The sequence below is a fragment of the Muntiacus reevesi genome, chromosome 6 (genome assembly GCF_963930625.1).
Source record: "Muntiacus reevesi chromosome 6, mMunRee1.1, whole genome shotgun sequence".
Lineage (NCBI taxonomy): Eukaryota > Metazoa > Chordata > Mammalia > Artiodactyla > Cervidae > Muntiacus > Muntiacus reevesi.
In genome coordinates this window covers 101,036,334-101,108,422 of record NC_089254.1, presented here as the reverse complement: position 1 = coordinate 101,108,422, position 72,089 = coordinate 101,036,334, and the positions used below count along the sequence as shown (strand labels likewise).

General features: G+C 41.7%; 3 protein-coding genes across 3 annotated transcripts; 1 reads left to right on the top strand and 2 right to left on the bottom strand.

Moving 5' to 3' along the window:
- Positions 1-13,032: 13,032 nt before the first annotated feature.
- Positions 13,033-13,974, top strand: LOC136170366 (olfactory receptor 2F1-like). The gene has a single exon (XM_065938515.1). The coding sequence runs from the start codon at positions 13,033-13,035 to the stop codon at positions 13,972-13,974; it is 942 nt and encodes a 313-aa protein (XP_065794587.1).
- Positions 13,975-31,135: 17,161 nt separating this feature from the next.
- Positions 31,136-32,136, bottom strand: TAS2R41 (taste 2 receptor member 41). Its single transcript, XM_065938514.1, is given in 5 exon segments — positions 31,136-31,542; positions 31,545-31,571; positions 31,574-31,804; positions 31,807-31,914; positions 31,917-32,136. Coding segments are annotated over 5 exon segments (993 nt in total).
- Positions 32,137-58,381: 26,245 nt separating this feature from the next.
- On the bottom strand, positions 58,382-59,335 carry TAS2R60 (taste 2 receptor member 60). The gene has a single exon (XM_065938513.1). It carries the CDS (start codon positions 59,333-59,335, stop codon positions 58,382-58,384), a length of 954 nt encoding a protein of 317 aa, XP_065794585.1.
- Between the last annotated feature and the right edge of the window lie 12,754 nt (positions 59,336-72,089).

The following is a 72,089-nucleotide window of genomic DNA, read 5'->3' as shown; positions in this document are numbered from 1 at the left end:
GATCAACAGTGCTAAATGATACTCCTATTTCTAGAATAATATGATACTGGAGCCAGAGATAACTTTAGAGATGTCTAATCTGGCCCAAAGAGCACCAAGCTCACCTGAACAAACCTCAGCAAAACATATGCAAAGGCCTGGCGGCCAAACTACACAGGCCACTTTCAGAAATGCTGTTTAGCCAGAGATCATGCAGGGACTGCCTGGCTCAGTCAGTCCTGGAGAAACCAATTCAAGTCGTGTTTGATCACTCGCTGGAGTAGGAAGCAACACTGGCTTTCATTTCTAACGCTGAAATCATTGACACCTTTTTAAGATCTGTCCCTGGGATTTATTTTACTCCAGTATGGTAAGGAGACAGACACAGAGAAAGTTGCCTTTGAAAGAAGAGTTTATTAACCACAGCGAGGGGAGGGGGTGGGCCCACCATGCAGGCAGCCATGGGAAAGTGCTGGTCAGTTAGGAAGCAGAAGGAGAGGGAGAGAGCATGACCCTCAGCCACTAGTGTGGTTGCTGAGGGATGGACAGATGAGGCGGTATAGGAAAGCTGGAGGAAAGTTAGGCTTGGATGATTTGAGTAATTCTGGCAGCTCTGGGTCACAGGACAGGTCTCCAGCTGTCCAGTCTAGCTGACCTAGCTCTGAGGTGATAGAGCATGGTGGCTTGGTGTCTGAGAGTTAAATAAAGGTGACTGGATGTGGGCCCTGGATTGGCTGGTTTGCATATGAAAACACACAAAAGGACGGTGGTTTGCAATGTCTGAGAATTAGCCAGCTCTGAGAGGGGCAGCCTACCCCGACCAGCAAGGCCCCCAAGATGTCAAAACATCATAAAGTATGAAAAATGTAAGACATGATTAATACAAACACAAACTCTACAAACAATAACTGAGACTCTATGTGTGGAATAAATATAATCCTTCTGCTTGGGTTCCAGAGTCCATCTTGATCTACTTCCTCAGAGAGCTCATACATTACTTACTGCTACATCTCCCATGCCTTGAACTTGATCATAAAAACATCTTTATGATGGGAAAATTCCAATTACTTTGATTGCAAGTCCTTTTCCTTGAAGTGGCAAGTTCCAACCAGGGTGGTGTTTAAATGAATGACTACTTCCCCACCTGAGGTAGGTAAAAGGACAAGCTAGAAGAGGATAGAGGGAGGGATCTAGAATACTGTCACCCGGGGAAGAAAAAGAAAGGTGAAGTGAGCATGGAAGATGTTTATTAAGTCTTCAATGAAACTTCCCTATGTATGAGGCAGTTGCCCACATCTAAACCAAGGCTCACTTAACAGGTGCATGAAAATAGACCTTTATATTCATTCCACTGATGTTAACACTATAAAAACTAGTAGAGTAGGATTTTAAATATATGTCTGATATGGTGATAATAATCACCATGGTTATAGTACATCTCCCACTAGAACCCTTAAAAGAACCAACCTAATACAACCATTGGAGTAAGACTTAGGAAATACTTGATAATGGGCACTCTTTGTGTAGCCTAACAGCCTCAACTTTCTCCTTCCTCAGATGAGATCGTGTCTGTGACATTGCCTGAAAGTAATTAAGCATGATATTAAAAAAAAAAAGAAAGTAAGTAAGCATGATATAAATGTAAGTTTTTTCTCTTTTCAGGATAAGGAGAGAAGGAACGACTTCTAGCCAAATCGGAGCTGGAGAGTTGTCTTTCTTCCAGGAGCCAAAGGAATTTCTTTAAACTTTTTTCTACTGGGCTTGGAGAGAGGAGAGGGAGGAAATGTGCAAGGCAGTTTCTCAGGACAGCACTCCTCACCGGCTCACCCTTTCTTCAGGACATTGGCAGGAAGTTCTCCACCAGCCTGAGCAGAGGCAAGATGGGAAGAGCTCTGGTCGCCTCTGTGAGTAGCTTCTGCACCCATATCTACTCCTGAATAATCCTTCCCAGCCCCTGCACTCACTTTCCTCTTGTACTCCCTTCAGGCTTCCGTATCCCCGTGCCCACACCACTGGGTCAGAAGAAGGCTTCTTGGGCTGGAATCTGTCCTCTCCTTTGGCTCAGTCCCAACTGCCCTCTCCAGCGCCGCAGAACAGGCGCTCAGAAGTTCTCCACACGTATACCAAAGCTTGAGCATCAGTTCCAACCAGTGACGTTTCTAAAAAGGTACTTCCAAAACATCTCTCACAAAATCCCAAAGTGGCATGAAACATTCTGTATCTGATGCAGAAAACTGTGGGAACAGCTTGTATCTTGCGAAAGAGAAAACAAGAAAATTTTGAGTTTACAGGGCTCAACGGGATAGAAGTAAATGTGTGAAGGGGAAAAAGTAGTTTTCTATTTGTAGCACTGGTTTGGCTAGCATCTCTTTTCTGAAGTGTTGAAAGTATTTTAAATATAAAAATACCTAACATTGGTTGAGGATTCACCAGAGAATAAGACCCTATGTTGAGGGCTTTACAAGTATTCTCCATTTAATCCTCAAAAGAGCCAAAGGAGACAGATATTATCATTCTCAACACTTTACATTTGAAGAAGCGGAGGCAGAAGCTTTCACTTGCCCAGTGTCATCAATATACAAGGTGGCAGGTCAAGATTCTGATGCAGGCGTTCAAGTTTAGACACTTACACTCTTAGCCACCAGGTTTTGCTGCCTCCAGCCATGGTCATGATCTGCTAAGCAGATAAAACCATCTCTGCTACATTGAATCCATTTGAGACTTTTAAAAGGTTTGAAAGTCTTAGGCAAAGGTCACAGCCAGGATGGAACTCCCAGGTTCTAGACCACTGGATCTCAAGGGAATGAAGAGGAACTGGCTCATCAAGCATCCTGAAATTCTCAAGGTATAAGCAGAAAATAACTTTATTCCTTCTCACCTCCATACCCTCACATCTGTATTGTGGGGTACCCTTGGGCTAAATTCATAGCATAGAGCATAATGTCCTGGTTCCCATAGAAAATATAAAGTTTTACTGTCACTTTAATTTCCCCAAACATCCCCATTTCAGTATATCAAAAATAGCCAACTTTGTTAGGGCAAAAGTGAGGCAAATGTTGAGGCCTGGAGGTGAGAAGGAAGACTCTAGAGAAAAAGGCATTTCAGCTTCCTCATCTAACAGCCAGGAAGCCAGCTGTATCTAAGAGCAGCAGGAAACATCCGGCCAGACCTTTTCTCCGCTCCTTTTGAGTGAAAGGCTTGGTTTTCTTAACTGGGGTGTGGAAAAGATCCCAACTCAGGAAAACACTGCTTCCCCTTCTGCTAACCTCTATAAAGTGAAGTTAGAACATCAGGGCATGAAGAGACTTCTCTATTCTTCCATTTACAACCCCTTTGTTTTAGAAGGAAAAGAATGGGGGAGACAGCATGGTCTGGTGAAAAGAGACTAAGATTTGATGTCAGACATATGATACTTTTCATCTTAGCTGCTTTTTACAAATAGCCTAGCTCTGGCCGAGTCTGTATCATAGTTGTTCTGAATTTGGCAGAACACTGTGATCCTCTCCTCACTCCCTGGGACATGGCAGATACCCAAGTACCCCTTTAGGGTCAAGCCCACACTAAGCTAGGGGAACTCAGAAGGAACTCTCAAAAAGAACCAAACAGTCTCTTTAAGCAAACTATTTCACATGTCTTATGCTTGAAAGTGAAAGTGAAAGTTGCTCAGTCATGTGACCCCATGGACTATACAGTCCATGGAATTCTCCAGGCCAGAATACTGGAGTGTGTAGCCCTTCCCTTCTCCAGGGGGTCTTCCCAACCTAGGGATCGAACCCAGGTCTCCTGCATTGCAGGCAGATTCTTTATCAGCTAAGCCACAAGGGAAGCCCAAGAATACTGGAGTGGGTAGCCTATCCCTCCTCCAGCAGATCTTCCTGACCCAGGAATCGAACTGCAGTCTCCTGCATTGCAGGTGGATTCTTCCCCCACGGAGCTATGAGAGAAGCCCATCTTAGGCTTAGTGATTGCAATCTGATTGTCATCTAGCTGCTTGGTCCTGTGGTCAGAATTGTCCTGGTATATTCTTTCAATCCTTCCTCTTCCCACATGGTTCCACAGTCCTAGTCAATAGCATCCATGGAAGAACGGAATGGAACAGAATGACTGGAAATTCAGGAAAAGTCCAAGAAGGAGAAGCTGCATGCTTGATCAGGGCTGGGATACATATGGAACACAGAGATTAAAGGATGGAGAAGTAATAAGGGGAGGGGAGGGTCAAAGGTAGAGAGGTGTTCTTGATCCCCATTTGGAAACCTCACAGGAGATAGCTGTTCAGGGAGGCCATGGTGCAGCAGGGGAAGAGGGCACCAAATAGGTCTGGGGCGTGTTCCTGACTCCTGGAACACGGGCTGGGTGCTCCAGTTCCTGCACATTTCAAATGAGAGCTACAGAAAGCAGCTGAAAGCTCTACCAGAGGACCTGCCAGGGTAGGATCAGGTACAGAAAAAGGCCTCCAGGTGGACTTTCTAAGCCATGGCCCCAAGAGGAATCACAGTCAGTTCTTGGAGGTGATGTGTATTCTTGGAGGCGGGGGGAAATCATATCAGAAAACTCTAAAACGGAGCCATCTCTACAAAAGGATTGCCACTGAACCCTGACAAATCCAAGACAACAAACTGCCCATTGGCCCCCTGGCCACAGAGTTCAATAGTGGATGCCATGGGCTAGATCCAGATTGACCACATCTCAACAGAAATCAGCCACGTGTGTATGCACAGATAAAGAGTGATCACCCAACTGCAGAGACCAGTCCCAGGACCAGCTTGAAACACAGTGACTCTATCCCCTCATCCCACCTTCCATGTTGTCCCATAGTAGCGGTTTTCTCTTATACCCAGAGGGTGTCTTGAGAAAAGAAACCATTCCAATCAAAGGCTGAACTTTTAATTATTTATTTACCTGGAAAGATTATTTTTAGTCAAAAGATAATGTTTATACTGTAGGAAACTAACATATAAGTTCAGTTCAGTTGCTCAGTCATGTCTGACTCTTTGCAACCCCATGGACTGCAGCACGCCAGGCCTCCCTGTCCATCACCAACTCCTAGAGCTTGCTCAAATTCATGTCCATCGACTCAGGGATGCCACTCAAACATTTCATTCTCTGTCATCCCCTTCTTCTCCCACCTTCAATCTTTCCCAGCATCAGGGACTTTTCCAATGAGTCAGTTCTTTGCATCAGGTGGCCAAAGTACTGGAGCTTCAGCTTTAGCATCAGTCCTTCCAATGAATATTCAGGACTGATCTCCTTTAGGATTGACTGGTTTGATCTCCCTGCAGTCCAAGGGACTCTCAAGAGTCTTCTCTAACACCACAGTTCAAAAGCATCAATTCATCTGCGCTCAGCTTTTTTTATGGTCCAACTCTCACATCCATACATGACATCTGGAAAGATATCCTTAATAGGCCATATTATATCATTTGCTTTTTTTTTTGGCTTGTTCCATACCAAGCATCAGAACGTAGACTTGGGATGGTAAGATCATTGTAGAAAATGAAGCAGCATTTTCATTTAACATCCATGAAGAGTGTATTTAAAGTTGTTTTGCCATCGTGAAGTAAAGGCGGCTCCGTGCTCCATGTGTGTGCTAGCAATCTACTAAGGAAAGACTTCCTTTCTAGAAACGGACTGTACTGTTCCTGCCCAATATTAATACATAATAAGGAAACTACGCAAAGTTTCAAGGAGGTGACTCATATAGCATTGAGTACTCATTAAATATTAGTCGTCAAGTGTTTCTTTCTCATCCCCGCCACTGCCACTTGAGTGCTTTCCCTCAAGTCACACAGTTGGTTATGCACAGAGAGAAAACCAAACAGAAACATCATTTTACATTGCTTAGTGTGTTAGAGGTAGGAATCAGGGTATTCAGACTCCCTCATGACAGAGATAATTAGTGATGAATTGTAGCCAAAGTTATTGAAGCTTCTGTCAAGTATAGAGGTCATCAACCCAGGCAACCTAATTCCTAGGAGTTGCCTCTTGACATTTCATGGGAGAAAGCTATTCCTGGTTAAGAAAAAAAAAAAAAAAAAAGAGTGGGGACGTCCCTATTGGTCCAGTGGTTAAGAGTCCACCTTCCAAAGCAGGGGACGCGGATTCCACCCCTGGTCTGGGAAGAGACCACATGCCTCCGGGCAACTAAGCCCGTGTACCACAGCTAGTGAGCCCACACGCCTGGAGTCCACGCTCTGCAACAAGGGAAGCCACCGCAGCAAGAAGCCCAGGCGCTACCATGAAGAGTGGCCTCTGCTTGCCACAACTAGAGAAAGCCTGTGGAGCCCAGTAAAAATATAAACAAATTTTAAAGAGAGATACCTCTTCTTTAAGAAAAAAAAAAAGTGGAAAGAACTAAAAGGGGGTGCTTAACTGAGAGCTAGATAACTGGGAGTGAACTAAACTATTCCTAGTAACAGGAAAGTCCTGTGTCAAGGAGATAGCCTGTGGGAGAAATAAGGGTGGGGAAGCGGCAGTGACTCGGCAATTGTATCAGAGAGAAGGGAGAGACCAGGGAAGCAGTAGGCCTGGGGCTGCACAGATAATTCACTGCAGGAAGTGAATTATCTCCTAGGGCTGGGGATCCAAATAGTACAGAAAATGTCAGTTCTCAGTGAAACTCCTCATGTGAATCAGGCTGGAAGGGGATAATTACTCCTCTGGACCACAGTGTGGATCCCATGATGGTCTGACTCCAGCCTCAGACATCAGTATCCAGGAGAATACGGCAATGTCCACCCTGGAAGACACAGACTTCCAGAGCTGCAGGGTCCCTGGAGTCTCACTGAATCTCTGTTTCACAAGTGTAAAACAGGAAAGTAAAGGACATGCCCAAAGTCATAGACCTATTTCCTCTGGAGCCAGGGCAAACACCAATTATCCTATCCCCAGTCCGGAGTGTTTGTTATAGAATATTTATAGATTTACCTTTCATGGTATAAATGATTTAAAGCCTATAGTCATATCTACTTTGCTGAGGCAGAATTTTAATTACTCCTTCTCTTCACCCGTTAACACTCACCCATTTTGTCCAAAGGCCAGAGAGTAGTGTGGGACATTAAGCCAGCAAGCTGACTTCCCAGCATCCCTGTCTCAATGTGATATATCAATAATAATTTCAAATTTTAACTTGGATTCATATCGGAGCAATTATGTTCATTATAGACAATTTTTTAAACTACAGATGAACAAAAAGAAGAAAATAAAAATACCTCTAAACCTATTACCAGAGAAAATCCATTGACATTTTATGATCATCCTTCCAGTTCTTTCTCTGTGTTTGTCTTTATGCACATCTAACTGTATGTGTACTATTCTTTTTAATTTAGAATCTTACTAAACCTACTATCTTTAACCTTTTCTTTTCATTCAGCTACATGCCATCTGTAACCTTGGTGCTTGGGAAAGTATGAAAGATGATTTTTTTGCTTTAACAGCAAGGAAATATTTTCATTAGATGATCACGCACTGTCACCCGAAAGATGGTATCCGGCAGTTATTTTACCCTGGAGTCACCTCTGTTGGTTTATAACTCAGTCTGTCTTTGGCATGCATCAAGAGTCCCACCAGTCAGCTGTCAGTCTCTCTTCCTCTTCTCCCTCATGGTACCCTCAGACTTCTTTTTTACCTCTGCTCTCCCTTCCTTCAACTTTTGGCTCAAACTCTCAGTCCAAAGGCCCCATCAGTTTTCACTGCTTGAGGCTGGGGAAGCTTCAGATCCTTTGAGTCCTTCAGTCCTATCTGAACGGTGGAAGGAGCAAAAGTGAACCTGAGACAGGACAAGTCCTGCACAATGGAAAGAGCAGGAAGTGTAACTACCTTTCCTTAGTCCATCGTCATTAGCATGACAAACTATAAAGATAATTAAAAATTTACCTTGCTGATATTGGGCAACTATTACAGAAAAACTCTAATGGATTACTAACCATGTCTCTCTTTTTTCTTCCCATCTTACTAAAGAATCATGTTCTCTTGTTATGGAAATGGATAAGTAGATCTGGGAAAATTCCCACACCGACCCACTGTTTTCTCTGCTCCTGGGAGTAATTCTGGTGAAGAGACTGAAATTTTCATGGAAGATGATTAAGAACTGGGAAGTGAAGTTTAGTGAAAAATGGACAAGTTTTTGATAGCATGAGAATACACAACTCAACAGTAATGTGATACGGGAGACCACCAAGGAGACTGTGGGAGTGTTTTAATGACTGTGAACTGCAACTTCTCGAAGGCTTCCAGGGCTTGCACATGACGGTTCTCCTTGACAATTTTTACTTTACTCACTACTCCCTGGTCACTAAACACTATATATGTAGAAGAAGGGGAGAAGATGCATTCATCTAACTAATGAAGATGCATTCATCCTAACTCCAAGTTAGGAGTTCAAACTTGGATTTTAGTTCTACTTCTTCCCAGTTAACTTCAATCCCTCCCCACCAAGTCAGAGGTGGAAACAGTGTCCTGCCAAAAGTCCTCAGCAATGTCATGGCCTTGAAAACCAGTGAAAGACCTCCCCCCAAAAAAGTCAGGGAAGAGCTCATTAGTCTGGAAACTAGAAGGACAATTAAAAGTTGGGATAAAACATTTTCAGAAGTTTACCCCATTGGGAACTTAGAAGAGTGGGGAGCTGTGGTGGCTGAGATGAAGCTGGAGTGGGAGGAGGGGAAGAATGAGTGAAAAAACACAGCGAGAGCAAGTAATTGCCCTCTGGGGATTCTTAGGTTGTGAAAAGTTATCGCAGAGACTGAGAAAGTAAAGCTTCATCTCCCAAGAAAAGGATGGACAACTGCCTCAAGGACTTCCTGAAAGACGGTTCCCCTTCATCCAAAGTGAGTTCCATGCATAAGGTAAGCACTCAGCCTTGGCGAGTCCTACACAGAGAAGAAGAGGAGGAAGGTGAGAAAATAGAACCCAAACCCCTGGGAGCAGCCAGGACTGTCCTGGGATCCTCCACTGGGTTTTTCTCACTGCTTGCAGTTGGAGGCACTTTGATTCTTCCCACTCAACAAAGTCCTTGGTCTTGGTCAGTCATCCAGTCCTCCCTATAAACTGAAGTGCTCAGTATATACAGACATACATTCAATGAGCTAAAGAGTGGAGATCAAAAGACATAAGACTCTTTTCTTAGCTTTATGGCATTTGGATTATATTGAAGAGGAACAGAGAAAGCAGGATTGGTATAAGAACCAAAGATAGACATGGATTCCTTGTTTTCTCAGGTTTGGACCCTGATCTGGTATTAGGAATTACCTAGCTACAGGAAATACCTGGGACCAACTTTGAAAAGAAACTCGTGTGTTAAAGCCTACAAGTCTTTCAGCCTTGACCCAAGTGGGTCGCTCATTTCTATTTGTTTTGTCCCTTCCCTATTTCCATAGTCTCTGGTGTTCAGATCAACCTGGTCTCATTCATTGGCACCTCCCCCAACAGTTATGTGTTATATTAATGCTTTGAACTCTAAACTCAGTAACCCATATCTTATTTCCTACAGTCTCACTAGCTACATATACTTAGGGTGATCAAAAGCAAAGATTTTGGTCTTACATGCAGCTTACATAAATTCATTTATTGCAGAGCTTTAGAGCTGGTAGAAATCTTAGTGTTTACCTAACTCACTCATTCTACAGATGAAGAAATTACAGCTTGAAAACATAGTGACTTATACTAACAATACCTAGATGGTTTATTGATACAAATTGAAAACCAGGTCTCCTTACTACCAATCTACATATGCCATAAACCATATCTACTTTTTCAAGAAGCAAATGCACTGTTTGTTTCTTTGCTTCTACATTATTATTTCTATATACCTTCCTGACTATTTACATAGTCCAACTCTATTTGGACTCCAAGGAGATCAAATCAGTCAATCTTAAAGGAAATCAATCCTTAATATTAATTGGAAGGACTGATGTTGAAGCTGAAGCTCCAATACTTTGGCCACCTGATTTGAAGAACTGACTCACTGGAAAAGACCTTGATGCTGGGAAAGATTGAAGGAAGGAGGAGAAGGGAACAACAGAAGATGAGATGGTTGGATGGCATCATGACTCAATGGACATGAGTGTGAGTAAACTCTGGAAGTTGGTAATGGATAGGGAGGCCTGGCATACTGCAGTCCATCCATGGTGTCGCAAAGAGTCAGACACGACTGAGTGACTGAGCTGAACCGAACTGATATCTCCAGTTACCAGACTTGATACTCAAATGTTCTCTGATAAGATCATGGTGACTTATCCTCTCTATCCACCTGCCAGGCTGAGCTCCTGGAGATGGAGTCCAGGCTATACTGATCCTTCTCACTCCAGCACCTGCCACTGGTCCAGACTCCACTCAGTGCTCAGTCAATGTTTACCAAGTCAAGCAAAGTGGAAAGAAATTCTCTAATTATCCTCAAACACTGAGGATAAAGCCATCTATTAATAAAATCAATGTTTTATCATCATCCAAAAACATCAAATTTTTGTTGGAAAAAAAAAAGATATTGAGCTTATACCGTATGTAGAGCATGGTATATGCATTGGGTATAGACAGACTCTACCTTAATTCTTCATTTTATTTAAATAGGATCTTTTTAATTAGGTGACTTAGGTAAGAAGATTTATTGCAAAGGGGCTTCATGGCCCACATTCTGTTAACTCTCTGGCCATTATAGCACAAATTGTCCCCTTATCATCAGGCAAATTGATCTCACCTGTTCAGTATAATAAAATAGCCATTTGTGTTTACTTAGTACTTTACAAAGCACATTCATATTCATGTCTTTACCTGTTCTTACTCAAAATACAGTGAGACAGGAATTATTATTATTACCACATTTCAAATGTAGAAACTGAGGTTCAGAGAGGTCAACTAACTTGCCCAGGGCACACAGCAGGCTAACTAGAACTTGGATCCCTTGATTTCTCATTCAAAGGTTTTCCCACTCATCACACAGCATTTCTCTGCATGGCAAGATAGCTGTCCTGGGTTTCCACTGTAAGATTCCTCAAGTGCCTCCCTTCCTAGACCACATCCTTCTAGAAGCCCTTCCCAGCCCTCACTGACAGACTCGGTGAGAACTAAGTGTGCAGCACAGCGTTAAGCCTGGTTCCAGGTTTGTTCCCAGTTAGATCTGATACCAGGATCAATCACCTTACCCCTGTTCCTTGGTTTCCTCATCTGTAGAAAGAAATGGATGCAATACCTGATCTCTGTGGTTTCTTTCCTTTCTGATATTTTTAACTTTCTCATACAGTAACAGGGATCTTCTGGAGGGAATGTGAATCCATGACAGCAACTCTGAAAGTGAGGATTCTGGATGGTGCAGCAGCCTCCAGAGTGTAGGAGATCAGAGCTGAATTGCTTTCTCTACGGACCCAAGGCCTAGGCTCTGCGGATACCCACGGACTCCTTGGGGCAGTGTTCAGAATCCCAGCTGCCAACTACTGCACTCCAGACGCAGAACGGGGTTCCAATCCTGAGACCCTAAAGCCAGTTTCTACAGTGACACCTGCTGGCCAGGGCAGGCCCAGGGCTGAACAGAAGGCAAGAGATGCCTGCTTCATCCAGGCTCTTGGCTATCTCCTCCCTCAGAGTCCAGGCCCTCTTCCCAGCCAGAAAGACTCTGAATTAGATTACCCTTCTCAGTTCTGTTGTATTTGATTATGTGGCTCCACTCTGGTTTTCTTAACACTGATATATTGCCTTTGTCCTTTGTTACACTGTCTCATTTGATTCTTATAGACTTTACCAAGATCCAATTTTTAAGATTTCTTATTTGATTCTGTAGCACTGCTGATTTTCTAAAACAAACTCCTAACATAGAAAGGCAGTATTTCCCAGAGGTTGGTTGGCTGGTTGAAAGCATAGTGCCTCATATACTCAATAAATATTTTGAATTGAATTAATTAAATTACTAATTATTTTAAGAGCAAGAAATACACCTTATTGTTTCTATTAAGAAAAAACTGATGACATTTATTTATGTTTATAGAAGACTGGTCGATGTGCTGGAAGGAAAATAACCCTGTGCAATCTTAGTTGAGAAAGAACTCACTCCCCCTAAAAAAATCAGTGGATGTCAGTCACTTCATACTCAGTACAAACATGTAAGTATCAATGGTTTATGAATGCTCTCATTACATTGTTTACCATTTATTTAGACACCTAAATAATGCCCACAACTTACTATATAAATTGCACATTATTGAGAAATAAGGCGCAACTGCAGTCATAATTTAATTACAGCTGCAAATTTAATTAACTAACTAGTAACCTTGTTCTTCTCCTTCCTGGCACTTAGCACAATTATACTTAATTAATTTTTGTAATTATTAATTTAGTCTGTGTCCCTGATTAAGTTATAAGAACCAAAGGAACAGAACTTGTGCTTTTGTATTTCTGTTTCAGACAGGTGTCTGATGTCTCGCACAGACCGTGGCACACAGCAGGGGCTTAGAGATGCTGATTTCAACTTGACCCAGACTGTTGGGCACAAGAGCTACGTGAGAGGACTAGGCAGAGACCCAGACCTGAACCCCAGAGAAGACACAAGGAGCAAATGAGTTCAGACTTTTAGGCATCCACCCCTAGGCACTCCTCTTGGTCTCAAGTGTCTTCTTTGGCCACCCCACACTGGAGACTCTTTCCTTTCTTCCTTGCTTTCCACTTTCCTTCCCTCCTTTTTTGCTTTCCTACCTCCCTTCCCTAGTTTTTCTTTCTCTTTTACTTCCTTTTTTCTTTCCTATCATCCTTCCTCCCTTCTCTCCACCACCTTTTCCTCTATCTTTCCTTTTACACTGATGGCTTACATCCTATGTAATTGTAACTGTGTTGGATCCTAGTAAAAGGACGACCAGCAGGGGACTTCATCCTTGATTTCACCGTGAGAACACAAATCTCCTTTTCCCTCCCGCCTCACGGCACTGTCCCCTCAGCACCTAGGTTAGGAACCTGAGGGGAGATGCCCCACTCCCAGCTCCAGTCCTGGCCCATGGCTTAATCCCAGACTCCTAGAGAGACCTTTACATGCCCTTCCCTGCCTCTGCTCCTGCCTTGGCAGCCGGACCCGCCTGCTCCATGCAGAGGGAAAATCTGACCTGGGTCAGTGAGTTTGTCCTACTGGGCCTCTCCGGGGACAGGCAGACCCAGGCTGGCCTCTTTGTCCTGTTTGGGGCCGCCTATCTGCTGACCTTGCTGGGCAACGGGCTCATCCTCGTCCTGATCCGGCTGGACCCCCGCCTCCAGCTGCCCATGTACTTCTTCCTCGGCAACCTCTCCGTAGTGGACATCTGCTACACCTCCAGCGGGGTTCCCCAGATGCTGGCGCACTTCCTCTTGGAGAAGAAGACCATCTCCTCCGCCCGATGTGGTACCCAGCACTTCTTCTCACTGGCCCTGGGGGGCACCGAGTTCTTGCTTCTGGCCGCCATGGCCTATGATCGCTACGTGGCCGTCTGCGATCCCCTGCGCTACGCGGCGGTCATGGGGCCGCGGCTCTGCGCAGGGCTGGCGGCCGTCTCCTGGCTCGTGGGCCTGGCGAACGCGGCGGTGGAGACCGCGGTCACCGTGCGTCTGCCCACCTGTGGGCGCCACGTGCTGAACCACGTGGCCTGTGAGACGCTGGCGCTCGTCAGGTTGGCCTGCGTGGACGTCACCCTCAACCAGGCCGTCATAGTGGCGTCCAGCGTGCTGGTGCTTTTGGCGCCCTGCTGCCTGGTCGCGCTGTCCTACGCCCGCATCGTGGCCGCCGTCCTGCGGATCCGCTCCAGCGGGGGGCGCCGCAAAGCCTTCGGGACCTGCGCCTCGCACCTCACCGTGGTCTCCATGTCTTACGGCATGGCCCTGGTTACCTACATGCAGCCCCGCTCCACCGCCTCCGCCGAGCAGGACAAGGTGGTGGTGCTCTTCTACGCCGTGGTGACCCCTATGTTGAATCCGCTTATCTACAGTCTGAGGAACAAGGAGATAAAGGCCGCTCTCACTCGGGTTCTGGCGAGGAGCTCTGAATCAAAACGGTAGCCTGGGACCTTGTTATTCAAGGGCCTCGCTCTGAGTACGGTGGGCAGGGCAGCGTGCCCGTCACCTACTGTGTGCGCATGTACGGCATGTGAGTGCGTGCGTGCGTGCGTGCGTGCGTGTGTGTGTGTGTGTGTGTGTGTGTGTGTGCCGATGGAAGGGGCCACAATCCGTACCATTGATTGAAGTCACAGAGAAATGGAATTTAATCTCTAGGCTCTGTTTTTGGTCCCTGACTTAGTCTTTTTAAAAATGTGAATTACAACCACTTATCCTAAAGGAGATCAGTTCTGGGTGTTCACTGGAAGGACTGATGCTGAAGCTGAAACTCCAATACTTTGGCCACTTCATGCGAAGAGTTAACTCGTTGGAAAAGATCCTGATCCTGGGAGGGATTGGGGGCAGGAGGAGAAGGGGATGACAGAGGATGAGATAGCTGGATGGCATCACGACTCAATGGACATGAGTTTGAGTAGACTCCGGGAGTTGGTGATGGACATTGGTACTGCGATTTCATGGGGTCGCAAAGAGTCGGACACAACTGAGCGACTGAACTGAACTGAGAAATACATACAGTCCACAGAAAATCATATGGAAAAAAAAAAGATATACTGGCATATACGAATTAGAAAGGAAGACTAAATCGAAATCTCGGGCGCTGCACAGAATTTATGCCAAGAAAGTCTATTTCCTAAATTCTACAGCCACAACTCTAAGCTTTTCTGAAATCAGTGGGGAAAAAAGAGAGGAAAAGCTGTGACTTACAAGATTCACCATGCCCATGGAATCAAACAGGCCTTGGGCCAGAGGTAAAAGGGTCATCATGTGGTCACCAGTGGTCCCGCTCAGCTCCGTAGGGTGGGGAGTTCACAAGGGGACCTGGAGCCAAAGTCCCAATAATTATGCACACATCCATGAGGAGCAGGACTGGCTCTGTGTGAGTCAGTGGATATCACGCTGCTCATTTTCCTTTCAAACTTGCCATGGTGGCGAATGTCTGGCCAAAAAGTGAAAAGTTCATAACCGCAAACATCTTTCTATATAATCAGGTCTAAGGATGTGCTTTTATGAAAACTGAAGGATGTATTCAGAACTCATGCTTGACTAAGAATCGTGCCACATACCATCAGAGGTAAATCAGGCTACTTAAGAAAGAAGGGATCACAACTCCCTATTAGTGATCCTTTTACTGTACTGACACAAAAATTAATGAGTGAGCTCTAAACATCCTAGAATATAAAGTGAGACCATGATATTTTATCGAGAAAAATGTTTAAAACTACTTTTAAAAATCAGAATGAAGTATCTCTGACCTAAATATTACAGCTCTCTGGTTTATCTTACCCACAAACAAACAAAATATAAATTGAGAATAATTCAAACTTAGTCTGTTAAGAAAATATCAAAAGAATGAGAAGGAGGAAATGAAGCACCTTTGAAAATTCCCAGTAAAACAATTTTTCAAAATTGAGGTAAAATTCACATCGCATACAATTCAAGATTTTGACCATTTAAAGTGTACAATTCAGTGGCATTTAGTATATTCACAATGTCATGGAACCTCATGCTTACACAGTTCCATAGCATCTTAATCACCCCCAAAAGGCACCTCATACCCTTTAAGCAGGACATCATGGGAAATGCCGAACTGGATGAAGCGCAAGCTGGAATCAAGGTTGCAGGGAGAAGTATCAATAACCTCAGATATGCAGATGACACCACCTTTATGGCAGAAAGTGAAGAAGAACTAAAGAGCTTTTTGATGAATATGAAAGAGGAGAGTGAAAAAGCTGGCTTAAAATTCAACATTCTAAAAACTAAGATTGTGGCATCTGGTCCCATCATTTCCTGGCAAATAGATGGGGAAATAATGGAAACAGTGACAGACTTTATTTTGGGGGGCTACAAAATCACTGCAGATGGTGACTGTAGCCATGAAATTAAAAGACACTTGCTCCTTGGAAGAAAAACTGTGACCAACCTAGACAGCATATTAAAAAGCAGGAGACATTACTTTGCCAACAAAGGTCCATCTAGTCAAAGCTATGGTTTTTCCATTAGTCATGTGTGGATGTGAGAGTTGGACCATAAAGAAGGTTGAATGCCAAAGAACTGATGCTTTTGAATTGTGGTGTTGAAGACTTGAGAGTCCCCTGAACCGCAAGGAAATCAAACCAGTCAATCCTAATGGAAATCAGTCCTGAATATTCTTTGGAAGGACTGATGCTGAAGCTGAAGCTCCAACACTTTGGCCCCATGATGACTCATTGGAAAAGACCTTGATGCTGGGAAAGACTGAAGGCAAGAGGAGAAGGGGACGACAGAGGATGAGATGGTTGGATGGCATCACCGACTTGATGGACATGGATTTGAGCAAGCTCCAGAAGTTTGTGATGGACAGGGAAGCCTGGCGTGCTGCAGTCCATGGGGTTGAAAAGAGTCAGACACAAATGAGCGACAGCTGAGCGACTGAACTGAACTGACTCCTCCCTCCTCCCAGGCTCTTAAAGCCACAAATCTGTATTCGGTCTTTATGGATTTACCTGATCTGGACATTTCACATAAATGGAATCATATGATATGTGATCTTTTGTGTCTGGCTTCTTTCACTTAGCATGTTATTTTTGAAATCTATCCATATTGACAAATGTAGCAGGGCCTCATTCCTTTCCATGTCTGAATAATGTTCCCTTGTATGGAAATAGCCACATTTTTTTGACCTATCCATCAGTCGATGGACATTTGGGTTTTTTCTAACTTTCGGCTATTGTGAATAGTACTGCTATAAACTTTCACGTGCAAGTTTTTGTTATTAATAGAAAAACCTGTTTTTAATTCTTTTGGGTACATACCCAGGAGTGGAACTGTTGGGTCATTCGGTAATTCTATATTTAACTTTTTGAGCAAAGGCCAAACTGCTCTTCACCATAGCTGAACTGTTTTACATTCCCACCAGCACTAAACGAGAGTTCCAATTTCTCTGCTTTCTTGGCAATGTTTATGTTCTGTTCGACTGTAGCCATCCCAGTGTGTGTGAGATGACATGTTATTGTGTTTTTAATTTGCATGTCCCTAATGACTAAAGATGCTGAACATCTTTTCATGTGTGTGTTGGCCATTTGCATATCTTCTTTAGAGAAGTATCTAGCAAAACTTTCGTTTTTAATTTTATTGAAGACTCCCCCCTTCCCTTCCCTTCTTCTCACTCCTTGCCTTAGCCCCTCTCCACTGCCCTTTCCCCCTAAGACCATGACCACCAGCCTCTATCCTCCTCTTAATCCCCTCGATGGTCCTTTCCCCTACCACATATGTGTGTGCTAAGTCGCTTTTGTCATGTCCAACTCTTTGAGATCCTATGAATTGTAGCACACCAGGCTCTTCTGTCCATGGGATTCTCCAGGCAAGAATACTGGAGTAGGTTGCCATGCCCTCCTCCAGAGGATCTTCCCAGCCCGGGGATTGAACCCGTGTTTCCTGCTTTGGCAGGCGGGTCCTTTACCACTAATGCTAATGCCCCTTTCCCTACCACTCCCGCTCACATCTGAGGCACCCAGCCCTATCCCCTGGGGAAAATTTGTTCTCTTGTCTTCAGATTCTTCTCATTTTTATATTATCAATTTCTCCCCTCAGATCAACAGATTATCTTTTCCTTTCTCTATTCCTTCTCAGAGGTCTCTCCCCCAACCAAAGCCTTCACACTTTGGCCCACTGTTTGTGATTTCTACAGCAAAGAAACCTCAGGATGTTTTCCTCTTTAGTGATAGAGAACAAGCCGAAAGCACTTATACTTTGGTATATTTTCCTTAACCCTTATCACAGGTCTATGGAAGCAGCTTTGAGCAGTGTGATATTCTACTACACTTTCAAACATAACCTGCCTACAAAAATGCTCATCAAATAGTTGAATGAGCAAACTCTGTGGATGAGGTTTGATAAAAACCCATTAAAAGCTGGAAAGGGTCAACTGATGTTGGTTCTATACTTGTTGAGCTGTAATTCTTTATCAAATTATGATATAGTTGGGACAATAATCTATTGATACCTTCTAATTCTAATAACTAAAACATACCTTTTGTAAATAAAACTTAGTTTCTATTGTCCACAGTTGTAGTGCATACATGTAGTTTATCCAAAGAAGATACCAATTCATGAGATTATAGGTTAGAAAAGAGGGGGAAAGTGTACAAAATATTTTTCTATTTCCTATTTTCTGCTCCTATTCCATTATTTGAGCTTTAGGACTTTTTTTTCAGCTTTTTAAAGTCCTTTTGGCTCTTTTGAGTCTTTAAAGAGAAACTCAATGTATTTAAAGGACACTTACTAACAGGAGGCAAAAACTCTATTATCCTTCAAGAGACCCTTCTGATTAGAGTCATTCTTGAGCTGGATTCACAGAGTGAACGCTGTGAAAACATTAATAGTAAGGTTCTACACTGAACTCCTAGATAAGACAATGAAATTTAAAAAAACCACTTCTCAATGAATAAGTGATGTTCAGTCTGTCCACCAGCTCTTTACGCCAGTCTCCGTTCAAACTGGAAAGGGCACAATAAAAAGAAGAAAATACTCTCTCTATCCTTTAAGCAGTTTGTTTGTTAGAAGTCAGAAAAGGAGAGTGAAAGAGCTGGGTTTAGTGGAGGCGGTTTTCCAATTCTCTCTCCTGGCTTCAGAGAAAGTTGAGAGTCCAGGTATGTGGGCTCCATCCTTCTATTTCACTCTGGGGTGGATGTTTCCCTTTTATAGATAAAATGGAAAGAGGTCAGTTGGTACTTGGCAAACTGGACCGCCAGTCCACTGATCTGGGCAAACTATTCTTCAGTCTGCTTTCCTGCATTCAGTTCAGTTGTGTCCAACTCTTTGCGACCCCATGGACTGCAGCACGTCAGGCCTCCCTGTCCATCACAAACTCCCAGAGCTTACTCAAACTCATGTCCATCGAGTCGGTGATGCCATCCAACCATCTTATCTTCTGTCATCCCCTTCTCCTACCTTCAATCCTTCCCAGGATCAGGGTCTTTTCCAAAGAGTCAGTTCTTCACATCAGGTAACCAAAGTACTAGAGCTTCAGCATCAGTCCGTTCAATGAATATTCATGACTGATGTCCTTTAGAGTGGACTGGTTTGATCTCCCTGCAGTCCAAGGGACTCTCAAGAGTCTTCTCTAACACCACAGTTCAAAAGCTCAATTCTTTGCCACTCAGTTTTCTTTATGGTCCAAGTCTCACATCCATACATGACTAATGGAAAAACCATAGCCTTGATTAGATGGACCTTTGTTGACAAAGTAATGTCTCTGCTTTTTTTTTTTTTTTTAATTTTTTTATTTTTCAGTGGGTTTTGTTATACATTGATGTGAATCAGCCATAGAGTTACACGAATTCCCCATCCCGGTCTGTCTCTGCTTTTTAATATGCCGTCTAGGTTGGTCATAGCTTTTCTTCCAAGGAGCAAGTGTCTTTTAATTTCATGGCTGCAGTCACCATCTGCAGCGATTTTGGAGCCCTTTATGGCAGTTCAAAGTTTCCATCAGACTCCTCAGGAGCAGCATCCAAACACCACATCTTTTCTGACACCCCCTTCCCTATAAATCAAACCTGTCCTAAATTTCATTCTGTGGTGATGCTGCTCCCCAGTAGTGGCTGTGATACACTCTTCATGCTCCAGATGGTGATATAATGTGATGTAACAGGAAGAACATGGGATTGTGGTCATCAGATTTCAGATTCAGTTCCAGTTTTGCTCCCAACTGGCAGAACAATCCTGAGCAAATCACTTCTGCTTTCTGAGCCTCAGCTTCCTCACTTGTAACCATCGAGGTTAAGATGGTGATCCTAAAATTTCCTCCCAGCTTTTACTCTTTTTTGTGACTCTCATTGTGCATTTTACTTTCTTCAGTGGTGAGAATTTCAGTTGCTGTTCTCAGCACTCATGAACCATATTTGGGGACCATAGCTTGGTTACTTATTGCACTGATGAAAGAAATAGGCTCTGTGGAAAGCCAGGGCTGGGTATTGTGCCAAAGCCGGTTTCTATTTTTGGCATTTTCTACAATGACACCTTCCAGTCACAACAGGACTGAAAGAAGGAAGTGGGTAGGTTCCAACTTGATAGGAAAGACAGAGGATAGCATAAAGCTGCTCTGCCCTCGTCACCCCCATCCAGCCAGAGCCCTATCTTCAAACCCTATTAGAAAGACTTGGGTTAAAAAAAAAAAAAAAAAAAAGAAAGACTTGGGTTGAATTGTTTTCCTTTCCATTTCATTAGATTCTATGGCCCATCTTGCATATCTTTAATACAAATCCTTTTTATTTAGATAATGCTCAGAAGTTATGAGCATTATCTAAATGCTCTGGAGCACCACTGGAGTGAGGGTGAGGAGATACCCCATGTCTGCCACGTGGCGCTGGAGAGGCACTTGTGCTGTGCCGGAATGACTTGGTGGAGATAATCCTAAGTCCAAGGGCAAAGGAGAAGCCCCAGCAAGATGGTAGGAGGGGCAAAATCACATTTAGAATCAAAGCCCATACCCAACAGAGATGCCCAGAGGGCTGAAACAAACCTGTGTGCACACCAGGACCCAGAGCCCCACAGAGACTGAGGCAGAACTGTGTCTGGGTGTCTCCAGCAGAGGTACGGGTCAGAAGTGGCTGCCGCGGGGCAGCGGCTCTGGGTGCAGCAGACCTCAGTATGGCATAAGTCCTCTTGGAGGAGGTCGCCATTAACCCACCATAGAGCCGCCAGAGCTTACACAGGACTGGGAAACAGACTCTGGGAGGGCACAAACAGAACCCTGTGTGCACCAGGACCCAGGAGAAAGGAGCAGGGACCCCACAAGAGACTGACCCAGACTTGCCGTGAGTGTCCAGGAGTCTCTGGCAGAGGCGTGGGTCTGCGGGGCCTGCTCAGGGTTGGAGGCACTGAGTGCGGAAGTGCGTGCATGGATCTTTTGAGGGAGGTCGCCATCGTCTTCACCACCTCCACCATAGTTTGGCCTCAGGCCAAATAACAGCGGATCACAATAAACTGGAAAACTCTGAAAGAGATGGGAATACCAGACCACCTGACCTGCCTCTTGAGAAACCTGTATGCAGGTCAGGAAACAACAGTTAGAACTGGACATGGAACAACAGACTGGTTCCAAATAGGAAAAGGAGTACATCAAGGCTGTATATTGTCACCCTGCTTATTTAACTTAAATGCAGAGTACATTATGAGAAACGCTGGGCTGGAAGAAGCACAAGTTGGAATCAAGATTGCCGGGAGAAACATCAATAACCTCAGATATGCAGATGACACCACCCTTATGGCAGAAAGTGAAGAAGAACAAAAGAGCCTCTTGATGGAAGTGAAAGAGGAGAGTGAAAAAGTTGGCTTAAAGTTCAACATTCAGAAAACAAAGATCATGGCATCCAGTCCCATCACCTCATGAGAAATAGATGGGGAAACAGTGGAAACAGTGGCCAACTTTATTTTTGGGGGCTCCAAAATCACTGCAGATGGTGATTGCAGCCATCAAATTAAAAGACACTTATTCTTTGGGAAAAAAGTTATGACCAACCTAGACAGCATATTAAAAAGCAGAGACATTATTTTGCCAACAAAGGTCTTTCTAGTCAAGGCTATGGTTTTTCCAGTAATCATGTATGGATATGAGAGTTGGACTATAAGGAAAGCTGAGCGTTGAAGAATTGATGCTTTTGAACTGTGGTGTTGGAGAAGACTCTTGACAGTCCCTTGGACTGCAAGGAGATCAAACCAGTCCATCCTAAAGAAAATCAGTCCTGAATATTCATTGGAAGGATTTATGCTGAAGCTGAAGCTCCAGTCAATACTTTGGCCAGCTGATGTGAAGACCTGACTCTTTGGAAAAGACCCTGATGCTGGGAAAGATTGAAGGTGGGAGGAGAAGGGGATGACAGAGGATGAGATGTTGGATGGCATCTCTGACTCGATGGACATGAGTTTGAGTAAACTCTGGGGGTTGGTGATGGACAGGGAGGCCTGGCGTGCTGCACTTCATAGGATCACAAAGAGTTGGACACGGCTGAGCGACTGAACTGAACTGAAGTTATGAAGAGCTTTTTCACATATCATCTCATTTGACACTAACTAGTTCTTCCCTGGATCTAAGGTATTCTAAAACATTTGTTTTGGGCCAGACTTTAGAAGGTTAAGGGTTTCCTGGTGCTCAGATAGTAAAGAATCCTCCTGCAGTGCAAGAGATCCAGGTTCAATCCCTGTGTCAGGAAGATCCCCTGGGGAAGTGAATGGCTACCCACTCCAGAATCCTTGCCTGGAGAATCCCTTGGACAGAGGAGTCCATGGGGTCACAAAAGAGTCGGATACGACTAACACTTTCACTTTAGAAGGCTAAAGCTAAGGGGAGACCCAGCACACAAAAGGCAAGATATCCAGGATCACTTTTTTACTGATTCAGTGGGATTTGAGGCAAATCATTTTAACTCCCTTGGCCTCAACTTTTTCAAACAAAGAATGAGAAGTTTAGGTTAAAGATTTTTCGTCCTCAAAACCTCTTCTCGGTTTTTATCTCCAAAAACGACGTCTTGAGTTTTCAAACATAAGATTAAACGTTCCCACTAAAGCAGTGATTCTCAAACGTGTCATTAAAGTTTTACACTTTAGCACCGGGAAGCAGTAAAGTTACTAACACATGAATGTCTGGGTTTCACCCTCCTGAAATTCTGTCTTAATTACTTCAGAGTGTGGTCTGGGCTTTTGGAGTTCTCAAAGCACCCCAGTGATGCTAAGGTATAGTTGATGTGGAAAGCACTGCTCTGGTTCCCACCATGGGTCCTGTGGGATTTTCATAGGCAAACCCTTTAATCTGGAGTTTTTTCTTTCCTTCTCAAACTTCCCCTGTTCAGTTCAGTCACTCAGTCATGTGCTACTCTTTGCGACCCCATGCACTGCAGCACGCCAGGCCTCCCTGTCCATCACCAACTTCCAGAGCTTACTCAAACTCATGTCCATCAAGTTGGTGATGCCATCCAACCATCTCATCCTCTGTTGTCCCCTTCTCCTCCCACCTTCAATCTTTCCCAGCATGAGGGTCTTTTCCAAGGAGTCAGTTCTTCATATCAGGTGGCCAAAGTATTGGAGTTTCAGCTTCTGCATCAGTCCTTCCAATGAATATTCAGGACTGATTTCTTTAGGATGGACTGGTTGGATCTCCTTGCAGTCCAAGGGACTCTCAAGAGTCTTCTCTAACACCACAGTCCAAAAGCATCAGTTTTTTGGCACTAAGCTTTCTTTATAGCCCAGCTCTCACATCGATACATGACTACTGGAAAAACCATAGCTTTGACTAGACAGACCTTTGTCTTTTTAACCTTTTTGATAGAGGTTAAAGACCAGCAAAGTAAACAGGGAGGTGTTCCAAGGGCAAACATGTCTTTGCTATGACAGAAGGATTTACACATAACAAAGCTCCAAGGGCTTTACAGGCACTCCCTTACTGACTTCATCAGTGGGCACTGTCAGTTTCCAAATGTTGTTATTGCAAGTAAGTGGTGTGTGCATTTATCTTTAATTAATCACTTAGTTTAACATTCAAATGAATGCCAGAGTTTCACCAAGGAAATAGCATAAACACAAAAAGTTGGGACATAATTATAGTTGGTATAATGTTCTACAGTGAGGCCTTGATCTTATCATCCTAGGACTAAGCCTGTTTAATCAGTACATTGAGAACCAAATGAGGGATTTTTTTTCTCTGTCACTGACCCAGCCTGGATTACAGGAGAAGCCGGAAAACCACCGGCTCCAGAATGAGTAATAAGGACAAGGGAGAGTTTCAGAACTCAAGTCTTGTGTTTTGGGATCAGATAGTAATCCTCAACACTAGTACCTGAAAACTGGTTCATTCACTTCCCCAACACAAAGTTTTTTATTGTGAATCATTCATTAGAAATCTTTGTATGCAAAGAAAAATCAGGAAATGTCCCTGACTTCAAGAAGCTCGGAGTCTAATGGAGAAAAACATACAAGTACTTGCAGTCTTACTTAAAGTCCTTTGTTCAGACTCAGACTGTGAATTCTGATTCTGGACTCTTTAACCCACCACCTCCTCAGGTAGCCGGACCTGCCTGACCTGGGTCAGTGAGTTTGTCCTACTGGGCCTCTCCGGGGACAGGCAGACCCAGGCTGGCCTGTCTGTCCTGTTTGGGGCCGCCTATCTGCTGACCTTGCTGGGCAACGGGCTCATCCTCGTCCTGATCCGGCTGGACCCCCGCCTCCAGCTGCCCATGTACTTCTTCCTCAGCAACCTCTCCGTAGTGGACATCTGCTACACCTCCAGCGGGGTTCCCCAGATGCTGGCGCACTTCCTCCTGGAAAAGAAGACCATCTCCTCCGCCCGATGTGGTACCCAGCACTTCTCCTTGGCCCTGGGCCGGGGGTGGGGGGTGGGGAAGGACTGAGTTCTCCCTGCTGACAGCAGTGGTCTATGAACACTATGTGGTGACCCCCCCCCCACCCCCCGCACTGCAGAGCAGCGATCAGTCCAAGGCGGACAGCAGTCTCTTGATTTGTGGGCATGGCTAATTTTGCAGTGGAGATGGCAGTCACCATGCACTTGCCCACCTGTGGGCACTGTGCGCTGAATCATGTGACCTGTGTGGATGTCTCAGTGTTCCCTCCTAGTGTTGAGAACGTCATGGGGCCCTGGACACCATGCAGGGCTCGGAAAGAAATATCAATCAGTAAACAGATTTTTGTCAAGCTCCGCTGTGTTCAGTACACCATGCCAGGTGCTGTAGGAGACACACCCAATCTAATATGAGGTCCTTCCCCATAACCTGGGGATTATATGAAAAGATAAGAGATAAATACCGAAAAGAAATTGCAACATAATCCAGTAATGGCAAAGTACAATTAGGCAATATTTGGTTAGCTGCCAAATATGAGATAGACATTAAAGCCCATGGAATTCACAAAATTCTTTTATGAAGGAAAAAAAAATCTAGGTGGTTTGCAAAAGAATTGATGGGGAAGGAAAAATTTAAATGGCCATAGAAAATGGTAGAACTTGGACAGATGAGAGAGTAGAGAGAGAGAGTTCATTCTTGGCTCACAGGGAAATGATGCAAGCCAGGTGAGGAGATAGAAAACACCAAGGTCTGTCTGGGAAAGAGTGAACTAACCAGTTTGGATACAGCAAAGATTTCATTTTGAGGAGTCAGTGAAGAGGAGGTAAGGCTGGAAGGTGGGGGTGGTGTGCATAGTAGAGCTTTGAAAACCAGCCCATGGAATTTGCATTAGAGGCAACAGCAAGAGAGCAGTTTTTGAAGTGGGAATAGCACACCTGATATACAATATTCTAAAAATTATCCTCTTCTCCACCAGGCCTGTTAGACTAACTGAGAGAAACTACTTTCTTCTTTTAGTCCAGCAAACTCTCTATTTCATGCTTCACTAGTGAGAGTAAGTGAATCAACTGTTTATAATTCAACTTCCTCTATTTAGGGCAGACTATAAGATAAGGTTGAAAGACCAAGAATTGAGAAGCTAGTGGACACAGACCAGAAGTTATTTACAATACAGAAAAATGTTAGAAATAAAAATGAATGATCAGGTCTTGAAGTTGATAATTGAACAGAGGTTATAATGACAGATAAAGCACCTTCTAGTTTCCTTTTTTTAATGGAGAAGATACCATGCCATCTGCGTTAACAGCTGAAGATCAAGCAAAAATAAACAGAGCTTACTTGGTGCTTTATTTAAGTGTTAACTCTGATGACAACCCTGTTTTTCTGTCTCAGTGTTAGACAACAATCCCGTGGTTAGGTAGGTCCTGCCCCAGTTCAGAGGGATTTGGAGTTTGTTTTTCTAGTATCGGTTCACAAAATGAGTCTGACTTTCACCAAGGCACTAGCCCAGGAAAGCCTTCAATTTCTTTTTTCATGGAGAAATCATAAATGCATAAATCAGTGCATGAACCCCAGGAAAACAAAATTCAGAGTCCAAAATGGAAGTCAAATAAAGAGAGTATTTCTGGAATCACTTGGAGACAAGGCAGGGAGATAGTAAACCAGTGTGACAATATAACATCTGTCTGAACCCACCTGGAAATATCCAAGACAGAGGGTCCTCTGACTTCAGGACCTCTTGCTCCTTGGACACAAACCCAGTCTCTTCTACTCAGAACAAAATCTCCTCCATAGCATTCTCCGCTTTACACACTCAAGACCAGGAACACCACTAGAGAGCAGGGCTTCTTAGTCTGGAACTCCTTGACAGGTTTGGGGGTCTATAAGCCCCCAGAATTGTGTGCTAAAGTGGTATCTCATCCCATTTTTTATCATTTCTTGAGGAAGTCCTGCTGGTACGTGCCTCTTCCCCACCCCCACCAGCTCCATACCCGAGTCCTCCTGCTACACACACTCACAGGACACCATGGTTTCCCATCCTCACACTTGTCCCAATTTGTAATGACATGCTCGCCTGAATGACTAGACACTATTCCCAACTCCCCATAGGACTGAAAATTCCATGGGGTAGAAGCTTAATCTATGATACTCACTACTTTATCCCCAGCTCAGGGCGTTGTCTACACGTAAGCACTCAAAAAATATTTGTTAACTGATACATTCTCAAAGAATCTGTGGCCACCACAAAAGGTTAACATATTCTGATTTATGTATTAGTGTTTAACATACTTTTAAATTTTAGAAAATATGTTTCATAAAAGCTCTAGTAGTAAGCTGTGATATTTGCCACTGATTGATAAGATGGGGGTTTTAGACAAGCTTCCCTGACATTATAGAAATGGACTTGTGTGCATGCTAAGTCACTTTAGTTGTGTCCAACTCTTTGCATCCTCATGCACTGTAGTCCACCAGGCACCTCTGTCCGTGGGATTCTCCAGGCAAGAATACTGGAGTGTGTTTCCATTTCTTTCTCCAGGAGATCTTCCCTACCCAGGGATTGGACTCATGTCTCTTATGTCTCCTGCATTGGTAGCTGGGTTCTTAACCATTAGTGCCACCTGGGATGCCCACAGAATCCAACTTACCATTAAAAAAAAAGCATTGCCCAAAAAGAGCATGTGATCAAGGATCCACCAGTCAATCTGATTTCCCATTGATCTAACATGATTTCTAACACTTTTTTTTTGAGTCTTTTCAATTTTTAATATAATAGCATAGCATAGCAACCTTACAAAATAAAATATAGAATAAAGTTTAGGGATAATAGCTATTGTATAGTAACACTCATTATTCCATTATAATTTCATCCTTTTTCCTTTATTTCTTCAAAGGAAAAAAAATAGAGAATAAAATAACTTCTGGTTCTTTTCTTACTTCTTCAGCTGATGCCAAAATGCTACTTAAGTAAATTATTCTCTTAGTCACACCCTCTAGTGAACTTGCAGTGGCCTTCTTCAGCATCGGACTTCCTTCTCAGTGATTTCTTATCCACCACAAGTGGTTTTTCTTTATCTCAGTCACACTTAGCATATTTGCACTGTTTGGCAATTCAAAAAATTTTTTAAAAAGCAAAAAGAAAACAAGAGTCAGAGAAAGAGAAAGAAAGACTGGTCTTTCCTGGTGGCTAGAAAACTCCTTGCCACACTCTGTTTCCTCTACTATTTTCATACTGATGAAGATACAGAAAATGATTTTTTAAAATAACATTAACTATGCATTATTATAATACTACTAAAATTTTTTGATGAGTACTGTTAACATGTCATACACATATATTACACATTAAATCTTTGCAATTATTCTAAAATTAGTTGTTATTGCTCAGTCACTAAGTCATGTCCAATTCTTTGTGACCCCACGTACTGCAGCATGCCAGGCCTCCCTGTCCATCACCAACTCCTGGAGTTTGCTCAAACTCATGTCCATTGAGTCAGTGATGCCATCCAACCATCTCATCCTCTGTTGTTCCCTTCTCTTGCCTTCAATATCTTCCAGCATCAGGGTCTTCTCCAGTGAGTGGGCTCTTCACATCAGGTAGCCAAAGTATTAGAGCTTCAGTTTCAGCATCAGTCCTTCCAATGAACATAGTATCACCTAATTTAATGTACAGGAAACTAAGGCATAAATGGTTAACTATACATAGGAATTCATATCACAAAAAAATGCAGATCTATATTTTAAAAACTTGAAACATTACTGAAAGTAATAAAAGAAATCTTGAACAAATGGAAAGGCATACCATATTCTTGAATAAAAGACTCAATAACACGGATGTGTATGTCTTAAACATATACTTAACATATACTTGTTTTAAAGTATATGTTTAACAGGGTCAACTTTAAATAAAAAAAAAGAAATTTTTGTTTGAGATCAGATTCTACTATTTTAAAAATAATAAGCAAGAAATTTCTGAAAAAGAAGATTAGTGAAGAAAGACTAGTTTACTAGTTACTCAAACATCATAAATCTGAAGTAGTTGAAATGCCACATGATTACACCAAGGCAGTGAAACATAATAGAAGGTCTGGAAATAAACTAACATATACAGGAATTTATTAATGATCAAAAGTAGCATTTTAAATTAGTGAAGGAAAAGACTGATAAATAGTGTTAGGGCAAAAAGCTAATAATTTGGAAAAAAGCAAATTTCACCTATACATGATAATTTTTATAAGAATAAATTCCATAAGGATCAAATATTTAAATGTAAAAATAAAAGCATAAAAGTGCTAGAAGAACCCAAAAGGCAGTTATTTTTTATCAAATAATAGAGTTAATTTTGCTAAGATATAAAGAGTTCTTACAAACCAACAGGAAAAATGCTAGGACTCCCCTGCTGGTCCAGTGGTTAACAGTCCACCAATAGTGCAGGGGACATGAGTTCAATCCCAGGTCTGGGAAGATTCCACATGCCTTGGGGCAACTAAACCCATACAACTACTGAAGCCTGCATGCCCTAGAACCTGTGCTAAGCAACAGGAGAAGCCATTCCGATGAGAAGACCACACACAGCAATGAAATCCAGTCCAGCCAAAAAGAAAAAAAGATGAAAAAGCCAAAATCCAAACTCAAAATTAAGCAAAGATAAAGGCTTTCCACAGAGAATAAAAACAAATGGCTCTACACATATAAAATTATGATAAACCTTACTCAAAGTAAGTCTTGCAAATTACAACTACACTAATATGCCACCTTTCACTGATTGGCCAAAAAAATGAAAAGTGTAAAAATAAGCACAGTCATAAATTGCTAGTGAGAAAGCAAATTGATGCAAACCTATAGAGGGCAACACATCAAAATTAGAAATGCACACACCATTCAACCCAGTAACTCCATTTCATGGACTTTATCCTATAGTTAATTTGTACAGGTACAAGAGACATATGTACAAGAGACAGTCAACATTGCACCATTGCTATCAATATTATAATAGCAAAAGACAGGAAGCAACTTTAACTGACCACAAACAGGTGACAATTTTAAAAATTGTGGTACATCTAAAAAAGTGAGGAAATGTATGTGTGTACATATGTGTAGATCTCCAAGATTCATGTATTGTTAAACAGAAGCAGTAAGGTATAGAGAAGCGTGAATCATGCACAACCATTTGTGTAAAGGCCACAGGTGACAGGTAGTAACTCAGTTGGCTAGTTAGTTGCGAAGAGTCAGACATGACAGAGCAACTAAGCACAGTGCCTGGAATACAGTAGTTTGTAAGTAACTTAGTTGAAAGGTTTGTTAGGTATTCGTGGCTTTCTGTCATAGAATAAAATATCTTTAGAAGGACAGACTTGAAACTGTTAAGAATACCTCAGAAGGGGAAAGTAGGAGAGAGATTTTTTTATATATACTCTTCAGTACTTTTTGAATTTTTAACAATGTAAACATATTACCTATTAAAAAAATAGTTAAAGCTAAAGTGTAGAATAATTTCCCCAAAGATTTTAGCTCAAGAGTGTATATCCACTCAGCAGCATATACCCTGATCAGTAAGGAAATTATTTTTACTCTCAGTGGAAATCAAAATTTCTATCAGGAATCCAGTTGCAGGTTAGTCTCTGAAATATGCACATTGATACTTTTAACAAAAACTTTTTATATTCTGCCTTAGAGGCACCTAACTCTAATTAAAATTTTTTCCAAAATTATTTCTAAAAACTTCTGCATAGTAATTGAAACAAACTATTTTAAACAAATAGTTAAACATAAGATTTAATGGGGTGATTCTTTAAAAAAAAAAAAAAAGTTAAACAGTTTTGAACACAAACTTTATTTTTCAGAACAAAAAGTACATGTTTATTTAATTCACATGTGATTTTGAGACATTTGCTTTAGGAAAAAGTTTGAGACAATCTGAAAAGGAAGAAAAATCTTCCAAAGGAAGAATAAACATGGGACAAGTCTGGCTGTCACTTAGAGAAAATCAAAACCAGAACAACAGAAATATTAAGGAGAAAATGTGTTGTGAAGAAACCTAGTAGTTTTAATAAAATTAAAATCAAAGTATCCAAGTTTGGTAAGAGAAAAAGAATCTCCACGGAAAGAAGGACTATTAGATCTCATAGCCCGGGCCACTGTCCACCACAATTACTGTCCTTTGGGGCTCACACAGTGACCATTACATTATCCTCAGGAAGGTCACTGCCTCCCCAGCCACACACTAGCTCAGGAACAGACACAATTTGTCTTAATTTCCCTGCAGACAACTGAGGTAAGATAGTGTAGTTAAGGGGCTTCCCTGGTGGCTCAGTGGTAAAGAATCCACCTGCCGATGCAGGAGACACGGGTTTGATTCCTGGTCCGGGAGGATCCCACATGAGAAGCCCACCTACTACAGCTAGAGAAAAGCCCACGCAGCAACAAAGATCCAGCACAGCCAAAAATAAAGAAGTAAATAAAATTACCTTTTTTAAAGATAGTGCAGTTAAGACTTTTTTAACCAAAGGCTTCCACATAACAGAGGGGATAGAGAGAGAATAACACAGAATTTTTATATTCTGACCTTCTGGATGATGCTGGCTCTCTGGGACCTCTGGGGCCACATTTTAATAGTGTTCCAGGAAGAAATTATGCTCAAAGAGTTCCCAGATTTTACTCCCCTCCTCTCCTTCCCAAAGGAGAAAGCCCACAATATGATCCAACTGATATTGAGGACATTTTCATGTAAATGGACTGTAGCTCTGTCATCCTCACTTGAGCCTCTTCTGATGGATTGGTTAAGGGGATCGCACCACCTCGGCCACCCAGAAGCTCCTGGCCAACAAAATCAGCTGCCCGAACACCCCCCGAAGCCTGAGGCTGCCGAGGATGAGGATAAAGGGATGGATGGATATGCACAAGTAGATTAAAATTTGCCATGGCCAGTACCAGTCACTCTCTGAGGAGCAGAACCCTGCAGCATCGATGATCAGGGACATGAAAGACAGAGTATAAAGAACAAGGAAGGAGACTAGTGACTTCAGAGCTCGGGTGTGAGCCTGGCTGCTGGGATCCTGCAGGCTGTGAGCACGGTGCTGCATCCTCCATGCGCGTCTTCTCAGAGAGTCAATCAACAGAGCAATCGAGACCAGAAAAACAGAGCCAGGAATTGAAAGAGTGATCAGTTTCAGGGGCAGGAATAGTACATTTCCAGAATCCTGCTCCACTGATGCAGGTCATGTTCCCGAAAGGTTTTCTAGTGAAGGACCCTTTATACAAGGCGCGGTTCCCCCCCAAAAACAGTAGGGTGACAATGAAGGAGGTGAGGAGAGAGCCCAGCAGAAGCCAGGGCACCGACCCGGGGAACCTCCACTTTAGCCAGAGGAAGGAGGGGCGGGTGAAGTTAGCAATCTTCATGCAGAAGAGGACACTGAGCCAGGAGCCAAACCAGGAGGTGACGGAGTTGAGAAGTCCCAGGGTAGACCGAAGAACTGCCGGGCGGGACCACTGCAGTAGTCGACCAGATGCAGGAAATAGTAGAAGTTATTCCCCATTCCAACCCACTGCAGGCAGAAGCAGAGAGTCCCAAGCTGAAGAGGATCAGGTCAGAGGGGAGCAGCCTCCCACGTTGCACCCATTCTCTGCTCAGCACCAGCACAATGAAGGCATTGGCCAGGAGGCCCAAGATACACAGCAGGACAAAGAGCAGCGTGAAGAGGACTGTGAATGCTGGCTGCGTCTTGGCCCGTCCTCCCGTCACCACCCTGGGCCTTGGTCCCTGGCCTCCTGCCTCCTCCATCCACAGTCCCTGTTTCAGGGAATGTGAGAAGAGTCCCTCTTTTCTGGGGATGCGAGAAGAAAGCTCAGGCTCTGTATCTGAGCCAGAGCTCCCTCAGAAGGACGATGCTCAGGCTGCAGAGGAAGGTGATCTCGGCTCAGTGAGGATGCAGATTTCTCCCAGGCTCAGTTACCATCAGGCCCAGTAACTGCCCCCCATTTGCCTTCTCTGGTTTTGCCTGCACTTGGCCATGGTTAGTGTCAATGTGGAGGGTTGTTCAGGGTGTCTGTGACTGAGTTCTGCAGGAGGGAACTTTCATGTACTGAGGTATGGGGGAGTCATTCTGGCTTATCCATGATTTGGCTTGAAATTTACACCACCTAGAACGGCCCATTGTAGGGCCTGTCAGACACGCATGGTATACCTACTTTAAGCATTGAAAAAAAAAAGAGTGCATTTACCAGATCGTTTAGAACGTCCACTTTGAAGACAGGAATAAATGCCCTGCCCCCTTCCTAGGATGCCAATGTTAGTTACTTGTTCAAAAATGAGGGTCCCTTCCCAGGACCAAGGACATGCTGACTCGCTGTGTACGTGCTAATCTTCCTCTTTTGAAAGTTTGAAGGAATGTACCCCTGTCATATTTGATGTTTGTTCTTTGTTCTGATAAGATAAAAAACTGTGGTTCAGGCATCTAAAATGGAGCTGGGTGGCCACCGTGGATGGGGTTTCAAACATGTTCTTGCTTTGCCAAGAACTTGAATTTTATGAACTATATCAAATTCAAAGGACACCATTCAGTGGTTTTCAAAACAGTATCTGCTAACAACGGCCAACTGCAATCTTAACCGTCTCAAGGTTTCCCCTTGCAACCATTTCAGAGCCCAACCTATTTCTGCTTAACAAGCACTATTACTTGCCAGTTCCAGCCTTAATTCTTGACAAACGATTTACGTAACTTAGTGGATTTTGCCTATATACAAGCCTCTCCCATATTCTAGTCCAGAGGAACACAACTCAAGTGCTTCTTGAATCTGTGTCTCCTGGGCTGTAGTCCTCAGTTTGGTTTGAATAAAATTCTTTTCAATTCCTATGATAGATTGTTTCTTGATTCTGTTGACAACCCCATCCCTCTTATTCCACCTCTGGGACCCATAAACACACCTCTCCTCATCAGATCATTGTAAAGACGTTAAGTATATGGGCAACAACTCATATGGCCAAGACCTAGGAAAGTGGTGATGCTAGAGGAATATATCTCCAGTTGGGTTTTCCTCTTACAGACCTATGCTCACCTATGAGCAGTCATCCCTTTCAAGGTCAGATTCTTTGATCCACCTTTCTACCAAACCTTTTATTAAATCCTTCATGGACCCTGAAGTGTTAATGACTGATAATGGTTTAAGTGGAGTTTATGTTTCCAGTGAGAGAATTCCTTCCTGTGTTGTTGTGGAATTGAGGGTATCTGCTTCTTGCTGGGTGTCAGCTGAAGGCTGCCCTCAGATCATGGTGCGCACCCTCAGTCGTTACCAAGTGAACTGTTTCAACATAGCAGCTCAGGCCAGCAGAGAGAGTCCCTAAGAGAAGAGCTGGCTAGAAAGATGTGGGTTAACTACCTAACACAATCATGGAATGACATCCTATCACCTCTACCATATTCTGTTAGAGAGAAGGAAGTTGCAGTCACCATGGACACTCATAGGAAGGGGGTTCCACAAAGGAGCACCTTCCAGGGGTGAGAGTCCTGGGGGGCCATTTAGAGTGTGCCCCACACTGAGATTCCTTAGCTTACTGGGCATATGTGAGTCCTGCCCTGCAGTACGAACAGTAACGAGAGATGCTTGAGAGACCATGTTGAAAAGTAAGAATATATTATTGAGTAAAAATATATTCATCGATCTATAGTCAAATGTTTTTGGTTTAATACTTCAAATTGGTCCTTCCTCCATGTTTGTTTAAAACCTCCTTAATGTTTGTGCTTCCTTCTGTAATATGACGTTTTCATGAAAGTGTCAACTGAAAAAGTCAGTCATACAAATAATGCGACCATTGTTACCACCACAGGATGAATGAGTAATTGTGTGAAAATAAAAACCCCACTGAAGTGGGGTAAATGTGCATTTTTCTCACTCTTAGCCCTATAATTTTTACTCATTCATTCACTCAAAAAATACTTAGTGAGCACTTATATACACAGGGCAGCTATTGTAGTCAGTGGGGGTAGAGCAGTGAGCCAAAGAGGAAGGATTCCTGCTTTTATGGAACCAAGGGAAGACAACTGACAATAAGCAAACACCTGACCAAGATACCTTCACACTGTAGTCAGTGCTTGGAAGAAAAACGAGGAGTAAAACTGCTGAAGAACAAGTGGAGAAAAAAATGTTGCTCCTTAAACCTGTAGGCTGGGGAAGGCGTTCTCAGGGGATAATGTGAGGGATCACACAAGGAGAGCCTTTCCATGTGGAGCTGGCTGTATCCATAATACTGTCACACCATAGTTTTAATCATTCTCTTCAACTATTTCTCCCAACTTTATTCAGCGACGGAAACTTCTCCAGCCAGAAAGAAAGAACTCCAGCACTTCATATGAATTTACTTTTCACTCTTGTCAAACTGGTTGTCCCGAGATCGCTTCAAGTCACAAAACAGCCTCAAGCCAGAAATTGGACACTTCAATGCAGTAGACGAAAACTAGATAACTATAGCTTCGACCCCTGGCTGATGCAGATGGAGACTGGTAAAGGTGCAGGAAGGGTCTTTTTTGAACTAGAACCGAAGTAATCTGGCTTTGTGTTTCCCAGGCCTGGTGAAGGTTTAATGCTGACTCTCTCCCTCATGGGAATTTTCAGGACTCTGGAGGTTCCCTACTGAGCCCTCTCTCTGCAGTTCCGTGATGTCTGGGGCAAAAAATCTCTATTTTGAGTGATCCCTCAGGACTCCTTCCTCAGTTCCTGGGTGTTCACCACCAAGAGTTGCAGCTGGAGCTTCCACACTCGCTGGACCCTCACATACACGCTCTCTCTCTCGAGGCCCACAGCTGGCCATTAACCCTTCCCCCCAGTCCTAGTGTAGCCATATTCTCCTGACTGTCCCCCAAATCACCTTTCAGTCCTCTTAGCTTTTTTTCTCACCTCTTAGTCCTACAGGCAGAAGCAAGACCCTAGTCCGTTTCCCAACAAAAGAAATAACCCAGTAAGTTTTGTGCGTGGCCCCATGGAAGCTCTCGACCACCACCAGGTTTGAGGGGAGGAGGAGACATTCCTAGTCTTCCTTGGTAGAATATGAAGTTGGATTCATAATGTAGGATTTTCTAAATATTTCTCACAAAATCTCTCTTCTACTGTCTCAACTCTTCTATTTTATCAGAGTTTTAAGACTTATGAAAGGTTTATGTCCATTTCCTTTGAACACCTGCATACTGTGAACTGGCAACTCGGTTTGAAATCTTTCATTAAGTCTTTGCACCTGGTAGAAATTTCAACCTTTAACATGCTTTTATTTAAAGGACAAGATGAAGAAAGTGATGTGGGTAACAGTAAGAAATTCGGATATCATCCAAATGTAACTGAAACCATTAGAAGGTTTTCAACAGAGGAGCAGGATAACTTATGTTTTCAAACATCTTCTGGACTATTATGTAAAGAATGGGGTTGAAAGAGGCTACTGTCTTAAACTGAGCATAAGCAGAGGGCTTGTCTTTAAGTGGAAGCTTTGGGGGTGGTAATCGGGCATAAGATGCTGGCATATTTGCAAGGCAGATCTGATAGAATTTGCTTGATATGGGGATGAAAAAAAAATCAGGGACAAATCCTAAACTTTTTATTTCAGCAACCAGGAGTATTTTATGTAGCCTTTTACCTAGAGAAGGAAATACAACCCACTTCAGCATTCTTGGGAAATTCCATGGACAGAGGAGGCTGGCAGGCTACAGTCCATGGGGTTACAAAAGAGTCAGACACAACTTAGCAACTAAACAGCAACAACAACAAGATGAGGAAGACTGAGAGAAGAAGTGAAGAAGCGCTTTTGTTTATGTTATGTTTGAGATGCCTATTAGAGATCTGAGACGAGACGTGAAGAAGACAACTGAAATACAAGTCTGGATCTCAGTGAAGATTTACGGCTGGAATAACAAGTTTGGGAGTCATCACCACTTACGTGGTATTTAAAGCCATTAAACCAGATGAGATCATGTAGGTAAAGAATGTAGACAGAAATAGTTAAGGTGCTGGGAGTAAACCTTGAACCCTTCAACTCTTAGAGGCTGAAAGTCAAAGGATCCAGCAGAGGAGGTTTGGCTGAAGCAAATATCAGGGAGGGATTGCATTCCCTGAGTTTACGCTGAGACAAGTGGAGGGCAAACAGACAAGTGCGGAGGGCCGTGTGGAGATGATAAATGTGCCAGAGGTTCTAGTTGTCCCGGGCGATCTGCATCAAGGGGTTGTGTGCTATGCTCTCTGGGAAGATGCCCTAAGGCAGACGCTGTTAGCATGTTCTAAGCTCGAGAGGCCCTCTGGTTCAGACCCACAATTCATAAAGAATGTGAGTGTTGAAACTAGCATCTGCCCTGTACTTTACCTACAGCCTCAGCAGAGAAGTCCTATCTATCATTCGGCCATTCAGCAAAATCCATTTAGCGTGTAGCATGTACTGTCTGTCAGGTGCTAGGCCAAGCCTGGAGGTACAAAGATTAAGGTAGTCTTGAGAGGGAACAACAAGTAGACATATCATAATGATTTAGTATAATAAATGACAAAATAACAACCAGCATTCACTCAGTGCTGCTTGCATCCTATGTACTATTCTAAGAGCCTTACAGAAATTAATTTTTTGAAACCCATTAAAACTTAGTGAGTTTCAAAAATGACGGTGGGACAACTAGGTTCCACATTGTTGCTGTTTAGTCACCAAGTCTTGTCTGACTCTTTTTTGACCCTGTGGACTGTAACCTGCCAGACTCCTCCGTCCATGGGATTTCCCAGGCAAGAAAACTGAAGTGGGTTGCCATTCCTTTTCTGGGGGGATCCCTGACCCAGGGATAGAATCCAAATCTCCTGCATCGGCAGGTGGATTTTTTACCACTGAGCCAACGTAATATACAACATGATAAAAATAAAGAACACTGCTACATTATATATGAAAGCCATTAAGAGAGTAACTTCTAAGAATTCTCATCACAAGGAAAAACTATTTTTTCCATTTAATTTTATATCTATATGAGATAATGGATGTTTACTAAACTTATAGTCATCATTTCATGATGTATGTAAGTCAAATTGTTATGTGATACACCTTAAATGTATACAGTGCTATATTCAATTATATTTAAATAAAACTGAAAGAAAAAAATGGATCAGGACTGAATAGTTATTTCCCCAAAGATAACATACTAATAATGGTATATGGCTAACAAGCACAAGAAAAGATGCTCAACATCACTAATCATTAGGAAAATGCAAATCAATACCACAAAGAAATGCCACCTCACACTCATTGAAATGGCTACTAGCAAAAAAAAAAGAAAAGGTAGGAAATAGAAAATAACAAGTTTGATGAGAATGGAGAGAAATTTAAACCTGTATGCTTTGCTGGGGAGAATATAAAATGGTGCAACCACTAAGACAGTTCCTTAAAAAATTGAAAATAGAATTACCACATGATCCAACAATTCCACTTCTGAGTATACACTCAAAAGAATTGAAAGCAGGATCTCAAAAGATTTTTGTACTCCCCTACTCATAGCAGCATCATTCATAAAAACTCAAAAGCAGAAATACCTAAGTATCAATGGACAGATTAATGGATTTTAAAAATGTGGCATTTACATACAATGAAATATTATTCAGCTTTTAAAAGGAAGAAAATTGTGACATACAATGAAAGAACATTGAGAACAAGCTAAGTAAAATAAGCCCATCACAAGAAAACAAATAATGTGTAACTAACTTATATCAAGTACCTAAAGTAATTCAATTCATAAAGATAAAAAGTAGATGGTGGTTGCCAGGGGCTGGGGAATGGAAGTGCATGAAATGAGGATTTTTTTGTTTAATGGTTATAGAGTTTCAATTTTGCAGAATGAAAGAGTTCTGGAGATTAGCTGCATGACAAGATCAAGATCAAGGATCAAGTGAAGTCACTCAGTCGTCAGTCGTGTCCAACTCTTTGCGACCCCATGGACTGTAGCCTGCCAGGCTCCGTCTGTGGAGTTTTCCAGGCAAGGACACTGGAGTGGGTTGCCATTTCCTTCTCCAGGAGATCTTCCCGACCCAGGGATCAAACCTGGATCTTCCATACTGCAAGCAGACTCTTTACCCTCTGAGCCACCGGGGAAGGTTCAATGAAGCTGCATGACAATGTGAATATATTTGATACCACTTAACTGGACACTTAAAGATGGTTAAAATGACCAATTTTATGTTATGCATATCTTGCCAAAATTAAATTTTTTAAGTAAGTAAATTTTTAAAAAGAATTTAAGTGACTACTTCAAGGTCACTAGAGGAAGATTTTCGAGTGAGATTTTCTCATTCTGAGTTCTATTCTCTGTCTTCTTACACTCTGATCTCATCTACTCTGCATCTCTGCACATGCGGCTATGAGAGTGAAAGAGAAAGAACTAAGGTGACATCACCAAGATGACAGAAGAGGCTTCTGACTTTCCTCCCCCCCATGGATACAACAAATATACAACTGTACCGGACCAATCCCTTTGAAAGAAGCCCAGAAACTAGTTGAATGACTCCCATACATTGAGTGACTAAGAAGATATCTACGTGGAAATGGGTTCAAAAGGCTAAGACACTCTCTCACCAGAAACCCCATCCCTGGAATAGTGCCTTATAATAACAAGGGAGCCCATAACTACCAGCTTCCTGAAGGAACAGAGTTTGGAACACACATCTAGTGCTCCAACTTTTCAGGCTGCCCCCCCGAGGCACAGGGCCCCCTCAAATCACCTTATTCTGAGGGCTAATGTGACTTGGGTTCACAAGTCCCACAGGACTGCAGCAAAGCGGTTGTTAAATGGTCACACAATCACTTCCCATAGCTATCTCTGGGCTCAGGGCAGAGGGCGCCTTCTCAATAAATTGTGCTATAAAAAACTGGATAGCTGCATGCAAAAGAATTAAATTGGACTCCATCTTAAACCATAAAGAAAAGTCAACCCAAAATAGATTAAAACTTGAATGCAAGACCTGAAACCATAAAACTCCTAGAAGAAAGCTTTGGGAGTAAGTGTTTGACACTAGCTACAGCAATACAGCAAATCTTTGGATTTCACAGCAAAAGCAACAAAAGCAAAAATGAACAAGTAGAACTACATTAAACCCAAAAGCTTCTGCACAGTAAAGAAACAGTCAACAAAATCAAAAGACAACCTATGGAATGGGAGAGAATATTTGTAAAGCATATAACCCGTAAGGGTTTATCTAAAATATGCAAGGGACTCACACACCTCAGCAACATAAAAATAAATACTCCAACTTAAAAACAGGTAAAACCCCCAAATAGGCGTTTTTTCCAAAGAAGACTTACATGAAAAAGTACTCAATATCACTCGGTATCAGGGAGAAGTGCAAATCAAGCGTAAAGCAAGATATCTTCACACCTATCAGTTAGTCACTCAGTCATGTCTGACTCTGAGACCCCATGGACTGTAGCCCGCCAGGCTCCTCTGTCCATGGAATTCTCCAGGCAATAATACTAGAGTGGGTAGCTATTCCCTTCTCCAGGGGATCTTCCCGATCCCGTGATCAAATCCAGGTCTCTTGCACTGCAGTCAGATTCTTTATCGTCTGAGCCACCTCAGAAAGTTAAGAGATGACAAATGCTAGCAAGGATATGGAGAAAAGGGAACCTTTGGACACTGCTGGTGAAAACTGATGCAGCCACTATGAAAAACAGTATGTGGATTCCTCAAGAACATAAAAATAGCACTACCTTATGATCTATCGGTCCTATTTCTGGAATATATATATCTGAAGTAAATTAAACCATTGACCTGAAGAGATAACTGTACTCTTATGTTCATTGCCAGCTATTCACAATAGCCAAGGTATGGAAATAACCTGAGTGTCTGTTGATGAATGAATGAATTAAGAAAATATGATATGGATATAAAGATATATACATACATAAATATACAATGGAGTATTATTCCACCTCTTATTTAAAAAAAAAAAAAGAAATCCTGCTATTTGCAACAACATGGATAAAACTGAAGGGCGTTTTCCTAGCTGAAATAAGCCAGAGAAAGACAAATACTGTGTGAACTCACATGTGGAGTCTTAAAAAAAAAGTTGAATTTGCGGAAACAGAGAGTAGAATGGTAGTTTCCAAGGGTTGGGAGTGGGTTAAAAGCTAAAAGAATACGAATTTTTCATTATAAGATTAATAAGATCTGAATGTATAATATATAGTTGCATGGTGACTATAGTCAGTAATGCTGTATTGTATAATGAAAATTTTTTGGCAATAGAACTTAAGTATTCTCAAGGGAAAAGGTAAATACATGAAGTGAGAGATGTGGTAATTAACTTGATTATGGAAATGCTTTCACAATATACGTTGCTGTTGTTCTGTCACCCAGTCATGTCTGATTCTGTGATCCCATGGACTGCAGCACTCCAGGTCTCCCTGTCCCTCATCATCTCCCAGAGTTTGCCCAAATTCACGTCCATTGTATTGGTAATGCCATCCAGCCATCTCATCCTCTGATGCCCTCTTCTCTTTCTGCCCTCAATCTTTCCCAGCATCAGGGACTTTTCCAGTGAGTCATCTGCTCGTATCAGATGACCGAAATACCGGAGCTTCAGCTTCAGCATCAGTCCTTCCAGTGAATATTCAGGGTTGATCTCCCTTAAGATTGACTGGTTTGATCTCCTTGCTGTCCAAGGAACTATCAGGAGTCTTCTCCAGCACCACAACTTGAACACATCAGTTCTTTGGCATTCTGCCTTCTTTACGGTGCAGCTCTCACAGCTGTATGTGACGGCTGGGAAAACCATAGCCTTGACTATACAGGCCTTGGTCAGAAGAGTAATGTCTGTTTTTCAACACAATGTCTAGGTTTATCATTGTTTTCCTGCCAAGAAGCAATCTTCTTCTGATTTCACGGCTGCAGTCACCATCTGCAGTGATTTTGGAGCCCAAGAAATCTGTCACTACTTCCACTTTCCCCCTTCTATTTGCCATGCAGTAATGGGGGTGGATGCCATGATCTTAGTTTTTTTAGTATTTAGTCTTAAGCCTGCTCTTTCACTCTCCCTAGTTCCTCTTCACTTTCTGCCATTAGAGTGGAATCATCCGCATATCTGAGGTTGTTGTTTCTCCCGCCTATCGATTCCAGCTTGTAACTCATCCAGCCTGGCATTTCTCATGATGCGCTCAGCATATATGTTAAACAAACAGGATGACAGCAGACATCCCCATCATACTCCTTTCTCCATCTTGAACCAGTCAGTTGTTCCATATAGGATTCTAACTGTTGCTTCCTGACCGGCATACAGGTTTCTCAGGAGATAGGTAAGATGGTCTGGTATTCCCATCTCTCTTAAGAGCTTTCCACATGAGAGCTTTGTCATGATCCACATAGTCAAAGGCATTAGTGTAGTTGATGAAATAGAGATAGATGTTTTTCTGAAATTCCCTTGCTTTCTCTATAATCCAGAGAATGTTGGCAATTTGATCTCTAGTTCTTCTTTCTTTTCTAAATCCACTTGGACATCTGGAAGTTCTTGGTTCATGTAATATTGAAGCCTAGAATCAAATCATCATGTTGTATATATATATAGTATATAAATAGTATATATATAGTATATATATAGTATAAATTTATTTTTCAATTATACCTCAGTAAAGCTGAAAAAAGGCTGGAGCCAATCAAAAAATAATTGAATGTTAACTAAGAAGGGTAGAACAATATGATGTTTTTTAACTATTATATTACCATTTAAATATACGTGTCTATGACAGGATGAATAAAAACAAGGATAAATAAACACATAATTTGCAATTATAAGAAACAGAGAACCTATGATAACTTTTGATACAAAATAGAACAGTCATAATAAATATCCTCAAAGTGGTAAAGACAAAAAAATGTGGTCTCTAGGACAGTCTTAGAGAATATAACTTGGTCTATAGTGGCTAAAAAGAGTAAATATTAAGTCAAGACACATGAAAGCATGCTCCTTTGACATAAAACTATAATATCAAAAACACACGGGCTGAGATTCTAGGTAGGCCTGGCCCATGATTCTCTTTTTGAAGGAGGAAACAGAACATTTAAAATGACAGTCATCACAGTTTAGAGTGCAAAACAACAAGCACAGATATAACAATATTTCCTGCAATAAAATATATAGAATCTGCCTTTTCAGAATGTCCTGTTGGGTGCTAGGAGGCGAGTACCACTGTGACTGAATAATTATGAAACAACATTACCAAGTTTATTGTGTCCTAGTTCCATTTAAAATCACTGTAAAAGATTTATAATAATAATAATTTATAATAAAAGCTTGCTCATTCAGCTAAGTTTTTGAATAAAATATTTTTATTCCTAAGCTTTATGGTTTCTTCATATTCTAATATTCTAATTCTTCATATTTCCACAAAATATTTGTGTATCACAGAAAACCACCATCTATGGAAAGAAATGATGATTTCTTATGAAAAATTAATGATTATTTTTCTCATTATTCATTATATTAATTCACTATATCTTGCATGTTTTTTCACCTATAAATTTCAAAGTCTCTTTCAATACTTATTTAAAGGCTATGTTTATCATTGCATAAAAGCAAAGTATTCATAATACACAAAAATATATAAATTTATTACACAAATTTTACAAAAATTATTTAAATGTCTGAGATATTAGCATTACTTATATCTGTGGACACACACATACATAAATATAGCACCACATGAAAAAAAAAGTGTCTGAAAGGACACTGAGTGATTTTTTTAATTTAGGATTTTCTTTCAAGTGTCAGGTCTGAAGTCAAAGTAATTTTTTTAAATGTTTGTTTGTTTACTTATTTATTTTTGGTTGTGCTGAGTCTTTGTTGCTGCACAGGCTTTTTTCTAGTTGCAGTGAGTAAGGGCTACTCTTCTGTTGCGGGCTTAGTTATCCTACAGCCTGTGGGATCTTCCCAGATCAGGGATCAAAACTGTGCCTCCTGCATTAGCAGGCAGATTCTTTATCACTGAGCCACCTGGGAAGCCTAAGCTTGAGTGATTTTTAAACTTTTTTTTTCTTTTTTTTTTTTTTTCTTTTTCAGGGGATTTTGTCATACATTGATATGAAAAAAAAAGTAAACTTTTTTTTACTATAGTCTAGTTTCCTACAACAATCATATATTATCCAAAAAAATACTAAAGTTTTAAAACTAATAAACCATTTGTAATATATTTAAGTAAAGGAGACTAAATAACTACTTTGTCTCCAACATTAACCTTGACCTGCAAAACCCTACGATTTAACACTATTAAGAGTTGACTGATCTGGCATAGTGTTGGACAAGGCAGGGTCAGTAGTATTCAAGGTCACTATTATGCAGAGTTGTATATTAATCTAAAGACTGACTTCAAACCAGTCAGCCCTAAAGGAAATCAACCCTGAATATTCATTGGAAGGACTGAGGCTCCAATACTTTGGCCACCTGATGCAAAGAGCTGACTCATTGGAAAAGACCCTGATGCTGAGAAAGATCAAGGGCAAGAGGAGACAGGAGAGACAGAGGATGAGATGGATGGATGGCATCACTGACTCAATGGACATGGTTTGTAGCAAACTCTAGGAGCTAGGGAAGGACAGGGAAGCTAGGAGTGCTGCTGTTTACGGGGTCGAAAAGAGTTAGACATGGCCTAGTGACTGAACAACAAAGACTGACTTAAAATAATTGCTATGTTCATAGAAGTATTATTCTTCTAAGGACAATGGCCAAAAAGTAGAAACAACCCAAGTTTCCATCAACAAATAAATGGATAAACAAACTGTGATACATACAGACAATGGAATATTGCTCCGCCATAATAAAAAACAAAATTCTGGGACTTCCCTGGTGGCCCAATGGCTAAAACTCGCCATTCGAAAAGCAGGTCAGAGAACTAGATCCCTGTGCCACAGCTAAGACCAAGTGCAGCCAAATAAATAAATTAAAAAAAAAAAGAATGAAAGAAAAGAAAATTCTGACACATGCTATACAACATGGATAAACCTTAATGACATTCGGCTAAGTGATATTAGCCAGTGACAAAAAGACTATATGACTCCACTTATGGGAGGTTCCTAAAGTAGTCAGATTCATAGAAACAGAAAGTTGAACAGTGTTGCCAGGGACTAGGAGGGAGAAGGAAATGGGAAGTTATTGTTTAATGCACGCAGAGTTTCAGTTGGAGAGGGTGGGGAAAGTTCTGGAAATGGGTGGTGACAGAGGCCGCATAACAATGTGAATGTACTTAATGCCACAGAACCGTAAACCTTTAAATGGCTGAAAGGGTAAATTCTATGTTACATGTGTATTCTTATCACGGTAAAAAAGTATTTCCTCAAAGAATATTTTCTGGACACAGCAAAGGTCTTAATCTTTTAAATGCATGCTTGAATGTTAGACATTGCTTTTGGGCTAATAGGAAGTATGTTGTTCTTCTAAAGAACAAAGACAGTCATCTCCAACCCCCATATCTCCCACACAGTGGGCACTCAGGAAATAAATATTTGTTGAATGAGCTTTTTTGCTTTTTCTTTTTAAAATAATCTTTGTGTCATCCTTGTACAAATTGCATTACTGGCATATTTTGTTATGTGCTTTAATATTTGGTTCTTTGAGGAGACTGAGTTAGCAAGATTTTATATAAGTGCCATGATAATAGAAGTAGTAATGCTTATATCTAACTTAGAAATGCTGAAAAGAAACACGTACATGATACAAACAAAAATGTTTTCAGCCTTACTTGTTAGAGCCCTGAAAGTCTGGTCTTGCTACTAAAGGTTGGTAATGATTTTTCCCCAAAATAACAGGTTAGTAAAAACTCAACTACAATAATACATGTAACAAAAAATTGCAAACACAGATGAAGGAAAGTATACTGTTATTCACTCACATAAATACAGTCATTGGCTTTAACTTGAGAAATGCAGCTTTCGCCCCAGCTTCCTGGTGGATTTCTCTGTTAAAGTACAAAGCAGTCAGAATGCAAATGCTTTCCAGTTCTAAATCTTTGAATATAGAATCTAAATCTCAAAGTTTAAATTTTCCTTCTCCATTTGAAACTGTCCAGCAATAAGATCAACAGTCTCCTTGAATCTGATCCCTGTAGGATTGAATAGGTCCTACTTTCAGTGTTGACCCAAATCTCACTGCTCCCAATGAGTTTGTCAGCAGGGTAGGAAGCTGTCAACCTCAAAAAAGTAGTCTTAGTCCCTTATCTTATGAAAACTATAGTTCTCCCTGAAGGCAGAGTTTCCATGTTGCTTTCAAAATTTATTGCACTTTAGTTCTGATGTGATAGAATAATCTGATAACACAGGAGTATTTTCTCATTAAAAAAAATCATCTTGAGAAAAACAGAGAACGAATACTATTCTGTAAATCGTGTATCAAGTTCTTCTTTAAAATGGTTTAATTTTATTGTAAGGAAAATTTGTTTTTGTTGTTCAGTCACCAAGTCGTGTCTGACTCTTGGCAACCCCATGAACTGCTGCACATCAGGGTTCCCTGTCCTTCACTGTCTCCCTGAGTTTGCTCAAACTCATGTTCATTAAAAGGAAAATAAAAGTCCAGAAAAGAAAAAAACTGCCAACCACCCCCCCCCCCCCCAAGCCTTGAGTTTTCATCACTATAGTCCAGGACAAGTATTATTTATAGTTAAAAGATGTGTTAGCTTAGCCTACTAAAGTTCAAAATGCATTCAGCTGCCTGCTGCTAAAGCCCAGCTTCAAAAGCTTTTATCTGTTACCAAGGCCAGCCATCCAAACCACTGGAGCTTAGATTCATCACAAACCTGTGACAGAGGCCAACCCCACGAGCAGCCACCAGAAGCTACATCCTGGCTCACTCCCACTTCACAACTCTGATCTGGTTTCACTGTTTCTCTCCCTTCACAACTCTCCTCCCACACGGGCCCTTGATCTTGTGACTAGTTTTTTGACTGTGCCATGGGTCATGTGGGATCTTAGTTCCCTGACTAGGGAGCGTATAAGGCCCCCTGCATTGGAAGTTTGGAGTCTTAACCATTGGGCCACCAGGGAAGCCCCATGACTTTTTTTAATATCAGGATTATTACCTTTCACCTGAGTGAATTACACAAGAGTGGCCAGTGATACAGGCTATAATTCTATAAAAATTCAGGAAAGGAGGCCATTGGTGATAGTAAGAAATGTCAAAATCAAACAGACTATTATCAAAGATAGATGGAAACTCCCCAATATCATGTAATCGAGACAAATAAAATTTGTGGCTAAACATTATAATGTTAGACAACTGTGTCTGATTAATTTCCATTTTAGAATTCTCTCTACTGAATACTCCCTCTCTCTTTACTATATGAACTACTAGTACTTGACAATGGTCAGTTGAGTTCTTCAGTTCAGTTCAGTTCAGTCGCTCAGTCGTGTCTGACTCTTTGCAACCCCATGAATCGCAGCATGCAAGGCCTCCCTGTCCATCACCAACTCCCGGAGTTTATTCAAACTCATGTCCATCGAGTCGGTGATGCCATCGAGCCATCTCATCCTCTGCCATCCCCTTCTCCTCCTGCCCCCAATCTTTCCCAGCATCAGGGTCTTATCAAATGAGTCAGCTCTTCGCATCAGGTGGCCAAAATATTGGAGTTTCAGCTTCAACATCAGTCCTTCCAATGAACATTCAGGACTGATCTCCTTTAGGATGGACTGGTTGGATCTCGTTGCAGTCCAAGGGACTCTCAAGAGTCTCCAACACCATAGTTCTTAACTGTTCTATATTCCTCTAACTGGTTTAGTATGTTACACAGTAGGTTTAAATCCTACTTTCATATCTCCATTTCACTTAGCAGGGAGATATGGACCTAGATCTACATGTCTAGAGAGATGGTCAATAAAATCTTGTTCAAATGTAAAAGAAGTATGGCAGCAATTACCTCTAACGACTATAGAAAAATGTGAAGACTAAATATTTTATTAGTGAACCAGCAAAAATCACTAAAGTGTCTGACTTTATAAGAGAATATCAGTTGATGATCCAGTTTCTAGTAGCCATAGTTACTTCTATAGGCATAGAAATAATGAAATTTTACAACAATAAAGAAATGTAGGTAATTATGATAAAAAGGCATTCGTGAGTTTGATAAATATTTATGGTTTACCATTTGCCAGTGGGAGAAAAATAGATACAAATCCCTGTCCTTATGAAGTTTATGTTAGATTGAGGGAAAATCATGATTAAAACAAATACAGAAATAAGTAAAATAGATGATGATGACTCTAAGGAGAGAAAGCAGAGCAGGGAATGGAGGATTGTAATTTGGATGACAATGACAATGCCAGAAAGAAGAGAGGGAGTGAACCATGCCAGTATCTGGGGAAGAGCATTCCAACCAGGGATCATCAAATACAGGGGCCATGGGGAGTCATATGCCGGGCATAGTCAAGAAGCATCAAAGGGAGACAAAGTGGCTAAAGCAGTGTGAGAGGAGGGCAGAATAGCAGGATGTGACTTTAAAGGTATGAGACGGAGGACAAAATCATAAAGGGCATGTTAGTTCATCATGAAAACTTAGGCTTTTGCTCCAGGTTGAAAAGCAAGTGGAGAATTATGAAAGAGATGTGACATATTTTTAAAGGATCTTGTTAGCTGCTATGTTGAAAACAGACCAAAAGCAAACAAGAGTAAAAGCTGCAAGACCCATTAGAAGGCTGTTGCAATAAAGCAAGCAAGAGATTATAGTGGCTTGCACTGGCTGGTAGCAACGAAGGTGGTGGTAAATGGTTCAAGTTCATTCGGAAAGTGGAAGTAGAAACTCTAACCCTCAGTTTTTCAAACCCTTGTGTCAAGGGTTGGCTTTCAACAGATTGCAGTGAAGGAGCTGCTTATTGCATATGAACCCAAGCCAAAAGCAGTTTATCTAAAAATGGTTTACCTCTAGGTTAAATGGCTTAGCATTAGTACTGCTGCATGACTGAAATGTAGAAAGTTTTATCCAGAGCAGCTAGGTGGATGGTGGCATCCTGAAACATGAAAAATAGTAACCAAAGCTCGAAGAGTGAGATACCAGAGTTCAGTTTTGCACATGTAAGTTTGATATACAAATGTAGATCAGAGAGATACAATCTGAAGATCAAATCACTTAGATCAAGCTCTCTAGAATCAGAGCCTGTAATGAAGGTCCCTGTGCAAGTGATTTTTAAGGAACTGCTTTTGGGAGAAAACTATAGAAAATTAAGAGATACAAGGTAGGGTAAGGGGAAGAAACTAGATCCAAAAAAATACAGGGAGTTTGAAGGTTAACATCCTCTTTGTTGTTTGGTTGCTAAGTCATGTCCAACTCTTTGCAATCCCATGGACTCCAGCATGCCAGTCTCCCCTGTTCTTCACCATCTCCTGGAGCTTGCACAAACTCATGTCCACTGAGTCAGTGATGCCATCCAACCATCTCATCCTCTGTCACCCCCTTCTCCCTTCTTGCCCTCAATTTTTCCCAATATCAGGGTCTTTTCCAATGAGTCAGCTCTTTACATCAAGTTTCATCTTTGTCTGATACTTATAGGAAGATCTGGAGTGTAGTTTTCTAGAAACTTGAATCCCTAAATTCTGTCAAATCTTCTTTATCAATATAGGCAACTCTTCCTCCCTTATCTGAGTAAGCTGGTCACCCCGTCCCTGCAGAGCCCATCATGGATGCCTCTGTGGTAGTTCCTTGCAAGGTATTACTGAGTCTACCAGTAACACACTCTCTCTCCCCTCATTACTTCTAGAACTATAACCAGACTCAAGCCCCAGCATGCCCAAGAGGGTAAGACATTAATTGTGATCCATGAGAAGGTAATATACACCAAAATCCTAAGGGGAGGTTGCCAATCAAAGGGTGCACACATAAGTAAATTTGGTTGTTCTTGTTTAGTCTCTAAGTCATGTCTAACTTGATGGACTGTAACCCACCAGGCTCCTCTGTCCAAGGGATTTCCCAGGCAAGAATACGGGAGTGGGTTGCTATTTCCTTCTCCAGAGACCTTCCCAACCCAGGGGTTGAACTCATGTATCCTGCATTTGCAGGCAGATTCTTTACCACTAAGCCACCAGGGAAGCCCAATAAATTTGATAGATATTACCAAATTGCCCTCCATAGAGATTTACTAATTTATACTTCCATCAGCAATGTGCAGGAAACATATTTCTCCAATAACTTGACAAAAAGTACTTCCAAAGTTTAGGAGTTTTACCAAATGGATATTTAAAAATAGTATCTCAGTATAGTTTTAACTTGTATGTCTCTTGTTATAAACTCACTTGACTACCTTTCCTGTTTTTAAGAACTATTTGTATTTCCTTCTCTGTAAATTATGTATTCATTATCACCTGGCTCTTCTCCTTTTCTTCTTCTTTTTTTAAAATATTTATTATTTATTTGATTACCTTGGGTCATAGCTGTGGCACATGGGATCTTTGTTGCCTTGTGCAGGATCTTTCCTTGTGGCACGTGAGCTCAAGACTTGTGGGATTGTTCTCTGACTAGGGATTAAACCCATGGCCCCAGCATTGCAAGGCAAAATCTTAACCATTCAGCTATCAGGGAAGTCTTGCTTTGGGATTGTTGATCTTTTTCCTATCATTTGTAAGAGCTCTTTATATATAAAAGAACCAAATTTTGGCTATGAATGCATATATTTTCAAAGATTGTTATTTTTTTTTTGCAAATCTCTTTCGAATTTTTATCATGCAGAATTTAATTTTAATTAATCGATCTTTTAAGAGTTTAAAAGATATTTCACATCCTGAGGTTTTAAAAGAATCTTCGTCCTCTCACTTTTTTCCAGTAACTTATTGTTTTTAACATTAAAATATTTGATCCATTTGTACTTTATCTCACTACATGGTAGCACCTTAATTTTTTTTCAGATGGCCATTTCAGTATCAATTATTGAATAATCCATTTATTCCTGATCTGAAATATAATTTTTATCTACTGAATTTATACTAAATTCCCATATTATAAACGTTTGCTTTCTGTACTATCTATTCTACTATTGTAGAGTCACACACCTGTTCTAAACTTTGAGATTCATACAGCAAATTAAATCATGCTTTTTAATGTATGATAGACCTTATCTACCCATTTTTTGGTGGGGAGGGTTCTTCCAACTTCCATATTAACCTGAGAATGTTAGCACCTTCTTTTTTTTAGGTTTAGAAAGAGGGGGTAAATTTTGATTTTATAGTTCTTATATTAAATTAAGAAAGTAATTTTAGAGTAGCTGACATCTTTACAGTGCTGATTCTTCTCATCCAAGTGCATGGTATTGTATTCCATTGATTCATATCTTTTTCCATGTCCTCTTGAGTAATTTGAAGTTTCCTTCATATACATCTTACACATTTCTTGTAAAATTTATTTCTAAGTATTTTACTTTTGTTGTTATTGCAAATAGAATCTATTTTCTGAGTTTTGATTATTTGCTTGTATTAGAAATTTTTTATTTCCATGCATTTATTTTATACCCCACTATTCTTTGGCCACCTGATATGAAGAGCTGACTCATTGTAAAACACCCTGATGCTGGGAAAGATTGAAGGCAGGAGGAGAAGGGGACAACAGAGGATGAGATGGTTGGATGGCATCACCGACTCAACAGACATGAGTTTGAGCAAGCTCTGGGAGATGGTAATGGACAGGGAAGCGTGGCGTGCTGCAGTCCATGGGGTTGCAGAGAATTGGACACGACTGGGCGACTGAACAGCAGCAACAATTTTACAAGATTCTTATTGTTCTATAGTAGCTTTTATTTTTGGATTTATGTTTGGATTTTTCAACTATGTAGACATACATTTTTACCTCCTATTTTCAGTGTCTATAATTAATTTCTCTTAATTATATTTGGTATTATAATGTCAAAATGAAAATAGTGATTACAATATTCATTCTTTTAATATCTTGAATTTTGTAAGAATATCAAATACACTGCAGGTTTGGGTTGAGATAGATATATGTGTCATGTTATTGAATATATGTATTATTGAGTAGTTTATCAAAAATTTCTATTAAACTTTTCAAAGTGCCTTTTAACATTTTGGGAGTTGATTACATGAATTTTCCTTTAGATTTGTTAATAAGATAATTTATAGTAATGAATTTCCTAATAATGAATCATCCTTAAATTCTCAGGTTAAACTCTTATGTGTTTTGCTTTGTTTTTGGCCACACCAAGCAGCTTGCTGGATCTTAGTTCCCTGACCCAGGATTAAACCCGTGCCCTTGGCAGTGCAAGTGCAAAGTCCCAGCCCCTGGACTGCCAGGGAATTCCTGATTAAATTCTATTTGATAATGATTTAATGTACTGTTGGACATTGCTTTCTAATTTTTTTTTAGGATTTTGTTTGCTTAAGTAAGATCATGTTGTAATTATTTTATGCAATTTTTGTTAGATTCATTTTCATGACTATTCCACTGGTATTTACAAAGAAGTTGTGTTTTCTGAATGTGTACAGTTTGACATTTATCAATAAAAGCTAACATTTGGTTATATTTAATTTTTTTTTCTATTTGACAAAGAATAAGTCTTTTAATAATTCTGCTTATATTTCTTATAATTATGACTGTAGCCAGCCAGGTTCCTCTGTCCATGGAATTCTCCAGGCAAGAATACTGGAGGGAGTAGACATTCCCTTCTCCAGGGGAATCTTCCTGACCCAGGGATCAAACCCAGGTCTCCATATTACAGATTCTTTACCGTCTGAGCCATGAGGGAAGCCCCCATAAATAAGACTGCTATGTTTATTGTCATATAGATATTTATACCATTTCTATCTTAATTTTGCATTTTACTTCTTAACATTAAAATTTTTTCTTGTTATCTCACTGATCATTTAGGTGTAAATTTCTTTTGCTGCCATTTACTTGACATATTATTTTTCATTCTTTTATTTTCAAACTTTCTCTTTTTTATGGATCTTAGAAATATCACAAAGTTGTGTTTTGCTCTTTAGATCATCCAAAGACCAGTGTTTTTAGGTGTAAAGCACATTTTTATTTAATTATATATTCAATATGTTTAGTCTTAGTTCTAGCACATTGTTTTATGTTTTATGTTCTGTTTTTGAAAGGGTGTTTTTTTTTTAGGATCTGTATTGTATTTATATTTATTGTATGTTTCTTCAGTTTTGTTTGTGGCTCTATTAATTCTAAGTATGGCATTTTTGTTCTAGTTCTTACCTTTATAAATATAATTTTATATAATTTTCTCCTTATACTTTTTGACCAAATCTGTTGGTTATTACCTATGAACAATAATGAGAAAATAATGAATTATGTTACAAAGTCTGTGACTTCCGTCTTGCTGGCACTCTCTCTCTTGCTGACACCTTCTGCCTTCCCATTTGCTCACTCTGGTCTAAGGAGAGGGTTTTGTGGCCAGGAACTTAAAGAGGCCTCCAGCCAACAGCTCATGAGGACCTTATGGCTCAGTCCGACAACTCATGAGTAATCGACTCCTACCAACAGCTCTGTGAGTGAGTTGGAAAGTGGCTCCTTCCCAGTTGAACCTGGACATGACTGTAGCCTGTGAGAGACCCAGAGCCAGAAAATACAGCTGAGATTCTCAACGGTGTTATGGTAGACCTGGATTTCTTATCTACAGGAGCTTTGAGTTTGTAGTAAGGTTGTTTTAAACCAGTAACTGTTGGGGCAATTTGTTATGCATCAATAGATAGCTATCACATGAATACTAAGAGGCTTTTGCATTTCAAGTTGTCTCTTTTCTGAAGAGTGTGTTTTTGCTGGAATATCTCCTCTGTCCCGGCTGGGCCCTCTCATGTCTGTCTCTTCATACTTGTTTTCATTGTCTTTCTTGAATCTACCTGATCTCATCTGTGATACTGCATAATTTGAAATCTCTGGATCATCTGTCTCTTAGCTTTATTGAAAATGTAGTTTTCAGAATCTTTTTCAACTTTTTTGTTGCTTTTATGTGCTTTCCAGGGAAAAGAGTGGGGAAAACATTGGCTTATGCAGTTGTGTTCATAGCAGAAGTCTTATTGTTTAGCTTGGTCAATAGTGATGATAAACTTCCCATGTTTACTTGGTAATCTTTATCTATTTTTGTCATTTAATCAATATTCTATCTGTCTGAGTTTTCTTACTGATTGGTACAAGCTCTTTATACACTAGAGATATTAGCTTTTATCTTTTTACTACTTGTCCTTTAAAACGGAAGAAGATTTCAGTGATCCTTACATTTATAAAAATTTTTTATTAAAAGGTCTTAAATTTTTCTGTAGTCAAATTTACAATTATTTCCATTATGAGTCAGTATTTTGAGTCTGGCTTAAGAAGGCCTATGAAAACAGGGATTTTGAATTGTGGGAACTGAAGGATAATACATACATAGTCTACAATGACACCTAAAAAGGTAGGGAGAAAACAGTCAACATTTCTATAAAATATAAAGACAACGTTTATGGAGTAAAAATATTGGAAAATTAAATTATCCAAAATGGGGAGTTTTAAAAAAAATTAAATAACATTTACATTAAAGATCATCTGTCTGGAATCTAAAATAAAATGTTTGCTCTATATTTGCTGTCACACTATTAAATGACTATCTTTTCCCTCACTGATTTGAAATGCTTTACTTATTAAATATAACTTTTCATGTAACTACTATCTGGATTGTCTGCTGATGTACTTACCTATCCCTACACAAATATCACACTGGTTTACATATTACAGCACTAAAGTATCCCAATTCTTGGCTTCCCAGGTGGCTCAGACAGTAAAGAATCTGCCTGCAATGCAGGAGACCCAGGTTCGTTCCCTGGGTTGGAACGATCTCCTGGAGAAGGGAATGGCTATCCACTCCAGTCTTTTTTTGCCTGGGGAATTCCATGGACAGAGGAGCCGGGTAGGTACAGTCCATTAGGCCACAAAGAGTTGGACATGACTGGGCGACTAACACACATACATACACACACACACCCCAATTCCATTATATCACACAGCGGCCATGAGACCTCAGTGAACGCCTCTAAGCCTCAGTTTCTACTTCGCAGTGTTGTTTTAGGAATTCAATGTATAAAGCATATAAGTAAATAAATTTTCTGGCCCCATCACTCATACAAAATAAGCATTCATAAATGATTACCATTAATACCATCATAAAGCATAATGAAATTAGACTGTAGGTAAAAAATTAATGATAATAATATTACTCGGCATTTTAAAAATACAGCAAACACTATCTTATATTTCCCTGTGCGTTCAAAGGACTGCTAGGGAGTTTGGGATGGACATATACACACGGCCATATTTAAAATGGATAACCAACAAGGACCTACTGTATAGCACATGGAACTCTGCTCTACGTTATGTGGCAGCCTGGATGGGAGAAGGGTTTGGGGAGAATGGATACATGTGTATGTAAGGCTGTGTCCCTTTACTCTGCACCTGAAGCTACCTCAACATCACTAATCAGCTCTGATGGTGGTTTAGTCACCAAGTTGTGTCTCAATCTGGCAACTCCATGGTCAGTTAATGGCTAATCGGCTATACTCCAATATAAAATAAAAAGTTAAAAGAAAAAGTTCCAAGGGAACTTCCTCCTGTAAGGAAGATCATTCTTCTCCTGTGGGGAGATCATTCAGATTGGGGTAGATGCTTAATTCTCCTAGGCTGACAATACGAACAGTGGCAGGAACCAAGAGTAACTGATAGAGTGTGGTACGAAAGGGCCCCTGGGTCAGTAACCAAGGGGAGAAATGGCACTTCACGCAAATTTCCAGAGGAAGGCGGATCACGGTTGTCTAGCAACATGTAAACACAGAATAAAGAAGAGAAAGCCATCAAAAAAAATCAACGACATGTTACTCTCTCACACATTTATTATTCCTACATTGTGTATAACTCAAGAGAAACAGGATATATGTTTGATCTTCAAAAACAAGCTAGCCAGACAGTGAAGTGCATATAGCTCAAATATAACCATAAAAATATAATTGGTAGTAGTAAGTAGCCCAGATTATATATATACAGACAAAAGTGCATGTGCTTACAGCGGGATTCCAGGTGCAACAGAACCATTCCATTCAACGCAGCAAGAATTTGTAAGCCTTCCAGAGACACATGGAAGAGAATGCGGCAGCCCACACCTCTAAGAACTTTAAAATCTGAGAATAAAATGGGCTTCTTCGATGACTCAGAGGGTAAAGAATCCACCTGCAATTCAGGAGACACAGGAGTTGCGGGTTCAATTCCTGGGTCAGGATGATTCTCTGGAGGAGGGCCTGGCAACACACTCCAGGATTCTTGCCCAGAGAATCCCATGGACAAAGGAGCCTGGTGGGCTACAGTCCAAAGGGTCACATAGAGTCAGACGCAACTGAGCAACTACACACATACACAAACACATACACACAAGGATAAAATGAATAAACAGATCATACTATAAGGCAGAATTCATGTCACAACTGAGCAACATCTCACTTACGTGTCCTCCAAGGTGAAAGAGATCAAAGTTTGAGGTGGGGGCACATTCAGAAAAGCTTCCCAGAAGAAAAGCCATTTGAATTAATCGTTAAAAATTAAACAGGGAAAAAATTAAATAGAATTTTGACAGGTAGATGTAGGATAAGAGACCACATTTAGTACATCATGGAGGAAACTCCAGGCATGTTCAGAATAATGATAACCCAAATTTTCCTGCAAAATAGGGTTGGGTCTACTAGAATGGAAGCTGGGAGTTTTCTTAAATCTTAAGTATCATATACAGATGAATCTCTCCATGTCAAAGATAAAACTGTTGCCACGTTGTGGTGAATGCCAATTTATGAATCTGTGTTTCAACTGATAGGCACTGGGCAGTGAAAAGGGTATGGTGAAATGGTCAAGAGATTAATCTGGTAATGGTACTTTTGACTTGGTGGTGGGTGGGGAGTCACTGTAATAAAGTAATTGGTGAAAAATAAATACAAGCAGTCCAGGTGGGAGAAGAGGACAGTCTAATCTAAGAAAGGATCTTCTAGAACAGGAAGACAGGAACAGATAATAGAGACAGTGACCAATGTAGAGATCAATAGAGAGCAATTGTAGACAAGTTGCTGATCAGATGGAAGGGTTCAGTGGAGAGTGAGGAGTGAAAACTTAGAGCTGGTAAGTCTGACTTACTGGATATCAGTAATATAAAAAATAGATTCAACTGGGTAGTGGAGGAAAAGGAAGAGGAGGAGGAAAAAAGGACAGCTGTTTCAAACTTGCTAAGTCTGAAGTGCTCATGGTACTATCACATAGAAATGCTCAGCAAGCAGAAGAAAATATAGGCTTAGAGTCTTGCAGAAAGTCAAGACTTTGCTGATTATTCACACAAAAGTCATAATTGAAGCTATTGATAGGTAAATAAACGTAAACATGAAGGAAAAGGGAGAAGATTCACACACAGGAAGGAAGAGAGCTGGCTAAGGAAAAAACCAAGAGTCGGATGAATAGCAGATAGTGAAGACGACATGAAAGGAGCCACAGAGCAGGGAACAAAACCTAGTGCAGCATCTCGGAGACCAAGAAGAAAAAGAGTTTTAGGAAGACGTGTGGGTGAGCAATTATGGGTGACATTGATTTTCCTGTTTTAAAACCTTCTTCCAAAATCAGGTGTTACCTTTTGTAAAATATTTTAATCAGATTTTTTGAAGAAATCTTTTTGTTAAGAGGGGTAAATTTTACAGAAACATAAGAAAATGGGGGCTGAGGATACCACATTTAGGGATCAGGAGCTCATGGGTGACCTTTAAAAACACATTTCAACAAAAAGAGCATCAGAAGATTGTGTCTGTGGAGGAGGGGTAGGGAGGAGCCAGGGGAGGGGACTCTTAGCAAGTGACTAATAAGCATGTTGATCACTTGAGGCAATAAGAGCATGGAGGGGATTTACTTTATTTTTGGGGGGAAGGAAGTAAGGGGCACATTTAATGAAGAAGGGAAGAACAATAAAGAGGAAAAGGTTGAAGATGGGTAGAGTGGGAATTCTTGATTGAGCAGGAGATAGAAAGGAGGCTAGGAGAGTGTGAACATTAGCCTTGAAGAGTGAAAAACGGGGACATGTCTTCTCATACAGAGGGAAAAGGGAGGAAAAACAGGAAATGAGGCTGAGAGATTTTAAAGCAAACAGCGGGACATTGAGGGATCTCAGTCTGAATGGTTCAAGAGATCACTGATCTTAGGGAGAGTTTGAGAAGACCTGTGGAAAGCAGAAAAGCAGTCTACATGCTTCACCAAACCAAGCCAGGAGTTTCTTAAATCTGTATCAGATACAGATGAATCTCTCCATGTCAAAACTTTTAGTAGGTCCCAAGAGCAACATAAAAGAAGTCACATCTGGCTCACGAGCCTTATCATTTATAGAGCAGCCTAACCGGTTGGACTATTATAGAGAACGTAAGCAATATATAAATCATAAACTCCTAGCATTCAGGAGTCCTCAAAAGGTAATCTGCAAATGCACAAATCCCTCCAGGTAACACGCACAAATCACACCGTGCTCTGCAAAGGGAGTTCAGACCCCAGGAGCTCTTGCATGAAGGGAAAGAGAGCTTCACTGCAGTAGATGGCTGGAAATCAGCTAAGGCTGAAAAAGGAAACGTGGTTTTACAGCATGAAGTCAGAGGAAAATTGACGTTCCAAAAATCTTCTCCAGTCTGATTTAACAGATAAAAAATGAATCATGTGTCAGGATCCTTGCATTCAGTTTCCAGGAGGATAATTTTACACACCAAGAGTTTAGTCACAGGGAAAGTTTACTGCTTCTTTGTCCACATAAGGTCCCACAGGGAACATTAACTATATCAGCTACACCCTTGCTAGTGTTGATACAAGTCAGCGATGCTGGGCCACTACTTCAGTACCTTCTATTTCATCTTTAATCCTACTTCACTGAAGTTATTCTTCTAATCATGAAACACAGCAAAGCGGGAAAGAGAATTAAATGTGATTAAACGTGGCAAAGAAATTTAAAGAAGCAACATCCCATTCCATCCAGGCAGGCCTCCTGCAGTAGAATCTGAGGCTTTTCATCAATTGCAATTCAAGATGCCCCATGTGCTGAGGAGCAGCCCCTCACTAGCACAGCTCTCAGCCTGCGGTTACTCAAGAGAAGAATAATGGGGTGGATTGCTGTACCCAGATAAATCACAGTCTGCCATATCCAGTACCGGAATTCCCCAAAGGGAAACATACCTGAGGCAGTGAGAACCAGTGACAGAAAAGAGGAAGTGAAGAGGATAGCAAAGGAGATAAGAGCCAGGAGAGCCTTGATGTGTGCCTGGGCACTGGAACTGTGAAAGCCTGAAATGGAAAAGAAGACCTTCTTGGTGTGTCTTCCCAGAGATGTAATGAGCAAAACTGTGCCCGCGATGAAGAAAACAGTAGGGATGGTCCAGGTAACAATTCTCAAAGGGAAGAGGAAGAAACTCTCATGCATTCTCACAGCATTCCTAGTGACATTCCAAGATTGCAGACCCCTCTTTAAATAGTTTTGATACATTCTCTGGTTGCCTATGAAAAATAGAACGGAGGTAAAGGTAGAGAACCCCAGAGAGCTGAATAGCATCCAAGGAACCAACCCAGAGACATTCCGCTTTAGCCAGAGGAAAACGGGGTGGGTGAAGGTTGCGATTTTCACACAGTAGAAGACAGTGAGCCAGGTGGAGAACCACAGCGTTGCAGAGCTCAAGAAATCCCACTGAACGGCCAGGAGCTGGAACACGGGGTTGTACGGGAAGGCCGCTGGATTCAGGAAAATGTAAATGTTCTTACTAATCACCACCCATTGCAGACAGAAGCGAGAGGCCCCCAGGCTGACCAATAACTTATCGCAGGGCGACAGCGTTCTCCGCAGCAGCCACTCGCTGCCCAGTGCCGCGATGATCAAGCCGTTACCTACCAATGCCACCAGGAACAAAAGGAATAAAATAATAATGAAGATGACGGCTGTCTTATCAACCAACTGAGGTCCTGGAACCATGTCCTCTCCACTCATCTCTCCTGCAGACCTCAAAGTCTCTTCCTGTAGGGCGGTTCTGGACGGTCCTGGATAATATCGGCCCCTCCAGCTGCCCCAGTACAGAGGATAAAGTCGAGGATGTGGGCTATCTGAGGAGGGTGAGGAGGTATTTTCTTCTCAGAATAGATGCAAATATCATTAAGGCTCAGTTTCAGAAGTCCCCCTGCCTGTCCGTGAATTTGCCTGTCCTTCCTCTGCCTACTTGCTGCCCGTGTCAACACTGGTATGGATACTATATCAGGCCCTTGCATTTAGCATCCCTCATGTGGGAACTTATACCTCTCTAAGCTGACACCTAAGACATGATCACACACCTGCTGGCTGCTCCATGAGGAAATCTAGAGGGCACACCCCCATCAGACATCCAGAGCTCACATCCAAGATCGGTTGGTGTGTTCTGGGCACTGTTCTAAGTGATTTTTGTTGTCCTTAGTTCTCACAATGACCCTATGAAGCAGGTGACTTTAGAAAACTCCTTTGACAGGCATAAAACTGAGCAACACTTCTACTTAGGTTAACTCAAATCCTACTACTTGTGGGGACCATTATTATCAAATAGACCACAAGAGACAATTATACATAATAAAGGATTTCCTAGGTGGTGCTAGTGGTATAGAATCTGCCTGCCAATGCAAGAGACACAAGAGATGCATGTTCAATCCCTGGGTCAGGAATATCCCCTGGAGTAGAAAATGGCAACCCACTCCAGTATTCTTGCTTGAAAAATTTCATGGACAGAGGAAACTTGCAGGCTACAGTCCATGGGGTCACAAAGAGTCAGACATGACTGAGCACACAATGCACGTGCAAGTGAATGTTTTAACTATATTTTACTAGTGACCTTTAAAGGGCATTTCTGGGTTTCCCTTGTGGCTCAGCTGGTAAAGAATTCTCCTGCAATGCAGGAGACCCGGCTTCAATCCCTGGGTTGGGAAGATCCCCTGGAGAAGGGAAAGGTAACCCACTCCAGTATTCTGGCCTAGAGAATTCCATGGACTGTGTAGTTCATGGGTTCGCAAAGAGTTGGACATGACTGAGCAACTTTCAATTTAGGGATTTCCTGGTGGCTCAGATGGTAAAGAGTCTGATTGCAAAGTGGGAGACCTGAGTTCAATCCCTGGGTTGGGAAGATGCCCTAGAGAAGGATATGGCAACCCACTCCAGTATTCTTGCCTGGAGAATCCCATGAACAGAGGAATCTGGTGGGCTACAGTCCATAGGGTCACAAAGAATCAGACATGACTGAGCGACTTGACTTTCACTTTCAAAGGGCATTTCATGTAGGAAACCCTACTATGATAGCTGTCACACCAATGTGCTATGGCAAGAAGAATGCTGGGCTAGGAATCAAGGCAGGTGTCAGTCCTAGTTCCATCCATCACTGTGAGTTATTGGGTATGTCAGTAGGTCATTCTGTGCCTCAGTTTCTTCATCTATAGATGTGAAAAGTATTATCTTTTCTAATTCACAGGGTAAGACTATATTCTAAAACTAGGATCTCAGTTTTCAGAGTGAAAGAAGACATTAAATAATTTAATGATGAAATAAGTGAAGCCTCAAGTTATAGATTAAAATTCTCTCCTAAAGTCACAGTTCTATGGAGGAAAGACCAAGACCCAAGCTGATTCCAGGACCAGAAATCCTTGCATAGTTATCAGGACATCTTGTACTCCTATCTTCTTCATCCCCAGATGAAGCCAGAAGACCAAGTTTTGGTCTTGTCACAGTCACTATTTGGTGTGATTGTTCTGCAGTTTGTGAGTCGTCTGCTCGGTGGCTCTATGGTGGGGTTAATGGCGACCTCCTCCAAGAGGGCTTATGCATAGGCTATGTGACCCAGGTCTGCTGCACCCAGAGCCCCTGCCCCTGTGGCCGGCCACGGTGCCACTGGAGAAGCGTGGAGAGCTAACTCCAGAAGGAATGAAGAGGCAGAGCCAAAGCAAAAACCACACCCAGCTGTGGATGTGACTGGTGATGGAAGTAAGGTCCGATGCTGTAAGGAGCAATACTGCATAGGAACATGGAATGTCAGGTCCGTGAATCAGGCAAATTGGAAGTGATCAAACAGGAGGAGGCAAGAGTGAACATCAACATTTTAGGAATCAGTGAACTAAAATGAACTTGAATGGGAGAATTTAATTCAGATGACCATTATATCTATTACTGTGGGCAAGAATCCCTTATAAGAGATGGATGGAGTAGCCATTACAGTCAACAAGAGTTCAAAATGCCATATTTGGGTGCAGTCTCAAAAATGACAGAATGATCTCTGTTCATTTCCAAGGCAAACCACTCAATATCACAGTAATCCAAGTCTATGCCCTGACCAATAATGCTGAAGAAGCTGAAGTTGAATGGTTCTATGAAAATCTACAAGACCTTCTAGAATTAACACCCAAAAAAGATGTCCTTCTCATCACAGGGGACTAGAATGCAAAAGTAGGAAGCCAAGAGATACCTGGAGTAACAGGCAAATTTGGCCTTGGAGTACAAAATGAAGCACGGCAAAGGCTAGCAGAGTTTTGCCAAGAGAATGCACTGGTCATCGCAAACACCTTCTTCCAACAACAAAAGAGAAGACTCTACACATGGACATCACCAGATGGTCAATACCACAATCAGGTTGATTATATTTTTGCAGCCAAAGATCAAGAAGCTCTATACAGTCAGTAAAAACAAGACCAGGAGCTAACTGCGGCTCAGATCATGAATTCCTTATTGCCAAATTCAGACTTAAATTGAAAAAAGTAGGGAAAATCACTAGACCATTCAGGTATGACCTAAATCAAATCCCTTATGATTATACAGTGGAAGTGAGAAGTAGATTCAAGGGATTAGATCTGACAGATAGAGTACCTGAAGAACTATGGATAGAGGTTCGTGACATTGTACAGCAGGCAGTGATCAAGACCATTCTCAAGAAAAAGAAATGCAAGAAGGCAAAATGGCTGTCTAAGGAGGCCTTACAAATAGCTGTGAAAAGAAGAGAAGCTCAAGGCAAAGGAGAAAAGGAAAGATATACCCATCTGAATGCAGAATTCCAAAGAATAGCAAGGAGACATAAGAAAGCCTTCCTCAGTGATCAAAATACAAAGAAATAGAGGAAAACAATAGAATGGGAAAGACTAGAGATCTCTTCAAGAAAATTAGAGATACCAAGGGAACATTTCATGCAAAGATGGGCTCAATAAAGGACAGAAATGGTATGGACTTAACAGAAGCAGAAGATATTAAGAAGAGGTGGCAAGAATACACAGAAAAACTGTACAAAAAAATATCTTCATGACCCAGATAACCACAATGGTGTGATCACTCACCAAGAGCCAGATATCCTGGAATGTGAAGTGATGTGGGCTTTAGGAAGTATCACTATGAACAAAGCTAGTGGAGGTGATGGAATTCCAGTTGAGCTACTTCAAATCCTAAAAGATGATACTGTGAAAGTGCTTCACTCAATATGCCAGCAAATTTGGAAAACTTAGCAGTGGTCACAGGACTGGAAAAGGTCAGCTTTCATTCCAATCTCAAAGAAAGGCAATGCCAAAGAATGCTCAAACTACCCCCACAATTGCACTCATCTCACACGCTAGCAAAGTAATGCTCAAAATTCTCCAAGCCAGGCCTCAACAGTACCTGAACTATGAACTTCCAGATGTTCAAGCTGGATTTAGAAAAGGCAGAGGAACCAGAGATCAAATTGCCAATATCTGCTGGATCATCAAAAAAGCTAAAGAGTTCCAGAAAAACATCTACTTCTGCTTTATCGACTACGCCAAAGCCTTTGACTGTGTGGATCACAACAAACTGGGAGATTCTGAAAGAGATGGGAATACCAGGCACCTGACCTGTCTCCTGAGAAATCTGCATGCAGGTCAGGAAGCAACAGTTAGAATTGTACATGGAACAGCAGACTGGTCCCAAATCAGGAAAGGAGTATGGCATGGCTGTATACTGTCACCCTGCTTATTTCACTTATATGCAGAGTATATCATGAGAAATGCTGGGCTGGATGAAGCATAAGCCGGAATCAAGACTGCTGGGAGAAATATCAATAACCTCAGACAGGCAGATGATACCACCCTTATGGCAGAAAGCAAAGAAGAACCAAAGAACCTCTTGATGAAAGTGAAAGAGGAGAGTGAATAAGCTGTCTTAAAACTCAACATTCAAAAAACTAAGATCATCGCACCTGGTCCTATCACTTCATGGCAAATAGATGGGGAAACAATGGAAATAGTAACAGACTTTATTTTCTTGGGCTCCAAAATCACTGCAGATGGTGACTGCAGTCATGAAATTAAAAGACACTTGCTCCTTGGAAAAGCTATGACCAAATTAGACAGAATATAGAAAAGCAGAGACATTACTTTGTCAACAAAGGTCTGTCTAGTCAAAGCTTTTTTCAGTAGTCATGTATGGATGTGAGAGTTGGACCATAAAGAAAGCTGAGCACCAAAGAATTGATGCTTTTGAACTGTGGTGTTGGAGAAGACTTTTGAGAGTCCCTTGGACTGCAAGGAGATCAAACCAGTCCATCCTAAAGGAAAGCAGTCCTGAATATTCATTGGAATGACTGATGCTGAAGCTGAAACGCCAACACTTTGGCCACCTGATGAGAAGAACTGACTCCTTGGAAAAGACCCTGATGCTGGGAAAGATCGAAGGCAGGAGGAGAATGGGACAACAGAGGGTGAAATGGTTGGATGGCATCACCAACTCAATGGAAAAGGGTTTGAGCAAGCTCTGGGAGTTGTTGGTGCACAGGGAAGTCTGGCATGCTGCAGTCCATGGAGTCACAAAGAGTTGGATATGACTTAGGGACTGAACTGAACTGAACAGTCACTGTCTATGAATCTTTGGACTAATCATTTTATCTCTCTGAACTGCTATTTCTTCACCTGTAAAATATGGATCACAAATAAACATGAATATATTATATGCATATATAGGGATGTGTATATGTAAACTATAAATCTCTACACATTCATAAGAAATAAGGTGATGATGACAATTGTTATCATAATGACCTCCATCCCGTGGTGTGACAAGTAGTCCTAGAAGAATTCAGGAAAGTATCAGGGATGCAATAGAGGTCCAACGCACCAAATATTAGACATCTACCTTAATTAGAGGAAGGTGGAGTAAGCAAAAGCCACATTTTCAATAGGAATGACATCCAAAGAATCACAAAAAAAAAGTAATCAGGTGAGTGCTTACATACTCTGGTGAGTATAAGCAGGTTAGTATGTCACAGGGAGTAAGGCAAGAAGAAATTCTTCTGTGTCAAACACAGCAATGGTGCAGGCTCAAGATCAAGTAACAGGAGAGACAGAGGGGGTATCTGATAGTACACTCACCTCCTGACAAGCACCATATCCTACCAGTTCCAAGCACAGAACCCCACCAAGAGACAACAGACTGCAGATCACTAGCATCTCTTTCTGGTTCCCAGGTCACTTGGGACAAAGGTCCAGGTGGAATTGTTCTTCAAACACAGAAGCCTTGCTGCAGTGAACATTGTCTTCCTGGGGAAAGCTGAGGTGAACTTAGGTAACTCATACACTCTGCCTTTCTGAGAAGATGCAAAACTGCCTGGGATAGAGTTCCCAACTGCTCTCTACTCTGCCACCCACATTCATCTGGTGGCATTCGGCTGTTTCCTTCTGAAACGTGGAGCAATAAAGCAAACTTTTAGCTTATAGCTCTGGAGTCTGACCAGCCACAAACCCCTCAATATGGAAAACTCATATATTTTCCCATCTGCTTCCTACATCTTTGATGGCTCATGTACTGAGAAAGATGTGCTGTTATTCTTCAACTCGACTAACAACAATTAGTAAGCATCTCCAATATATTGTAATGATCCTGTGAAAGACGCTAGGCTGTAACAATGAGCTATTAATAAGCATCTGCCCTTAAAGTGTTTTCATACACTTATCATAAACCACAAACATTTACTAGGCATATATATACAAAGTGCAGGTTAAGTTAATCCAAAAAGGTGAATAATCATTTGCATTTTAATATACAGTTGTGTTTTATGGTGATTCTTTTGTTGTCTGTGCTTTCTGTTTGTTACACTTTGCTTTCTCATATTCAGACTTTTTTATCTGGTAGAAGTCAAGTCTGAGAACGTTGAAATTCTAACAAGCAGTCTTTATATGTATGATCATGAGGATGGTAGAGGTAGGAATCCTGAGTAGATTCCCTGAGTGGGAAACAGCTCGGTTCTGTCTCTCAGAGGATAAAAAAGCAGGCTGTGGTTCTAAATGTATGTGTCATCCTATTTCCATCCCAAGAATTCTGAGAGGATTCAGTAGCAGCCACAGCCCCTTTGTTGTGGAAGAGCAAAGACATGCCTTGTATGTTGAAAGCTCAGAGAGATGACATCAGTGAAGGAGGCGGAAGTGTGAGTATGTCTAGCACAGAGATAAGTTTGGCTACAGCAGAGGATTTCCATAAAGGAATGGTGGCATATCAGGCTGAAAAGGTAGACAGGGGAAAGATCCCAGAAGGTCTTGAAAGTCAGGATGAGATATTAGCCTGTGTCTTTGGTGAAGATGGAGCCACCAAATGTTTATGGGCTCTTATGAGCTAGAGCCTAGGAAAGGGAGGATAACAACATCAACCAATTAAAAACTCCTGAGATAAGCCCAGTAGACCTGGCATAACTCAAAAGACTGTGAAAATGCTGCAGAACATGGGAGTCACACGACCATCCCCTTCCCACCCAAGACATTTAAGTTCTGGAGTTCTGACCAAGGGAAAGCCAGTGTTCCAGATGACATCGCTGATGCTTCTGTCTTTTCTGCCTCCACTCAGCCCTCTGTGGCTTAAGTTCCAAAGTTCAGTCCCTGCAATTTGTTATTGCTTTCCCAGCTCACTCATGTTGTTTCTGTTTTAAAAAAGGAAAAGATTTCTTGATGATAGTCCCAGCTTTCCAGTTTCCTATGTCCGATTTTACCCTCTCTCTGGGAAACCCTTTAAGCTCCTCTCCTGCAATTTAGGGATCTTCTCTTTTAAAGCCTTAATCTTATTTTAAGTGAAAACTCCTCACCCTCTTAACTCATCTCTGCTAGCTCCTCTTTCTCTCTCCTCTTGCCGTATTTCAGCCCCTAGCTAGTATTATAATGTTTTGAGGTCTCAGTTTCCCATGACTGTTGGACAACTTACCATAAATGCAATGATTTCTGTTCTGTTATTATTCCTGTTTTGATTAGCTTGGACATATAAATCTGTTAACCATGTGGGGTGCTTTTCCCAATCTTTTTTTGTCTCTTGATCTCCAAACTTTTTTATAGGAAACTCCATCAGTTGAAAAAAACTATGAACATGAATTCCACCATATGCATATTTATTTATTTTAATTATATGCTTGTAATACTCTGCTCATATGTTATGTATTAATACATCATAAAATACATATAAAACTGCGATTAAAAAGGTGAGAGTAAAAATATATTAAAGTTGTCACATTTTCCTTTCTCCATCCAGTGGATCATTTTGCACACACTCTGGGATGCAAACAGCCTAACTGATAGACTACCATCCTAGACATCAGCATCCGGGGCCAACGTCCTGGGTGAGTGGATAGAAAGAGTAAGATTCTCAAAATTAAGAACTATGGCAAATTCCCTTTGTTTTCCTTTTCTATCTTCTATTGGCCAAGACCTAAAAGCTTTGCCACATCAGACAATTTCAACATACAGCCAACACACAGAATCACAGGCAGGACCTATAGTGGCACAAAATTCATATATGCCTTCAGACTTCAATGGCTCAAAAAAGCTCCATGGGTGGGACCGGTCTTAAGCAGGGCACAAAAGGAAGGAATGGCAAAGAATGGCAGAGAAAGGAAAGGAGGAATTTCTAGATGGGCCAAGACCACAGGCTGCGGGGAAGGCCTGTGGGGAGACAGAAAGAAGCCTCCTGGGCTGCAGTGAGAACTGCGCTCTGACAGCAGACAAGGGACGCAGAGGGCAGTTGGTGTGTGGGACAACCTGTGTCACCACTCAAGGGAAAGTGAGAGTGAAGTCACTCAGTCGTGTCTGACTCTTTGCAACCCCACGGACTATAGCCCACCAGGCTCCTCTATCCATGAAATTTTCCAGGCAAGAGTACTAGAGTGGGTTGCCATTTCCTTCTCCAGGGGATCTTCCTGACCCAGGGATCGAACCCAGGATTCCCTCACTGTAAGCAGATGCTTTACCATCTGAGCCACCAGGGAAGCCACCATTCAAAACAAAAACAAAACCAAAAAACCCTTTAGGTTGATCACAGAACAACTGACCACCATCACAGTTCTCTGTAAAGAGAGTACAGACTGGAGAATATTATAAGGGTTCTTTGCGTAGAGAGTGAGAGGCGCCTGTGTGGAAACTAGGCCACCATTCTAGTCCAAGGTGGTTCGGGACCCAGACGAGAGACTAGGAGCAGTGGAAGGGATGGTAGAAACAGAGAGGGATGCAAAAAGAATTAATGGGACATAGAAAGAGTGGGGAAGAAAGAGGGAAATGAAAAAAAGTGAAAGACAGCGCCCATCCTTGTGCGTTCTTGCCACTCAGGGCTTGTTCTGTGATAGCAGCTATTGATACTACTAACTGGAGACAAACTGGTCCTTGTCCAGGGCTCGCCAAAGCCTCTTCTTCAGGGTCTTTCTCAGCGTGGGGCTGCTGTGCACCAAGATGCTAGAGTGCAGACAGATGCCCGTGCAGGTCACCACCTCACAGGCCTGGCGCCAGTGTTTCCACAGGGCTGGGATGTACATAATGATAACCAGGGACAGGGAGTACAAGGTGCAGAAGAGGAGGAAGAAGGCAAGTGACTTCAGGGCCATGGTGTGAGCCCGGGTGCTGGAATCACGTGGGCTGGGTCTGCGGTCCCGCATCTGCCCGAGGTGCCGGCGCAGTGAGGACCAGAGCAAGGCGGCGGACACCAGGAACAGAACGAATGGAACTGACCACATGAGAATTACACAAGGTAGAAAAAAGTGCAGATAGACAGCATGTATTCTACCAGCCAGGGTGTCATTCCCATGGGAACTCTGGGCAGCAGTCATCTGGGCAAGAATTGTATTCCCAACAGCTGAGGAGATGACGGTCAGACCAGACAAGATCAAGGAAGCCAGCAGCAGCCGGGGAACTGACTGAAAAATCCTCCACTTCATCCAGAAGACAACGGGAGAGAGAAGAGGGAGATCTCGGTGCAGTAGGAGACAGCAAGCCACACAGTCAGCCAGAAACTGAGGGAGCTGATGAAACCCCAGGGGGTGCTGAAACAGTAGATTTTGGAACAAAAGCCAGAGGAGGCCATGAGGTGTTCAGGAGGGTCATCCCGTGCAGACAGAACCGGGAGGCAGCCAGGCAGGCCACAATCATGTCACCGGCGGGCAGCGTCCGGCTTGGCGCCCGCTCCCCACTCAACACAGTAACTATGAAGCCATTCTCCAGCATGGCAATCAATGATTCCAGGAAAAAGATGATCTTGAAGATCAACGTGGGCAAGGCGGGCATCTTCTCCAGGTAGGCTCTGCTCAGACTCAGCTTCTACTTCAGGAAAGCACAGTTTCTCTGGCCAAGCCACTCTGTTGAGACTAAATTCAGAGGCTCTCTCCTTGGATTCAGGCAAAAGCAGAGCTACCAGCAAACATCATCACCCCACCCCCTCCCCTCCTCCCATACACCCATCACACTCCCATCGGTCCTCCAGGATTTGAAAAGAGGTTCCCTGCGATTGGCATGCAAATCACTCCTAACTCAGTGACATCCTGTCTGTTTGCATAACCTGTATTTGCCTGTTTTTTATCAGAGCCAGATGTAGGGAAATGGTAACAGAATAGAGGCTCCGAGGGTGATTCAGAATATTCATATTTTTTGTTTTATGTCTCACTATACTATTTCTTTCCTAACTTTTCCTTAAAAGATGTCCTTATGCTTGTTTCCTTCCCATAACCACAAAACTTCCCTGACCCTCCCAAGACCCATCTATATGCACAAGTCTTGGAACACCAAGAAGAGGCTCTGTCTCCCCTCCAGTGACTGCTCTTGAGGCCTAAAATTTCAGTGGCAGGCTCCACATTGGAGTTCAAGGAGTCTCGACTCAAAACCTGTTTCCCTGATGTGTTAACATCAAATCTGTTAGCCATTAACACTTTAGCTTCAACGTGTTTGGAAAACCAAAATCAATCATTTCCTAAGAAGCCTCTGAGGATATGTGAGGGAGTAGACACATCATAATGAGAAGAAGGGAAAGACAGAGGAGGTCAACAAGGAGATGAGATCCAGAGTGGACATCACAGTAGGAGCCAGGGGAGCAAGAGCTGGTAGGATGGTCAGGCGAGTTGAGAACAATGCTCAGAATGAGCTCTCAGGGAGAGACTGCTGTCTGTAGGATGAACCACATGCGATAACAATGCTGAAGATAATAACAACAAACTTGTTATAACATCACCATGCTATTTATAAAGTGACTTCACATACGTTACATTTTGCCACCACCAGCCACAAAGGGACATTGGTTCAGATCAGCCAATCCAAGCTCAGGTAGCCATTTAAAAAGATCCAGCTAAAGTGGGTTGTAAAAGGCAAGAATGCCTATGAACGTGAAAAACAGACAAACAAAAAGGGGGGGAATGAAAACAGAGAGGAGGGTACAGGAAAGCAGAGGTACAGGTGGAGAAACAGGGAAGATTCTGGAGTCAGGGTCCTTCCCCACCTCCCCGCCCCACCCTGAGACAACTCATAGCTAATAGCCTTGCTTCCCACTTTACAAAGTCTCACTCAAGATTCCACAGGGGAGTGATCTATGTGTAAAAGATTTAATGTAACTAAAACCATGGTTAACTATTTACAGTGGAGACTTCTCCACTGTAAAAAGATTATGGCACTTGCTTGAAGAGCTGTTTCATTTTTCTCAGAAGATAATCAGAGAGCAGATCGTCCAACCTCATCAATGGTTTTGCAGCACAACTTCAGTGACTTGATTTAGTTCTTTGCCGGTTTTTCTCAAAGACAGCAGCAATGAGTGGCTTCTGCACGTTTCACAACATTTTGGCTCTTCTCTGAGTCCTTTGGTGAAAGGCCAGCCTCATGATGTCATCAAGAAGCATGTTGAGGCCACGGCACACACACCCTGTTGCGGCCACATGTAACCAAGTGTTCCCTGTGCTTTCTTTCACAGGCAACCTTCACGTGACTTCACAGTCATCAAAGCTTATGCTTCGTCAAAAACAGTCCTTCCCAAGACTTCTCCTTTCCTACATTAAAGACTCTACACAAAGTGAATGTTTTCTCCCATTTCGATACTCTTCTATAAGAAGGTTGAAAGGATACCATTCTTCAGGTTCCTACTCATCCATCTCTCAGTGCTCCACCAGACATGTCTTAGAGAGGTCCCATGTTCCCAGTAAATGGAATATTGCCTACCACATCAGTGAACAAAGAATGTCACTGTCATCAACGATTACAGCCACCAACCGATAACGAGCTGGCAAGCCCTGAGAAACTCAGAAAGGAAAAGAATACCTGCCATCTAGCAGTAATCAGACAGCAGACACTCCCTAGAAGGAGTCCTGAGGAAACTCAGGGTATGAAAAATACAAGATACTGGCCCCAGATGGCTGAGGTGCATATCAAAGGATTGATTTCAGTGAGCCCAGACTCTTGCATCTTCCCATGTATAGAAAAGCGTTAAATTCCTTAGCTTGAGATATTTTATTTTCTTTAACAATAACCTTTCAATGTTCAAACTACCTGCCCTTTGTTGCAAAACTCCTGCATATCCTGCCCCCACCCCTCTACTCACAGCAGTTCTCTCAGGGTACTTGAGATGCTGCATCCCACGCTTGAAGTCCTAACAACTCCCATCAATAACTCTCAACTTTTAGGTTGCAGTTGTTGTTCAGTCACTCAGTTGTGTCCAACTCTTTGCAACCTCATGGACTGCAGTATGCCAGGCTTCCCTGTCCCTCACTAGGTTATGAATAATTTTGAACCGACATCCCATTCATGGTCTGCCTCCAAAAGAGGCCACAGGTAAAGCAACCCTTTAAGTTGTTTTTGAGAACCCTTCCAATACACAAAAGTAATCAAAATACCAAGTGCTTCTCACAAGTTTTGGTCATGTTTCTCCCTTCTGAAAGTGTCTCATGCTTGCAAATGAAACTTAAAAATCCTTTCTTGTAGCACAGTTGTCAATACTTTTTTTAAGATGATGCCTGAGTCTTCTGTGAAATGATGTTAGTGTCAAACCAGTAACATTGGAAGGTCAGATTTCAAATGGGTGATTCTGTAAAGATCTATTTGCACTTCTTTCATTTTGGTGGTCTACACTTGCAAAGGAGTTTTTTTGATTTCTGCTCATTAGCTTATATATTTTTATTTTTTCTTATTACATTCAAACAGTCACTGAGTCATCTTAGAGACATGGGAAGATACACATTTTATTTGGCAAGTTCTGTAAATCTTGGGTGTCCTTTCCCCACTGGATCTTTGAATGACTCAGTGTGCAAAAACTCCCATATTCTTCCATAGTTTCATCAGGTAATTGATGGTCTATGCCACAGAAGGGTGGAAAAGGAAGGAAATAGCAGTGCTTTTAATGATGAGAATGCACATAAATATGAAGCTAAATCATGCATGGTTTTAATGCTGTTCATACACAATAAGCTCTAATTTTCTGACCCTACAGCCTTCCTTTTACTCTTCCATTTAGGAAAATAATTTTGGATAAA

Coding starts and splice junctions, on each gene's coding strand:
- LOC136170366 (XM_065938515.1), top strand. CDS start 13,033: ATGCAGAGGGAAAATCTGACCTGGGTCAGTGAGTTTGTCCTACTGGGC.
- TAS2R60 (XM_065938513.1), bottom strand. CDS start 59,335: ATGAGTGGAGAGGACATGGTTCCAGGACCTCAGTTGGTTGATAAGACA.